We start from the raw sequence: 72,089 nt of genomic DNA, 5'->3' as shown, positions 1-72,089 counted from the left end.
TTTTTCCTCTAGGAGGATGCATAGAATCCTAGAAGACCAATATCTCAACGATACACATTGTGTATGTCTATCTGAAATCTAAGGAAAGACAAAAACATCACATTGAGCCTGAAGGGATTTCACTAGCTATCCCTATCACCCTGAACTATTGTGAAAACCTGCTGATTCTCCAATAAAGTAATAACAAATATTAGTAAAGTAGGTAGGTCTCTCCTAGTGAGCTATTGACTCTGCCAATTATTTTTAGAGCATCCCTAAAGCTGTGCAGTATGGCTAAAGAGTTGTCAAATAAAAAGATGCTATGACGTGTGTTTGGTGCATCTACAAAATGACACAGGCACTTTGTCTCTGTTTATTTACCGTTGTGAGTTGGATGGGTAACCAGTTAGATGAAAACTGGTTCGAAATCTCATGAATGTGCATATTCATTTTGAAAGTCCCACCTTCATCCTAAGAACTCAGGGCGGGTGCATCAGTGTTGGCAAGTGTGGGTCTCGCTTGTTACACAACTTCAAAGAAATGGTACGGAGAACTCACAGGGTATTCAGTCCATGTATTAGCTAACCCTGGGCGTAGTTCACGTAGTCGTGCTACGCGTAGCTAAGTGAAGTGCACTTCGCACTACGCAAGCTATGCATAGCTACGCGAACTGCGTAGTGCACTGTGCAAAATGCTGTTTGCACTGATTGCACAGTGCTGGATGCTTGTCCGCACTGTGCAATCAGTGCAAACCGCATCTTGCACAGTGCAAGCGGTCGTTTTCTGCTGCTGAAGTAGATTTCTACTCGAGCTGCAGCTTTCTCAACGCAGACTGGCAGTTTCTCATCACGAGCGGTAGCGAGCATACGCGACCACTCGCAATGAGAAACCTCACCTCCCCGCATTGAGAATCTCACTGGTAGGCTTATTTTCCACCCTCGCAATCAGCAACTTGATGCTGCTGATCGCGAACGAGGAAAAAGTCTCACCGGTATGTCATTTTGCTTGCTCGCGGTCGCCAACTTGATGTTGAGGACCGCGAGCAAGCAGAAAATTACCGCTGCACTACGCTATGTATGTTTGCACTGTGCTACGTGCAATTTGCGTAGTGCGAAGTAGAGCAAACTTCGCAAACTACGCCAGAGTAGCGTAGTAATACGCCCAGGGTTAGTATTAGCAGCAGCAGAAGCTTTTCGGCTTAATTGCCTTTCTCATTGCTCAAACTGCTAACCATGTAGTACAGATCATTTAGTTGGTTTATATTGTATATCGGCTACCTTCATCGGTGGACTGTTAGCCAATGGGAAGGCTGTAAATTGTAAATTGATACTTGTATAGCGCACTACTCACCCACAAGGGTCTCAAGGCACTTGTACGAATACCGCTGTGGAACCCATCCTGGCTTTCCCTGTGAGGCGTCCGCTCCTGGGCACCCCCAAGGTGGAGGCAAGGCATCCTTAGCGTTGTTGGGGCCGTTGTGGAGATTAAGCAAGCTATTGCCCAGAGTTGCAGAGTGGGACTACATGATTGGAATAGGCACTGAGGCGAGAATTATCAGGTCCATGGAATTTTGAGCCCAAGACCCGTCCCTGGTCCCGGGCTAGACCTCTGCATCAGGGTCTGCCACTCTAACCATTGAGCCACACTTCTCCACTCTGCTGCAACTCATGTATTGTTTTCATTGCAGCCACCATATTGTCCTGACATAGCACTTGCACAGTTTATTTTACATATGACATCCTAGGCTCAAATGCCACTTCTCAACCCACTGGGTTTCAGTTGCCAGTTGCAATGCAAAACAGGTACTGCTGGCCATGCTATTTTAGTGCCGTCCAACAAATCTCCGAATGGGCTGCTGCATCTCGCCAATTGCGGAACAACCAAATCTCTCTACCTCTGTACCCCTCATTCCGGCTGCTGGATGATGAACCAGGATGCCTCCGCAGGTGTCCATACATCACAGGGCAACCATGAATTTGTATTTATGACCTCCATCGGTCGGCGGAAAGATCCTTCGGTGGTGGTACAGAGGTATGACATTAAAAACCATATTGAAAGTCCTACCTTCAATCTCCGAACTCAGGGCGGGTGAATCTGTGCTGGCGAGGGTAAGGTGTTGCTTGTTACACAACAACTTCTAAGAAAGGGTACAGAGCACTCATGGGGATTTCAGTCCATTTATTAGCAGCAGCAGACACATCGGCATAACTGCCTTTCTCAATGCTCAAACAGCTAACCATGTAGTACAGAGCGTTAAGTTGGTTTATATTGTACAGCAGCTATCTTCATTGGTAGATTCTTAGCAAATGGGAAGGCTGCAACTCTTGTAGTTTTTTCATTGCAGCCGTCATTTAGTCCTGCTATTGTTCTCGCACCGCTGATTTTACATATGACATCCAAGGCTCAATATATTAATATATATTTATATTTATCTATATATATGTCTGTATCTATCTATCTATCTATCTATCTATCTATCTATCTATCTATCTATCTATCTATCTATCTATATAGTTATAGATAGATAGATAGATAGATAGATAGATAGATAGATAGATAGATAGATAGATAGATAGATAGATAGATAGATAGATAGATAGATAGATAGATAGATAGATAGATGTGACTGCAAATTTCTTCACTCGTAATTTAAGAATACGCAGACACACAAGTATGCCAACCAATGCGATTTATTGTCTTCTCCCACGCGTTTTGGGAAAAATGCCTTGTTCATGGTCAAGTTACGATAGGCAAGCACTTCCGTGCACAAAAACAAATTCAAAAGTGAAAAAGTACCAGTACATGTGTATATACAAAAGTCAGCGATGCGGCAAGCACAAGGTAAGAGGTTTTCTTTTTTTAATTTAACTTTACCTCTCCATCGTCTGTTCAACTCGCCAACAACCCGCCACCCCGCCACACCACTCTTACCTGCACTGGCTGCTCCTGGTCGCTATGTGGGTATGTGAATGTTTGTATGGGTGTATATGTGGGTATGTGAGTAGCTGTGTGGATGAGTGAATGGCTGTGTGAGTGGCTGTATTGGTGAGTGAGTGGGTGTGTCAGTGGCTTTGTGGATGGGTGATTGGGTGTGTCAGTGACTGTATGGGTAAGTGAGTGGGTGTCTGAATGGCTGTATGAGTGAGTGACTATGTGTGTAGGTGTGCTTTATGGATGGGTGAGTGGCTCTTTGAGTTGGAGTTTGGTAGAGTGAGTTGGGGTGTGAGTGGCTGTATAGGAGAGTAGATGTCTGTCTGAAGGGCTGTATGGGTGAGTGAGAGGATTTGTGAGTACTTGTAGGGATGTGTGAATGGGCATGTAAGTGGTTATGTGTGTGTGTGATTGGTTGCATGGGCAATATATGGCAATATGGGTATGTTTAGGGATGCCAACCACGCCATCTCTGCATATGCCAGTCCTTAAAATATATAAACCATTTTTATTATTTCATTGCTCTAGTTAGAGTTGTAATAAGGCATCTCTACAGTGTGCTAATAGAACACGTTTGTTGATTATAAGTAAACTTCGAAATGTGGACCCTCAGTAAAAGCTTCCCAATCCCATTTGGTGAAAATCTTACACTATGGCACCAACATGTACCATTCCATGCTAGGTCTGTATGTTTAAAGTAAACCTGGACATATTTCTGCAGTTCTGCATGAAACAGTGGGTAGGCCCTGCTACAAAGTGCATAAATCTAACACTGTATGTGCAGTAACATTTAAATAGGGTAGCATGCTCTTAAATTCTATGTTACAAGAGAGGCTGCAGCCAAGCTTGATGCTCATAAAATCAAATAGTTGCTAAATCGTACATATCGTCTCTTTAACTACAGTGACTAGATGGGTGGAAACATATGTTTCTCACTGTACATCCAATCAAGTCAAAAATCATTACTTAACATGAATTTTTATTTTGTACGTGAAAATGGTGACTTTCATGGGTTGACACCCTTTTGATCTATTTAAAACCCTGCCTGTGGTGGTGGTCATAGACACAGATGAACTGGCTCCTTTCACACTTCATCTCCCAGTTGATGTGCTCAACTCCCTCTGATGTCATGATTAAACACCAATATCAGCATAAGACTTCTGTGCTGATATTACAATATCTGACTGTATGTCTAACTGAACATAACAGCTACCACCGTGACTGACGGAAGAACCATGTATCATTATGTACGCAAAACAAAATATTGGTGTGGTAAAGCATAGATATGTTTGTTACATGCACAGTTGCACACTAGTGAGCTAGTTGTCCAGGAACTTTAAATATTTACCTATAACATCTTAAAAATTGCACCTCTCGATATACTCAGAAAATTCATTGCAATATTCTGAGGAATACAAAAAAGATGGATGAATGCTTGAATCAATCTCAGCTATTGGCAATTAGTCGAGGGCATCGCAGTCCATCATTTTGTCATCCAAGATGCCATCTCAGACAGGACCCAGCCGTATGCAAATCAGCCCTTTTTCCACTCCAAAAAAGTACTCCAGCCCGCAGTGCACAGCCAGGTCCATTTTGAACTGGAATGTGAAATGATGGGCTGGATTTAAGTAATCCCCAGGGTCTGAGAATACCTCAAGCATCCCGTGCATCCCGTTGTTGTTTGTTGCAGTTGAATCCCTAAGTGTGCCAGGTATGCCCATGCTTTTGCACCATGTTCACTAGCCAGAAGACTCATGCCAAATAGACCCAAGCTGGTCTAGAGTTTCTTCTGTTCCCTTGTGGAGGGGGACTAGCCCCATAGTTTGGGATGGACTATTCCCATGAGGAGCAGGGGCAATAATGATTCGCATAAGGGGGGAGCTGTCTAGAGTGGGATGGAGGGAGGGAAAAATGATGGACTTGAATACAGCCAGAGTAATTGCCAGTGCCTGGCATTAACTCAAGCCCTGCAACCATCACCTTGTTATTTGTTGACGTATGCCCAGACACCGGGTGGGTACTCTGAGTACCACAGAACTAAAGCCGCACCAACTAAAAAGGTACCATGAGGCTGAAACTAGTCTTGGGTTGGTCGTGTTCCCATCAGAAGGGGGTCTCGTATACCAATTTGGGTGGGCTGCTCCCATGAGGAGCGGGGTCAGACAGTACTGCATACGTGGGCTTCTGTCTAGAGTGGCCTGGCTGGTGAAAACTAATGGACTGGACTACCGCCTCAAGTGATCATCAGTGGCGGCAATTAATTCAAGCATTCCACCCATCACCTTATTGTTTGCCGGAGTTGTTTGTTGGTTGGTTGATGATGCCCCAAACAGTGCCCGCTAATGTCTTCACGAGGAGATACAACAACGCTCACATTCAAATTTACAAGACATGAGCATGCGATCTTGATCTTGTGAAGATTCATTGCTGGTGCTCGTGCTGAACAGGGGTGCCGGTGTGTAAAGCAAAGAAGGTGCACTCCATTATGTGCAATGTGCTGTTTAGCACACGTTGTGGAAGTAAAACAGCTGTTACCATTACCAGATGATGAGGACCATATCCACCTCACAATGAAAAAGAGGAAACCTGGGATATGCACCATGGTAACAGAAAGCATATGGGTTGGCAAGCAGTGAGGGTAGGATCCGGAATCACATGAATTGCCTCTATGATTAGAAATTATTGGCACTGTTGATGTTTTTGTAGTTTGCTAGTCACGGTAAATAGCATTTGAGACAGTGACATCCCCAAAGTTGATTAAAAAAATATTTCTGTGATGTTATTGGTGCCATCCATGTTGCAACACGGTGCAAGGCTGTCAGCAAGTTCATGGACCAGCAGTAAGGCCTTCTTTGCTGATTGGCCTCTTGACTAAACTTAATCAGGGTCACTGGAATTATGTGCCAAGGCAGGGCCAAATTACATGCTAGGGTTTAAGCAGCGAGAAAAAGCTAATTATGTGGCGTTATGCGGCGAATTTTGTAAGAGTATTACTTAATATGTGTGTACTTTTTATACTTGTTATTCACTCTGGGGCCTTGGTTGCGCCTCATTAGTACCAAATTAATATCAAAATACAGCAATAAGCAACAGAAAGATGACTAGTCAACTTTTGCAAAGGGCCTTCCACTGTGCGGTAACACGTCACTGTGCTTTAAGTAACTTTTGAACTGTTTGTGCTAGAAACAATTTTTTTCCCCTTAAAGAGTGTGAATTATGCAGCAAATGATGGATTATGTGGCAAATGCGGCAAATCCATAATTATGCAAGAAACGCTGCAACTGTACAATCGCATAATTCCAGTGGCTATCTGGTCGTATCCTTCAGGATTTGCAATAATGTGTTAGAGGATATTTGCAACCAAGTATGTTTCATTAACTTTTCATGAACATGTTCTCACTAACCAGGATTGCTGCCTCTATGTAGCTCAGAGGGAACATGACCATTGCTGTGGTGCAGAATGGGTTACTTGGAAGGTGGGGTGCATTAGGTGTATGTGTCTGCAGATGGCATTGCCTGATTGTCTTCATCTATGTTGCTGTGTTTCAATAAAAGGCTGGTCTTTCACAGGTACTTCCATTTCCTCATAAAATTCTTCATTCTTGCCAGGGTCCTCTTGTACCACAATACACTGTACATGGATGCATTATTGTCCAAGAAAAATGGCTGTAGTTAGTGACCAAAAGTGAGAAGTTTGCCTTCCACCATCTTGCAACAGATTGACAGGTGAAAGTCTGTGTAGGAGCCATGTGCTCATGGAAGACCTCGGGATGGGACAGGGCTCTTCTAACATCTCTTTCATGCATATTCTTTGTCTGAAGTCTGCAATGGGGATTCTCTTGTTAGCAGGGCTTTAAGTGTAATGAAAAAACTGGGGGGGGGTGTCTCTCAAGGGGGCGTGGTCATGTTAATTAAGGGCGTGGCTTAAAACATGTAAGCTAAAGGTTTGTGCTTGGCATAGTGTGCCGCCCAACTGGTATTTTGTTGTTTTCTGTCATTGCATCCAGATATATGATACAACAAGTGTCATCATACTTACAATAAGTTAGGACTTTTGGTTTTGTCAATGGTTGTTAGTTACATACGGTAAATTAGCAGCAACTGTGGCTTGTATATAATATTGAAAAAGCTTGCACAGACATAAATCCCTGGTGACACCACGACAATGTTGCTGCTCCTTAGTTCCGAAAAGAAAAGAGAAATCCAGAGAGAAAAGGACTCTCTTTAAAGGATTTCCCTTCCCCTATAACGCTCGAAAAAATCGGAGCTCCTGTGCCAGGGCACAAAACAGAGCCCGATAGAGACCCGTTTCGAGGCCTCCGTAAAAAAACTGCAGTTGCTCAGAACCAGTGAGACCCGGACCACTTAAAGCCCTGCCTGTTAGACTTTGTTCTGGGCGTTACACAAGTGGCATCAGAACTCGTGTCCGTGCTTCAGTCACTTACCTTCTCCAGACTTGGATGTCCCTTTGGCCTGCAGTCCAATTGACTCTCCTGTGACTCCTGCTGAAACCTGTATAATTAGAGCCTTCTGTTCTCAAGGCCTTCAGAGTCCACCTAAGTGTGATCACGGCCATGTGTGGTCACACCAATCCACATATGTAGTTTTTCATGTCATATGCGTGAGTGGAGACCTCAATGACTTTCTCCATCGTGACATTTCAACGTGTGATCCTGGATGGGTCATGTAATAAGTGAGTTGGGCCTCTGTCTTCACTACCTCTTTAGCCAGCACCTATAGCTCTTCTCAGAGCTGCCCTGTCCTATGTCTCATCTTCCTTGTCTTGCTGGTGCTGTAGGGGAGCGTGAGGTGTAGCAGGACCGATGCTGACACTCGGTAGACTGAGTTCTGTATCTTGTTCAAATTAGAATCTTACGTTTAAGCATTTTGATCCGGCCACAGGTTATTTTATGTTTGTGTTTTTCACTTTTTATTGTTGGGCGAAAATTAGTGCATGAACTTGAACATGGCATATTGTCATGTACAATTTTAGCATAATTGCTCAAATTTAGCTTTTTGCCTGTGCTAACACAGTGTGTTTATTACATTTATCTGGCTCATGTGGAGAAAGCCAAACTTTGAGATTTGACTGTCTTTGCAAAATGTGGTAAACAAGTATCCTGAGGATAATGCGCTATATTATTTTACCAGTTACTGGTTCTAATAACCCGCAATTTAAGGAGTCTGATAAATAGTCCATGTCCTGCTCCTTGCCCCCATTAAATTTGGACAGTTTTGACCCGCTGATATATATTAGTATAAAACCCGGAAGTTACTGTCTTGAGCACACCTTATCGATACCAGCTGGTAATATGCGATTATGCAATAGTGGGCAAGGCACAAAACATATGGGGCTCTGCATGGTGGGCGGAAACATTGGGACAAGTACCTACTCCCAAAACGGAAGTTAAAAATTTTGGAGTTTGGTTCAATCCTAAACTGTCTTTCGAGGCCCAAATACGGAAAGTAGTGGGTAAATGTTTTGGAATCCTAAAAATTTTGAGGAAAATTCTGGCCCTTCTAACACTTAATGCAAGGAAAACCATAGTGCTTGCCCTGGTGAAAGCACAATTGGACTATGGAAACGTACTGTATCTGGGAGCACCTAAAAGGGGGCTAGCTAAATTACAGGTGGTGCAAAATGCGGCTGCCCAGCATATACTGAGTCTCCCCAGAAGAGCTTCCACAAGGAAAGCCCTGAAAGATTTGCACTGGTTGCCGGTGGAGAAAAGGGTTTTTATTCAATTCAATGTGCTACTGCCATAAAATACTCGCAAAAAAGGAGCACGTTACCTGCACCCTCCAATTTCACAATATATTCCAGGCCGCAGTTTGCGATCGGAAGGAAGGGCGCTAGTGAAGGTTCCTGGGGCCTTATTTATGAAGGCCTTGCGCCACCGGTGCGTGTCTTTTTCCCATTTTAAAAGTCACGTAAAAGTGGCGCAAGTCCTTCATAAATAAGGCCCCCAGAGTTCCGAGTGCAAGAATGGGGGCGCGGTCCTTCAGTTATCTTGCGGCAAAGTCTTGGAATGGGCTCCCGGAAACTACAAGAATGGAATCATACGAAGCTAAATTTAGGAAGAAGTTAAAAACATGGCTATTCTCCTCTGCGTCCTAAAGGAAAGCATAGCCACGGGAATGTATTAGCAGGTAAATTTCTGTGAAGTGTCGAGGGTCGTCTCTAATTAGCGAGTCCGTTCAGCGCGGGGACACGCCGGTAGGCTAACCATGCGCTTTACAAATGGTAAAATAAAATAAATAAATATATGTGGGCCCACAGCATTACGTACCAGGGCCCTTATTTATGAGGCCTTGCGTCAGTTTTGCGCCGCCGGTGCGTCACTTTTTGTGACGTACCAGCGGCGTACAAAATGCGCCTTGTTGCGCCATATTTAAAAAGTGACGCATCTAGGTAGCGTCACTTTTTAAACCCCTGCGCCACATTATACCTGCGTCAGGTATAATGTATGCAGAGGGGGCGTTCCCCCGCAAAAAGCCTCGTAATAGTGACGCAGTGAAATCTATGAGATTTCACTGCATCACTTTTAGGATGCTGTTGCGTTAAAATCTTGCGCCTGCCTCACAGCAGGCGTAAGACTGACGCGAGCCCTTTCACATGGGGCTTTCCCCATGTGAAAGGACGCATTGCTGGAGTTGCGTCACTTTTGTGACACACTCCAGCAATGCGTCACTTTTGCGCTTACAGGTGCGTCAGAAATACTGACGTATCTGTAAGTCCTTGCGACATGATGCGTCATACATTAAATATGACGCATCATTGGTGTCGCAAGGAGTGCGCAGTGAAAAGTGACGCATCGCTGTTTTCACGCAGCGATGCGTCACTTTTCATAAATGAGGCCCCAGAATTCTAAGCACTGTGATTTGCTGAGGCAGTCTCAGCATTCTATCCCGGGTGCTCCTGGGAAGTCAGGACTTTGACAATCTCCGGATTTAAGCGGAGGTGCGCGGTGAATTATTGTACTCTTATTTTGAGTCAAACTATGGTGGATGCGCTCCCGGGTCAGTGATGTAGTATTGAACCGCCAGGAACACAACGTGCACATTCACCCCCCTTTGAAGAAATGTGAAATTCTTGGCACATTGCAGATCTCTCGCTGACGGATCAAATCTGGTGTGGATTCTGAGCCCCACGCTGCTTCACGGCCGTTTAACAGGCCTCGTACCGACCCATGGCTCTCCTCCCTGCCCAATAAATAGCCCTTCATTATTACAACTGCCTGTGTTTGATGCATGGTGGTGGGAGGGGACAGCGCCTTCCCTTCACCGGGTGCGAGTGCCTGAAAGTCTTGGCATTCCGAGCGCGTGCCTAGGACGTGCACTACTTTCCACTTGAACACATTTCCATGTGACGCCCTTTGCATCAAGTTCGACAGCATTGTAAAAGAATTTCTGAACACCTTCCTAACATCTGGAGACCATTCTGGAGGCGCGTCATCATGCAGGGTTGCATCTGTTCTTCCATCGCTTGCAGCCTTCCCGCCAACAAGCGAGGCTCCAAGATCCCCCCCGGCGCTCCTTGTCTTCGACTCATCTCCACAGAGTCCCCATCATACTTTCTGGGATTCTTGACAATTCCTTATCCGTGCTTTTACACAAGTGGCGATCCTTTCCCTGTCTGTGAGTCTTCACCACGTGGGGTGCATTGAAACAGACATCCCACGCTTGTAGCGCTTAGCACTTTCCCGTTGACACACCACAGCATCAATTGTCTGGCCGGATTTCCTATGTCTGGACCTTCCATATTGCTTTTCGTTTTTTGCTATTGTTTGTCCCTTTTCATCATAAATACTTTCATTTCTCATGACTATTTTTACATGGGAAAAAAAGAGCGTGGCTGCACATCTGGTTTTCTGTTGTGCTACATTATGTGTTCATTGCCTTCCCGTGTCCTGCTGCTATAATATTAGTTATTGATTCCTAGAGTGTCAGTAGAATTGTGGGAGCTAGGTTGGTGGTCTGGGTATTCAAACTCTCTCTGTGTTGGTGGTCCCACGGAGAGCTCGCTCACCTGAAGACAAACCTCAGGAGCAAATTCAATGTCATCCTGTGAAAAAATGTCTGTCAACATGTCAACTCCCAGGCTAATGTAAAATAATGGGTATATGTACCTCTAGGTGAGTAGAAGTTACCTTACCATGTTGATATGTAATGTCATTGAGGTAAGTATATACAGGTAAGCATTGAGGATTGGCGCAATTCGCGTAATTTGCTGTAGCGCAATTCAGTGAAATTACAACAAGATTACACAGAATAGCACGAGGAGCGTAATCCAGCATTTAGTATTATTTTCATAGCGCAAAATGCACCCAGGTGTCCGAAATGGAACAGAGGAAGCATTTTGTGCTGGAAAATGGCTCTAAATGAAACAGAAAATGCGCAGCCAGCAGTCGCTTTTGTTCGCTAAGTTCATTGCTCCTTCTGTAGGAGCTTTTGCCAAGTTACTCAAAATTGTTCAAACAGGTGTAATTGCATAAGATTAGGTAATTTTGCATCAAAAGAGTACGATGAAAAGACAGAAATTACTCTGATTACACTGGTGTAATTCAAATTTCTCCCTGGCCTAGTAGGTATAGGTTTTCTATTCTTAACTGCATGTCTACTAACTTGATGATATGCAGTATTGCCAGGTAAATATAGGTTTGCTATTCTTAACTACTTGCATTGGCAGTATGTTGCATCATCAAGAATAGCACCATCCTATACTAACCTATATATACACACTTTACTTAACTCTATTCTAGTTGTCAATATTTCGCATTGATGTTTGAGCAGGTGGATATTTTTGTCCTTGACATTCAAGCATACAGTCCTGGGAAAATCTATAATGATAGTCTGTCAGATAGTCCACTGGTGGCAAGGCACAAGAGGGCTTAATCATTTGTGGAAGGCTAGAAATGACAGGAATGTATGCACTTTGGCCATTGGCATCCTATTCTGTCTTGTTTTGCAGTGACATGTCCAAAAGAAGGCAAAACAACTTAATCTTCCTAGGATGTGGTCTTTAGCGCCGCCCAGAAGAGTATTTCTCTTTCACCTTTTGTTGTTGGCTGTTCGGTGTATCATTCGGCCTTCAGGTTCAGAGATGTCTTACTATTCGGCGACCTCAACCTTCTTCTCAAAGGCCCAACAGACCTCAAACTCACCACCCTTCTCAAAAGTCTCAAAAACATCAGACTGGCAGAGCTTGTCCGAGGCCTGATTCACAATGCAGGACACACCCTCGACCCCATCTTCACAGCCTGCACAAGATTACCTTCAGCCACCTCACCCCGCCCACATGGACAGCCCACTCCATTGTACACTTCCATATCAACGCACCCCACTCCAAAGTCGAAGCCAGACAGCATCTTCAGATGCAACTCAAATGAGATAGAATAGGCTGACTGGACTCACATCCTCAGATATAACCATTTTGTTCTCACCGATGACCTTAAGAACAACATAACCACATTCAACAAATTCATCTCAGGCCTCTAAACACACTGGCTCCCCTGAAGTAAGTGAGGTCAAGCAAAAACAAATGCTCAAACCTGCTGGTTACACAGAAGACCTAGGAAACTCCAAATCCTACTGTCAGCAGCTAGCTAGAAGATGGAGAACAAGCAGAGACAGCACCCAAGAGACACCTACAAATCCACACTTGGAAGATATCACACCTACATCAAAGAAGCCAGGAAAGCCGCCCTCATAATGAGACTGGAAGCCTGTTCCAACTCCCACAAAGAACTCTTCAACATCTACCCCACTGCAGCCACCAACACCATTACCCCTTTGACAGGACCTCTGCGATAAACTCTTTGACTTTTTTCACAGTAAAATACTTAAAATCTACAGTAACTTCAAACCCAAGGTCACCTCAGAAGACCTCATTGAACAAATGCCCACCACCACCAAGAACAACCATTACTAATGAACTATAGCACCCACACTACAGAAAACACCACTGGAATTATGAAGACCATCCCCTCAGAGGACCCCACTGGTCCCTGCATTCACCACATTTACAACTTTGGAGGAACATTTATCAGTTCCAATGTCGCCACCATCATCATCTCCATTCTTAGTGAAACATTCCCTTGTAAATGGAAACTTGCTGAGGCCACAGCTCTCCTGAAGAAACCTTTAGCAGTCTTAGAAGAAGTCACCAACTACAGACCTATCTTGCTCCTACTATTCCCATCCAAAGTTAAGTAGAAAGAGATCAACAGGCAACTCTCCTCTGACCTAGAACAGCAACACGTCCTGGACATCACTCAGTCAGGGAACCACAGCAACCACAGCAAGGAAACTGCCCTCTTGGCAGCAACAGATGATATGCAGAACATCATGGACAGAGAGGAAAACGCTGCTTTCATCCTCCTGAACCTCTCAGTGGTTTTTGACACACTTTTGACACCCTTATCTCAAGAGTTCATGAACCTGGAATTCAAAGACATGACCGGAGATGGTTCACCTCCTTCTTCTCTGACAGAACATGAGTCAGACTCTCCCCATACACCTCAGAACCCAAGAAGATTGTCCCTCAAGCATAGTTCCCTAAGGATCCTTCCTCAGTCTAACCCTTTTTAACGTGTACATGGCATCCTTCGCCCGAATCATAAAAGCGCATGACATATTCTGTCCACATACAGCTTGTGCTCTCCTCCACTGATGAGAACAACACCACCAGGACCAATTTCACAACCTTCATGAACAAAGTGGCCAACTAGATGAGGGAGAACTACTGAAAACTCAACACAGCCAAAACGGACATCCTGATCTTTAAACAAGAGCTCCCCATGGAACTCCTCCTGGTGGCCACCGGAGCCAGGACCCAAGTCCACCCCTACAGACCATGCCAGAAACCTTGGTATTGACAGACTTGTGATGACTAATCAGGTGAGGGTAGGGTCCTCGTCCTCATACTCAGAATGCTCAGCAAGATGTTCAAATGTCTCCCCATGTACACAAGACACACTGTCACCCAGGGACCTCATAATCAGCAGACTGGACCACAGCAACACGGTGTACACTGGCATCACCAACCAGCTCACTCAAAGACTCCAGACCATCCAAAATATCACTGCCAGACTCATCCTAGACATCCCCAGAAGCTCTCACATGACTCCACACCTCACAGAACTAAACTAGCTATCCATCCAAAACAATGCCAATTCAAGCTGTTCGTCCACGCCTACAAAGCCCTCCACAACACCAAGCCTGCATACCATATTGAAAGTCTTCAACTTTACCATCCAATCAGACATCTACACATAGATGTACTTGCCCTTGCACTAGTTCTGCACATCCACAGAAGCAAGTCAGGAGGACGCTCATTCTCTTACATCGCCTTCAAGATCTGGAAAGAATTCCCTCTCAACATTAGGAGTGCCCCTTTGCTACTCAACTTTTCCAAGAAATGGAAGACTTGGCAGTCCAACTTGGAGCTCTGTCTGACCTGTGTCCCTGCTCTAACACATGGATAGTTTCACTGATATAATATCAATGTAAAAAATATCGATGACAAAAATATAGATGAAAAAATATAGAGTGCAAAAATATCGACTCCCTATACTTAAATAAGTAAGTACAAAAATATTGAATCAAAAATATTGATTTAAAAAATATAGATGTTAAAAATATCGATTTAAAAATATATATAAAATAACATGAATATTTTAAATATTAATATTAGTTTTAACAAAATAAATTACATTTAATATACATATTAGCTAAATATAACAAACTTAATTTATAAAAATATAAACTCAAACATAATAATTCATACATATACATATATTTAACTATTAACTTTTTTAATTTTTAAACTTTAAAATGATATAAAAATAAATATATATATCAATCATAAAAAAATCCTTCTATAATAAATTAAAACATTAAATTATTAAACTTACATTTCACAATACAATAAATACAATAAATGCAACAGTAGGGAAAATGTTTGATAGCAAAATTAATTAAATTTACTATTCCAACCCCAGTGAGTGCAACAGTGGGGAAAGTGCTGGATAGCAAAGGGGCAAAAATTACTATTCCCACTCCAGAGAGTGCAACAGTCGGGAAAGTATTTGGCTAGCGGAGGGGTACAAATTAATATCCCCACTCCAGTGAGTGCAACAGTAAGGAAAGTGTTGGATAGCAAAGGGACAACAATTACTATTCCCACTACAAAGTATGCAACAGTCGGGAAAGTGTTGGATAGCGAAGGGGTAAAAATTACTTTTCCCACTCTAGTGAGTGCAAAAGTAGGGTAAGTATTGTATAGCGGAGGAATTGCATTTACTAATTCCAACTCCACTGAGTGCAACAGTAGGGAAAGTGCTGGATAGCTAAGGGGTAAAAATTACTATTCCCACTCCAGTGAGTGCAACAGTAGGGAAAGTTGTGGATAGCGGAGGTTAAAAATGACTATTCCCACTCCAGTGAGTGCAACAGTAGGGAAAGTGTTGGATAACGGAGGGGTAAAAATTACTATTCCCACTCCTGTTAGTGCAACATTAGGGAAAGTGATGGATAGCAGAGAAACAAAAATTACTGATAACATTTAAATGAAATAAAAAATAAAAAGAAACTTAAAAATAAATAAACAAAATATATGATTAAATATATTAAAGATATAAAAATAACACATATTATAATATAAATTACATTTAACAAAAGCTATATATATTATATAAAATAAATTTATAAATACATTTATAAACAATAATTATTAAAAAGAAGCAAATATTAACAAACAATAACTTTTTAAAAACATAAATGTCTTATTTTATTTCCAAGCCTATAACACCACACCAATAAAACACACTTCGAAAATTGTATTTAAATGTATTAACATATTTAACAATCCATTAAAAACATATTATTAATAAAAAAATAATACACATTAATTAAATACAAATGCTTTAACACTATAATACCCACAACACACATCTAAAATTATTGGCAATTAACATAATTATTTTCTAATTATTTAATTAAAATTAATTAACAACTAATTATTAATTCATCAATTAAAAATAAATTACTTCCTACCATTTACACCTATAAACACCACAACACACAGCTAAAACTAATTGCACAATTACCATATCTAAATGCTAATTATTTCACTAAAGTTAATTACTAACAAATTAATCATTAAATCATAATAAAATACTTTACACATTTAACACTATAACATCTCAATTAAACAAATATTAATAAATAAAAAACATTCAATAAGTGTAATATAATTACATTTCTTCCCACCCTATTCCCCTATGAACCCAAAACCCGCTACGGAACTAAAATCGCTAAATTCATATAAAATATAATAATGACAACTAAAAACAATCTATATTTTTGATATAAATAACTTACCTCCATCCAAATTCCTTATAAACCGACAACCCGCTGCAGAACTAAAAGCCTAAAATTCAAGTTAAAAGAATTAATAACTACTAACATTTTAACACATAAAATAAAAATACAAATAATTCTTATACAAAAAAATGCATCACATACATATAAATATATACTAAAATACATAACTTTAATTAAAATAATCGATATTTTTTACAACTATATTTTTACAAATGCTATTTAACACTTCCATGTTTTAAATATCAATATTACTTACTTAAAATCGATATTCTTGACCACAATATTTTGTCCATTAATATTTCTGACCCACAATATTTTTACCTAAATATTTTTGCATCAATATTCGGTCTCTGCACCACTTGGATACCCTCACAGATGATTAGTTGCACCATACAAATCAACCTAACATAATATAAGAATGCCTGCATTGCAATACAAGAGAAAGAATTTTACAGCTAAAAAGTACATCTAAAAGCTTTCTGCTGATTTGTCACTGCAGCAGTCTTTTTAATGTTTTAGACAAGACGCACATTTTGCATACTGGATTCCATCTTACATGCATTAATAAACAATCGGCCGCGAGGAGGCGGAGGGAAGGGTGCTGGTGGGAAACACTGCTGCTGCTTTACATACAGGGGGCAATATTGCATCACTGCAAATTTTATGGCAAGACTGGAGGCTCCTATTATGCTTTCTTATCTTGCATTTATTTCTATAGCAGCCAAGATAAGTGCAAGAACTACAGTTCCCAGAGGGCCAGGCAACAACTGGGCCATGGGAATGAGAAAAAACGAGAGTACAATAACCAATCAGCAGTCACAACATAGATAAGAGTACACACTGACTGCGCAGCTTCCTCTTTTCTTGCTGCTCGCAGTCAGATAAGTGTTCCCTTATCTATGCTCACAGTTTATATGTTGATATTTGGTTATTATTATTAGTATTACTATCAATTGTTGTTGTTTTATTGTTCTTCTGACTCGTTTCGCGCTATTGCGCCTCTGGGTTCACGCTAGTTGCGCATTTAATTTCTTCTCCGGTTTCTGTTTACCGGCTCCTCTTCCCCCCGCCCTTTTCTGTTGGTTTCTCCCTGCTCCGCGGTCCTCGCGCTCCTCGTGCAGGTTCTTACCGCTTCTAGAGCGTCTAACCGGAGCTTCCTTCTGCCGCCTCTGTCCACCGCTTTCAAAAGCGGTTGCTTCTGTGCACTCCGGAGCTCCTTTCTACAGTTGCCATTCTCCCGGTCTCCTCGCTCTGTGTCCCGGAGTCGACCCGCCCTTGTGCACGCCCCTTTTACACGCCCCCCTCTCTTTCCTCACAGAATTAACCCTTACCTACAGCCTTTCTGAAACATGGAAAATGAGAGTTCTTCAGAGGAGAATCCCTCTAACATGGATAATGGGTCTCTCAAACAGGACCTTCACAGATTCATTAATAATTCTGTCGAACAGGCAGTTGAAGTCTCCATGAAAAGAATGTCTAAGAACATGGAGAACTCTATGGTCAGCATGTTGTCCAAGGTTTTGGCCCAATCTGCGGGGGATAGCAGAAAACGCAAGGTGGAACACTCTGCTTCTGTGCAAAAGCCTAAAAAAGCATCAGCAATGGTTAGCGAGTCTTACTCGCCTATGGACGAGGATGTAGTGCCTCCCAGGCCTCCTGCTAAGGAGGGGTTTGTCGGTTCAGAGGGCAAAAGGAAGCAAAAATCCAAGCACACAGAGTCTCCTACTAAGAAATTAGTAATTTCCACCATATTGGACATGGATGATGATATGCCTGATGCTGACAACTTGTTTGATATCTTTGACGTCACAGACCCCCCTCCCCCCAAACTACCCAAAAGTGATTCCTTTAATTTTGATCCAGTATATGATTCGGAGGGTCTCCCAATGTTTGACCCGTCCTCCATCCGTCATCCCAACTCCACTGAATGGCTTCCCTCACATCACGTTGGTGAATACATTTCTGCCCGTCTTCGTCTCCCTCTAGAGGCAGCTGTGCGTTCCAGATTAAAGTCTGAATGTCCCAAACCTGCCCTCCCTGATAAAATCACCCTTGTCCCTTCCATCGACCAACCTCTCCTTACCTTCTTTTCAAAATTTGGTAAAGACCCTCGACGTGGGGTTGACAAGGCATGGTCCACATGCCAGGACAAAATGCTGGACATTGTTGGTCCCTTGGCCCGTATCTTCGACATGGCAGAGTCTGCCCATCTTGACGGTTCTGATCTTTCATCTGATGACATTTCCATGTGGGTACAGCGTGCCTTCTGCCTCTTGGGCAATGCTAACGCAGCCATTACCCACGAAAGACGTAAGGGTCTTTTGATCAAATTGGACCCCAAGCTTGCCAACCTTGCTCCTATGGACCCCGGCTCTAAGGCAAATGGCCTCCTCTTTGGGGAGAATTTGGTTCGCTTTGTCTCCACCTTTGCCTCTCTTGACAAGGCTCAACAATCCATAAAAAAGACTTTCGCCCCTCGGGTTTTTGGACGGGCCGGACGAGGCAGGAGTCGCTCTTCCGGCCGTCCCTACAATCAAGGCTCCAAAGGTTCTTACGACAACTCCCAAGAATACCAGCCGCAGTTCTATCCACAACGAGGACGTGGTTTCCGCGGCAGAGGGCGCAAAGGTTATCGCAACACCAACTCCAATCAACAAGGTAAGCCTTTCTTCTTTCCCTCCTGTAGGGGGTCGATTAAAACTGTTTCTTCCAAAATGGCATTCCATAAGTGCAGACCCGTGGGTCCTCAACACAGTTCAAGGCTATCTTATAGAGTTTTACTCTCCTCCTGTCCAGACCTCTTTCCCTCCTCCTCTTGTGTTCTCTTCACACATGGCAAACCTCATCTCAACCGAGATAAAGTCCTTATTACAGAAACAAGCCATTCAAATTTTTCCCTACGACTCTACAGGCTTTTTAAGCTCCATTTTTCTAGTCCAAAAGAAAAACAAGAAATTACCCACTGTCATAAACCTAAAATGGTTCAACCACTTTGTGGTGTATCGTCATTTCAAAAAGCAGACGATCCTTCATCTGAGGGATACCCTTCGGCCGAAAGATTGGATGGTTCACTTGGATCTCCAAGATGCCCATCTTACAGTTCCTATCCACCAGTCTCACTGGAAATTCCTTCAGTTCCAGTGGTCAGGAGTGACCTACTGTTTCACCTCTCTTCCCTTTGGTCTCTCCTCTGCACCATGGCGCTTCAAAAAACTTCTGAAGCCGGTGGTCGCTTTTCTTCGCTCTCTTGGTATCAGACTCATAATATACTTAGACGATATTCTAATCCTGAATTTAGACAAACAGGGTCTCCTTGCAGATCTCCAGACCACTCAGTGTCTTCTTCTGGACCTGGGTTTCCTTGTAAACCTCGAGAAATCTTCTCTGGTCCCCTCTCAGAATGTGGACTTTCTGGGCTTCCTTGTGGACTCGGTAGCGGCGTCTTTACGCCTCCCCCTTTCAAAGATTTCCAAAATCAAGGCGGAGATTGCCTCTGTGCTCCATCTTTCTGTCATCTCCCTCAGATCTCTGGCCAGGATTGTCGGTCTTCTTTCCTCTTCAATTCAGGCAATATTTCCGGGCCCCCTGCACTATCGGGCCCTCCAACGCCTAAAGATCAGACACCTTCGCCAAGGTCTAGCTTATTCAGACGTCATCGCTCTAGACCAAGAGTCCCGCACAGAACTGCAATGGTGGATAGACCATTTAGATGCATGGAACGGGCGCACTATCTTCGCCACATCCCCAGATCTTGTATTAGAATCCGATGCCAGTCTATCGGGTTGGGGCGCCCGCTGTGGTCCAATCTCAACTGGAGGAGCATGGTCAAGAGAGGAGTCCAGTCTGCACATAAATTGTTTCGAGATGCTTGCTGGTTCCTTTGCGATCAAAAGTCTTTCCAAAGACCGGATCCGCTGTTCCATACTCTTACGCATGGACAATGGTTCTGCGGTTCGCTACATAAATCATCTCGGCGGAACCAAGTCCAAGCCTCTAGCAGACTTAGCGAAAAGTCTGTGGGAATATTGCCTAGCCCATCATCTCTCTTTGACAGTGGAATATCTTCCAGGCGACCTCAATTCAGTGGCGGATTGGCACTCGAGGTTCCTGCGCGACTCCAGCGACTGGAGGCTTTGTCCCTCCGTCTTCCGTTCTCTTTCACTTTTGTGGGGTCCCTTTTCTATCGATCTCTTTGCTTCTCGCCTCATTTCCTAATTGCCCCAGTTTTTCAGCTGGCGTCCAGACCCCTTAGCTCTAGCCACGGATGCTTTCCTCCAGGATTGGTCTCATCAACTCAATTATGCCTTTCCTCCTTTCCTAATGATCAACAGAGTGCTGGCGCAAGTCCCCCGTCAGGAAACTTCTCTAGTTCTGATAGTCCCCTTCTGGCAAGCTCAAATCTGGTTCCCTGTTCTTCTGGAAATGGCGATGGATTTTCCTGTACTTCTGCCGTCATTCGACGATCTTCTTCTCAACCCTCGAGGCGAGCGTCACAGTCTGATCTTGGACAACTCCCTCACTCTGTCGGCTTGGAAAGTTTCCGGCCTTCCCCTTCTAACGTCTTCATTTCACAAGAGGCTGCTCACTTTATCAGCCAGGCCTGGGCTCCAGGCACTTCCAAAGCCTACAAATCCGCCTGGTCTCTTTGGGCAAGCTGGTGTCTGGAAAGGTCTCTCGATCCCTTTTCAGCCCCTCTAAGTTTTGTTATCAATTTCTTAGCTTCTCAGGCCAGCGCTGGGAAGGCCTATCGCTCTGCCATTTCCCTCAATCACTCCCATATTGATGGGAAACCTGTAGGCGCTCATCCTCTGATTTGTCGCCTCCTCAAAGGTGTTCGATGCTCTAAACCACCGTTGGCTAAGTATACCTCTTTGTGGGATGTTTCTGTTGTACTTAAACTGTTTTTGAATTGGCCCTCTAATTCTGCTTTGTCTCTCAAAATGTTATCGGCCAAACTTTCTAGGTTACTTTGCTTGGTATCTATCAAAAGGGTTTCTGATGTTAGAGCTTTGGATGTTTCTTCTCGCCATTTTTCCCCTACAGGTGTGCTGTTCCAGATACGCAGACGCACGAAGACTAATTTAGACTCTGTTTTTTATCCCTATTTTCCCGATCAACCCCAACTTTGTGTGGGACAGTGTTTGAAAATGTATGAACAAAAGACCGCTGATCTCAGAACGCCCTCTTGTTCTCAACTCCTCATTTCCTTTCGTAAACCCCACCTCCCTGTTTCCTCCCCTACCCTCGCCAGGTGGGTTCGCTGGGTTATGTCCCTTGCCAGTATTGATGTCTCTGTTTTTGGAGCACATTCGGCTAGAGGAGCCATGGCTTCTAAGGCCTTTTGGGCTGGCTCCCACTTAGAGGACATACTGAGATCAGCAGATTGGTCCAATGACAGTATTTTCCGCATGTTTTACTGTAAGCCTATTCATTCTGTTGCTTCTGATGTTATTGATTTGCTTTAAACAAGCATAATAGGAGCCACCGGTCTTGCCATAAAATGTAAATTTTCCTAGTTATTATGACGGAAAGTCTTAATTTTATTAAAGACACGGAGGCGAGTATTATCCCGCCGCTACACTATTAACATGTGTTCTCCCTCCCAACAGCGAATCCGGCCTTACCGCCTGCCTCATCATGGAAGATCTTCCCTCCAGCGGCTCCGTTCATCTCCTGCTTGGATTTTCCCTCCGGTCCTTCCAGCTCCTTCTACAGATACTTTTGTTGGACTTTGGCTCTGGATTCCAGTGATTAAGGATTTCTGCTCCTGGACTTTGGCGTTCTTTCTGGTTATGGCTATTTTTCCTTTATTTTCAATTGTTATCTGACTGGCTATCAGCGAAAAGAGAAGGCTGCGCAGTCAGTGTGTACTCTTATCTATGTTATGACTGCTGATTGGTTATTGTACTCTCGTTTTTTCTCATTCCCATGGCCCAGTTGTTGCCTGACCCTCTGGGAACTGTAGTTCTTGCACTTATCTTGGCTGCTATAGAAATAAATGCAAGATAAGAAAGCATAATACTCGCCTCCGTGTCTTTAATAAAATTAAGACTTTCCGTCATAATAACTAGGAAAATCTACATTATCTCCCGCTAGGTCTCTACGCCGTTCTCCCTTCCTGCACATATACCAACTTAGACTTGCCACTGCCCTAACATATAGGTGCTTCTGCTTGCATCCCTTGCCACATCTGTGGTGTCTCTCACCTTTCTAGGGGTTGCAGAAGGATCCTGGTGTTGGGAGCCCTCAGATGAGCACAGACTGACCTAGAGCTCTGCTGACAGCTTCAGTCTGGGGATACCAGGCCACGGTGCATCCATGCCTCCTCAGTGGCAGTTCTCACCTCTCAGAGGTAAGCAAGAGTTACTCTAGATCCGTGGTACTCATAGTACGGCCCGCGGGCTGCCAGTGGCCCAGCAGGCCTTCTTTGTCGGCCCGCGGACCTTGCAGGTAATGTACCCATGGCCCTCCAGAGAGAGAGAGAATGGAGAAAGAGAGAGAGAAAGGGGGAGAGTGGAGAGAGAGGGAGTGGAGAGAGAGAAGTGGAGAGAGAGAGTGGAGAGAGAGAGTGGAGAGAGATAGAGAGAGAGAGAGAGAGAGAGAGAGAGAGAGAGAGAGAGAGAGAGAGAGAGAGAGAGAAAGAAAGAGAGAGACAGAAAGTAGAGAGGGAGAAAGTGAAGAGAGAAAGAGTGGAGGGATAGAGAGACAGTGGAAAGAGAGTAGAAAAGAGAGTGCAGAGAGAGAGTGGTAGAGTAGAGAGGGAGAGACTGACTCACTGTGAGGCTGAGATACTGATCGACTAAGAGAGAGAGATAGACGTCGCCTTCTTCACGGAAACCTGGACCAACACCACCTCCAGGCCAGCCACTGCCATTCCCTAAGGCTACAAGATCCAGAGAAACGACCGCCCACACCGCCCAGGAGGATGGCTCGCCTTCGCACACAAGACCCTCCTCTGACTTTCCACCTCCAGCACAAGTGACCCCCACTCCAACACAGAACACTGCCACTTCCAGATCCATATCAGCCCCAGGACCATGATACACGGCACCCTCATCCACAGACCGCTGGGACCTCGCACCCCATACACAACTACCATCGCCGAGCACGCCCCACCCCACGCCATCACCTCCATGGACTACATTCTACTTGGAGACCTGAACTTCCACCTCAACAACTGCAACGACCACGACTCCACCACTCTCCTCGCCAACCTCGGACTGAAGTAGCTGGTCAAAATGCCCACTCACAGAGCTGGACACACCCTCGACCCCATCTTCGAAGGAGGGACACACATACGCTTCATCCACACCACCAAGCCCCACTGGGAAGACCACCACTGCCTCCATTTCACCCCCAACACCTCCACGGCACCCAAGCCCGCCCCACTTCCGTCACAAAGGAACTGGAGCAAGGTCCCAGAGGAACACCTCAACAGCACCCTCCTCCAAGACCACCCCTGCGCCACGACCAACACCAACTTTGCCGCCAGAGAATTCCACTGCTGGATCTCCTGCTGCGCCGACAAGCTTGTACCCCTCCAATCAATGCCCTCGGAAGGCTCCTTGGTTCACCACCGAACTTCAAGAAGCCAGAAGCTCCTGCAGACACCTAGGGCCCGATTCACAGAACTAACTTAAGACAAAATCCTTAACTTATTACCATTTTGGTATTCACAGAAGGCACTTACTCATTTCAGTATTCACAAATGTTAGGATTCCTAACTTTAGGACTCCTAAATGCCTTCTGTGAATACCGAAAGTCATAAAGTTAGGATTTTTCTCAGTTTAGGAGTAGTAAAGTTAGGACTCCTTACTTTAGGACTCCTAAACTGAGACAAACCTTAACTTTAAGACTTTTGTTATTCACAGAAGGGACACACTGCGGCCCACATCCTTCTAGACCTCTCCGCAGCCTTTGACACCATTCCACACCACACACTTACAGCCAGACTTCACGACGTGGGGATACAAGTAGCCACCCTCGACTATATCCAACCGTTCCTCCCAGGCAGAACCCAGCGGATCAGACTCCCTCCCTTCCTCTCCGAACCCACTGACATCAACTGTGGAGTACCCCAAGAATCATAGCTCAGCCCGATGTTCTTTAACATCAACATGGCCCCCCTCGCTGCCATCGTCAGACAGCATGGGGTCAGCATAGTATCCTATGCCAACGACACCCAGCTCATCCTCTCGCTCACAAAAAATCCCAAAGACACCAGACTCTGCTTCCACAAAGGAATGAAGGACGTCGCAGCCTGGATGAAAGACAGTTGCCTGAAACTCAACTCAGAGAAAACCGAGGTCCTTATTCTCAGACCCTTCACCTCCACCTGGGAAAACACCTGGTGGCCCCCCACTCTCAGGAAGCCACCCACCCCTACAGACCATGCATGAAACCTTGGTATCATCCTCGACTCCTCCCTCTCCATGAGCCGCCAGATCAACGCCGTCGCTTCCACCAGCTTCCACTGCCTGTGCATCCTCCGCAAGATCTTTAAATGGATCCCCCCAATTGCAGAAGGACATTCATCCATGCGCTCATACCCAGCAGACTGGACTACAGCAACGCCCTATACCCCAGAATCAACAGAACTTTTCTACACAAACTTCAAACCATCCAGAATGCCGCAGTCAGACTCATCCTCGGGACACCACGCCACAAGCACATGACCCAACATCTATGAGACCTCTACTGGCTCCCCATCGAGAAGAGGGTCACCTTCAAACTCCTCATCCACACCTACAAATCCCGCAACAACATCGGACCCAAGTACCTCAATGTACCAAAGAGGAACATCCACTCGGCCGACCTTGCCCTAGCAGAAGTTCCCCGCATTCGCAGAAACAGAGCAGGTGGGAGAGCTTTCTCCAACATCGCAGCCAAGACTTGGAATAAGCTCCCGGTGAACATCAGACACTCCCTGACTCTGCATACATTCAGGGAAAACCTCAAGACCTGACTGAGAGAGAGAGAGAGATAGAGAGAGAGAGAGAGAGAGAGAGAGAGAGAGAGAGAGAAAGAGAGAGAGAGAAAGAGACAGAGACTGTGATGGAATTTGGGAAAAAGTGTGTATGAAGCTATGCAATGCCTCTTAAGATTTCTATTGTCTGCTAATAAAAATGTATTATCCAAATGTGCTCTTTGTAGTTACACCTGCTTTTGAAAGATAGCATTGTCTCGTCTAATGGTTAAAACAGATTTGATATTTTTTTACTCTAGCTCTGCCCCCCCACTGACCCTGCCCCCCACTGACCCCAATCCTACCGGTGCGGCCCTCGGCCACAATCCCCACTGTCATTTTGGCCCCAACAGAAAGTTTGTTAGTACCCATGCTCTAGACAACCGAATGGTGCTGGATTAGGTAACAGGATCATGCACTCTGCCCCTGCAGTACCTACTCTGACGGAATGAAGGGGGTGCTCCTTTACACCAGAGAAGCAGAGGCCGCATGCACTGCGCCCCCCTTCAATGGGTTTTCTGTCACTCCTCCTTCTTCTGGGCACACTCCAGAGGCCTCTGCAGTTTATTGCAGCACCACAGCGACCAAACTCACATTCAGGGAGCCTTGTCCAAAAGAATAGTTAGCTTTATTAAAGACACAGGACCTTGGTATCAGAGGAAGAGTTTGAATTACAAAAGGAAAGATATTTCAGAAAGCTGCCAGGCACTGAAGTGGTGAAAATCACATACCTGAGGGCCAGGCTACAGTGCTACGGCACCACTCCACTCCGGCGGCGTCGGAGAGTTAGCTGGGAGTCGGTCTGGGTGATCAATTCCCTGTTGGGTCCTGTCCGGGCCAAGAAACACAACGCAGTGGGAGTTGCAGCAGTGGCGGCGGGCTCCTGGCTGTGCTGGCCTCAAAAGTTGACTATGGAGCATCTGCACCCACAGCCTATTGCTGTGGATCTCACACAGTGTGCTGTGCAAGGCTATCTTGGCAGAAGCGATTGGGCAATGATGCTTGTGACACCCTGAGTTAATCAGAGGTGCTGAGTTGTGGTCTCGGCTGAATCATGTTATACTTTGTAGTCTGCTGAGCGAGTTGACCCATCCCCATGCCTGCCGCAGGCAGTGCGGACGCGCTGCTGCCAGCTAACAGCACTATTCTATCAGTATGGTTCAATTAGCAGCCATCGGCTCCAGCTTGCTAAGAAGGTACTATGAATGCATGACCATGCATTTCAGTGCGGTGATGCAGACCACCACACTCAAATGAGTTAGTCTAATGCCTGATGCGTGGTACTTTGCATGGCTTTGTACTAAAAGTTTGGTTGCTAAAAAGGGAATGGCTGGGAATCACATAATGATCTGCCTAACTAATTTTCATTGAGTAGGTAGCAATTTCTGACTCCCTGCGATTGGAAACAATCACAGGGGTGGTGGCCAGCAAGGGACAGCAGACCAGCATCGCTGCGATTTTAATACAAAATAGAACCCAGCTGCCTAAAAAAATGTAATCTGCCACCTATTAACTTTTGTGAATCAGTTACCAAACCTACTTAGCAGTCAGTAACTGATCAACCATGTGCGACTGTAATTGCAGCTAAGAGCTAGTGATACATACCATACTGACCCGCAATATGAAATGAACACCCCTTACACACTCCTTCCAACCTGCAATTCAGTACGGCTCTGTAACCAAATTGATATTCAGAAAAATTGGTCTAAGTTGCAAAAAGGGGTTAGTATATAGTGACCACCTGGACCTGCTTCAGGACGGTCGCTCCACCACGCTCCTCCTGTGCTTCTGCTGTGACGCTGTGACGCTTCCTAAGTTAGACGCTTCCTGGTATCGTTGTAACTCGCTGAACTGCTGCTGCCTGTGTATTTTGGCGCCTCACGCGCGTAGCGCTTCTGTAGATTTTCAGCCTCCTCCAGCGCTATTGTGATCTGTATTGCTTGTCTGCGCATTTGATTTCAGGATTGCTGCTCACCCGATAGCTTGCTGTGGCATTTAATTTTGTCAGCGCTTTTGTATACATTGTGCTCACTCGCTGTTTATCTGTGTTTACTACCCCCGTGTCCTCTGCCCTCGGACCCTCCATTTTGTTGTTGTTGTTCTCCCCAGGCCCGCCCCTCAGCCACACTACCGCCTCCCTGCTGCCCCTCCCACGCTCCGCCCCCTCCACTGTCCACATATGTCAGATGGTCCCACGCGCAGCGTCCACGCGCTACGGCCGCGCCGAAGGTGCGCCAAAGGTAAGCCCGTCTACGCCCGTCCGCGCCGAGACCGCGCCCAGCGCCAGACCCCCTGGCCCTCGCATTGCCCAGCCCTCCCGCATTACGTATGATGCCTCCACCCTCCTAGCCCTTAACCCTGGTCGCTCCCCCATCTGCGTCCAAGCCGCCCCTGGACACACCCATGGACCCTTTTCCTGCTACTCCTGCAAGTTCGACGGCACCAATAACAACCCCTCACCTACGAACACACAACAGATATCCAATCCCAACCACCTACAATGCATCCTACTCAACACCCGCTCGGTCCACAGACACGCCATCGACCTCTGGAATCTACTCGACACCATCTCTCCGGACGTCGCCTTCCTAACAGAAACATGGATGAATGCCTCATCAGCCCCAGACATCACCATTGCCTTCCCGGAAGGCTATAAGATCATTCGCAAGGACCGTACCGGCCACACAGGAGGAGGCATCGCTATCGTCCATAAGAAATCCATCCGCATCTCAACCAGCTCAGACGTCAATCTCGCCAACTCTGAACACCTTCACTTCCAGATCCACATCGACCCCAAGACCACACTCAGAGGCACCCTCCTTTACAGGCCACCAGGACCCCGCGCACAATTTAGTGAAGACATCACGGACTTCATCACTCCACACGCACTCCCCTCCGAGGACTACATCCTTTTGGGAGACCTCAACTTTCACCTTGAAAAGAACAACGACCGCAACACCACCACCCTTTTGGACAACCTCGCAAACCTCGGACTTAAACAACTTGTCTCTACCTCCACCCACATCGCAGGTCACACACTCGACCCTATCTTCACCTCCAGCAAACATGTCTCCTTCAGCCACACCACAGCTCTCCTTTGGACTGACCACAGCTGTGTTCACTTCACCTACAACAAGCCCACATCCAACAACCACCACCATCCCACTCTGCAAAGAAACTGGAACAAAATCACCATCGACCAGATCTCCTCATCGCTTCTTCAAAACCCCCCCGCCCACTCCTCAAACCCAGACCAAGCAGCCACCAACCTCACCCAATGGTTATCCAACAGCGCCGACACCCTAGCACCACTGAAAAAACGACAAATAAAACCAGGCAGCAAGAAGGCCTCCTGGTTCAACGATGACCTTAAGAAATCCAAGAAACTCTGTCGCTCCCTCGAGAAGGCCTGGAAAAAAGACCCAACCACCAGCACCAAAGACGCCTTCAAAAACGCCACCCGCATACACCACCAACAAATCCGAAACGCCAAGAAAACAGCCTTCAAGGACCGTCTAGACAACAACGCTCACAACAGCAAGGAATTATTCAACATCGTCAAGGAATTTACCAACCCCTCAGCCAACTCCAACGACATCACCCCCTCTCAAGCCCTCTGCGACTCCCTAGCCTCATTCCTCCACAACAAAATTGCAGACATCCACAACAGCTTCGACAACCAACCCGGAGACCAACTCACCCAATCCACTGCAGGACTCCTACCCCCCCTGAACATCCTCAATGACTGGAAGCCAATCTCCACTGAGGACACCATCCGTCTGATGAACTCTATCCACTCAGGATCCCCCACAGACCCTTGCCCTCACCACATCTTTAACAAAGCAGACTCCATTATTGCACCGCACCTCCGAGATGTCATCAACTGCTCCCTCAACTCCGCAACCTTCCCGGAAAGCTGGAAACATGCCGAACTCAGCACCCTCCTGAAGAAACCCACAGCTGACCCCACCGAACTCAAAAACTATCGCCCTATCTCACTCCTTCCATTCCCGGCCAAAGTCATCGAGAAAGCTATCAACAACCAGCTCGCCGCATTCCTCGAAACCAACAAATCCCTCGACTCTTCACAATCCGGCTTCCGAGCCAAGCACAGCACCGAAATCGCCCTCATTGCAGCAACAGACGACATTCGAACTTTACTGGACAATGGAGACACAGTCGCCCTCATCCTCCTCGACCTCTCCGCAGCCTTCGACACTGTCTGCCACAGCACCCTTCTACAGCGCCTCAAAAACATCGGAATCCAAGGAAAAGCACTGGAATGGATCACCTCGTTCCTCTCCGGAAGAACGCAGAGAGTCCGCCTTCCACCATTCAAATCAGAGGCCACTGAAGTCATCTGCGGCGTACCCAAGGGTCCTCACTCAGTCCCACCCTCTTCAAAGTTTACATGAGCCCCCTCGCAGCCATCGCACGCCAACATAACCTCAACATCATCTCCTACGCCGACGACACTCAACTGATCCTATCACTCACCAGAGACCCTAACACGGCCAAAACCAACCTACACGAAGGAATGAAAGAAGTAGCCGAATGGATGAAGCACAGCCGTCTGAAACTGAACTCAGACAAAACAGAAGTCCTCATCTTAGGCACCTCCCCCTCCGCCTGGGACGACTCTTGGTGGCCAGAGGCCCTTGGAAAAGCACCCATCCCGACGGACCACGCACGGAACCTGGGCATCATCCTGGATGCCTCACTCTCGATGAACAGACAAGTCAACGCCGTTTCTTCGTCTTGCTTCAACATTCTTCGCATGCTCAAAAAAACATTTCGCTGGATCCCTACCGAAACTAGAAAAACAGTCACCCACGCTCTGGTCACAAGCCGACTGGACTACGGAAACACCCTCTACGCCGGCATCTCCGCAAAACTCCAGAAAACACTACAACGCATCCAGAACGCCTCAGCCAGGCTCATATTAGACATCCCGCGTAAAGAACACATCTCTGATCACCTGAAAAACCTCCACTGGCTCCCCGTCAATAAGAGGATTACTTTCCGGCTCCTAACCCACGCACACAAAGCACTCTACGAAATAGGACCCGAATGCCTCAACACACGACTATCCTTCTACACCCCCTCCCGCCAGCTACGATCCTCCAACCAAGCCCTTGCCACTGTACCTCGCATCAACAAAACCACCATGGGAGGTAGATCCTTCTCCTACCTAGCAGCTAAAACTTGGAACTCACTTCCCACTCACCTTCGCCTTACTCAGAACCACCTAGCATTCAGAAAGCAACTCAAAACATGGATATTTGACAAGTAACTCCCCACCCTTCTTCAAGCGCCTTGAGACCCTCTGGGTATGTAGCGCGCTATATAAATCTATTGACTTGACTTGACTTGACTATATATACACAAGCTACTGAAATAGGGCCTCTATTTTTTTTTCTCCTGCTTGCACACTGTCTGTAAGGCTGGCCAAAAACATTACATTCCCCATTCTCACAGACTACCAAATACCATATCTAGAGATGACTGCTGGCCCTGCGGTGATCTTTGTGCTCCTACAGGAGTTACAGCCATAGCAGCTCATGTGATGGTACTGAAAGTTTGATGAGCGGCTACCATGCTTCAGGTGCCAGCTCACCAAACGTTTTAGTTTTTAAAAACAACTTCCTGCTTTCGAAGTTTGTTTTTGAAAAACAAAGTACTATTAACCCTGGCACCTAGAGAGCTTTCTCCCAAGGTGAGACATGATTAATATGTTTTTTTTGAGTTTAGCACTGCCAGGTTTTTCATGGAGGTCCCGAACATAAAAAAAAGACATTACCCACCCCGTGGAACACGGCCATGTGGCCTATAGGTCTACACAGTCAGACCATCGGAGTAGGATTCCGATGGAGGGGCCAGTGTGGGCACCGCCATCAGAAACCCGATGGTCTGTCTGGCTCGTGATGCAGCGGGCAGCTCAAAAGTTTGATGAATAGGGTACTTCATCACATTTGTGGCTGAATAAATAGTCCACCAAACCCAAAAGCAGGACCTTAATTCTTAAAAACTGGTAAGTAGATATACACAAGTGTGTCTCTTTTCACACTTTACACTACACGCCAACCTTAAGCACTGCTCTGTACTCTGCACCATGGTTGGAGCATGATTTTGAGCATCTTATAACTCAACAAACATGTCTCACATAGCAACTTTCCTCACACCACAAAAAGGTCAGAGTACTGATGAAAATCAGAGACCATTCTGGCCTCGTCAGGGGTATGAAGTGCTAAATAAATACATGAATAAATTAAAGAAGAAACACCTTCAACATATTGACCTCATCTTCAAAGTAGGGCTGTGAAGGTTTTAAGATGTATTAAACATAATGTTTACAACACATTGTAAAGGGTGAATAGCATAACAGTCAAGCATTATGCAAAACTTATACTTCAGAGTACAACATTTTATAGTTAAACTAAAAAAGAAATATGATAATTACAGCATACAAGTATAATTTTTAATGGGTATTGATTATTGTAAAGTCCTGGAACAAGCCATAGAACTTTCATTTAGCCAATATTGCATGGCTGTCTATTTTGGAATGTTATAATGGTTAATTGGAACGATGCCGCTGTAGAGAATATGTGACTCTGCATTGATGTCATGTTAGTTAAGTTTGGAAAAAGTTCTATTTCATTTCAGAAAAAGACAAGCATTGGCATAACCGATAGGTATCGCCTATGGACCATCCCAGAGATCTGCAAAAGGTGGTTTGACCTGAGTTCCCATACATAGGAGAAGGTGGTCAGTAAGATGGCAGAGGGACCCTCAAAACACCCACCTACGATTCCCATGGAGAAGCTCATAGAGAGGGCCCTGAAACACAAAGGTGCGGCTTGAATAGCCGATATCGACACCTCTGATCTAGCAGGCACCAGCCACAGTAGGTCATCTTCCTTTTACGTAACTATCATAACATAATGTTAGCTCATCTACACATCATACCCCACAGCATGAATTACTCCATTAGGTGCGTGGCCCATCCAGGCAATGCATCATGGAAGTTGCAGTACACATCAGTTGTTTGCTGTACTGTGTGCTGATGACCACACCAAGCATATCTGTACAACATAAACATGTCACAAACACATGAAGTAGAGTCACAGTCCGATGATTAAGCCAGACATGCTGTTGGTCATGGCTTCTCCTATGTGGTGGTCCCCTTTTCGTAGAGGAGATGGAAGTAGAAACAGCAGTTTTCTTGTGTGAAGTGTTCTGTTTTCTCCCCTCCTCGACTTCTGAGGAATAAGAGTAATTCTAGCAAGAGAGTTAGCAAAATGAGGACAATTAAAAAAATAAAAAAGTATTAGGAACCTTTGTGTGTCAAGTATAGTCATCTTACTTTGCAAAAAAATATATTTAAATGATTTTGCAAAATTATAACTTAATTCTTCTTTTTATTGTTGTGTATAAAGGTTTGGGTGGAGATTATTATTTTTTGACTGACTATTAATTATAGATATTGTTTAATATTTTACAGTTTCAATGGTTAATATTGTATGTATATGTTGGAACTGAACCTGACTCCTCCTAATATATATATATATATATTTTCAACAGGGTTCCCCACTTCTGGGGAGACGTGGAGTCGCAAAAATTGGAATCGATTCGCTTGTTTGTAGTGAATATATTATATTTATTCCATCAATCCAATTTTTGCGACTCCACGCCTCCCCAGAAGTGGGGAACCCTGTTGAAATTGTCAGCGGTTGGGCTCAACCGCAGGAGTAACGCGGCCAAGGACTAAGCAGCGCCTAACGGGAGAGGAGGGGAGCCGGATGGTTAATGTTGTTTACTCCCCGAGGTGCTCACCGGTAATTCATCACGATCTTTGTGACCCAACCAGCATCGGACGGTCTGTGGAAGAAAGCGAGCATTCACCTACCACGGAGGGAAGACTCCAAGGTAAGAGCGTTTGTTCGCGGACAAACGCAGACTAAGCATAATCTGGGTAATCTGTTGAATGAACTAACAGACCTAAACACACCATTGTGAAAACCGGTTGTTTGGCATTAAAACTCTTCGTAAACCGCGATTAAGTGCCTACTTACAAACTTTTGCAATATATTCCGACTGTGGGATTTAGCAAGTTGAACCAATTGGTACAATCAGCAAACAATGAGAGATTTTATGTTTGGAATTGCTGCTTTAAATTTGACATCAATCTCTACACAATATCCGTAAAGGGGGAATCAATCAAAAGAGAGAAGCAATATGGATAAGCGGGATGCTGAGAGGAAAGAATTCATAGTCACAATGTTCGAAAAGAGCAATACAAACAAGCCTACGGAAATTAACAAGGAACAAAGTAAAAATGACACGAAGGAAAAACTCCGCCTATGGGAAAAGTTAAACAAAAAAGAAATAAATAAATCATGGGAACTAATCTCCTTGCAAAAATATCTAGGAGTTGAGCGGGTACCGCGTGGTCTATGTATACTCCTAATGCCCAGCCAGCAGGATGTAACAAATGAGCTACTCCAAGAATGGGGGGAACACACTCTAAACTCTTCATTGGGATTAATAAAAATATTAGTAAAACATATAGAAGTAGCCCTTGAGAAAATAAAGGAACAGCTACGAGAATTGGAAAAGGAATTGGATAACCTAAAACTCAACTCCGAAATGACAAAATTCAAAGAGGATTTAAATAAACAAATTGAGAAACATGAAGAGGAAGTAAGAATCAGAAAACAAACGAAATTTGAAAGAGATGCCAATGACTATGCGCAAGGACGCATATTCACCTTTGCCCGAAAATACGACCCTTTCAGACCATCTAAAACTAATAAAGCAAGTTCATCATCCAGTCTCACATCCTTAACATCAGTGGAATTCAGTGAGGATGATTGCAATCTAGATCCATTACAGAAGCCTTTTTTAGGGGACATGCGCCTGGTTCTATCACAGCGACAATGGGAACACAATCACGGGGCGCAAAGAAATACACGTGGTCGGGCAAGGGGAAGGGGGAGAACCTGGCAACCAAGATTCACAAAACCCACACAAGGAGGAGCCGCAGGCAAAATGGCTACAAACGAAAAAGTAGGCACAGAAACCAGACTAATGAAACAAAAGAAGGGGAAATGAATGAGGAATTACAGATCATCAATCTCTCGGGGAGACAAATTACAGAGGCAGAAACCTCGCTCCTAAAGAAAGAAATAAACTTTTGCCCGACTTCACGCATGGATATGGCACAAACTAGAATTGATATGTATCTTTACATTCGCAAAATCAAACTCGCCAAATTCTTTGCGGAAAGAGAAAATAAACCCAAGATACCAAAACATCAACCAAAACCTACTTCTACTCTACTGGCCAAAGAATCAGAGGCATACCTAACAATCTTGAACCTCAATGCGGAAGAGGGCAAGGAAATTAGCCTAAACAAAGCGATACCACAACTAGGAGCAGGTACCAGCCTTTTGAAGCCAAAATCCAAATTCTACCCCCAGCTAACACCAGGAAACAAAATAGATATGTTTCAGGAGGCAGTTATCCATGATTTATACAAGATCAATTCTAATAAAAACAACTCAAACAATCTATCCAAGAGTGAAAGAGAAGCACTGTCTACTTTAAGAAAAGATCAAAGTTTTGAAATAAAAGCAGCAGACAAGGGCGGAAATATAGTGCTCTGGGATAAAAAACTATACATGGCAGAAGCAATGGAACAACTAAACAATAAACACTATTACGAGAAACTTGAAAAAAATCCAATCGACAACATAAAAAGAGAACTGGATAAAAAACTATGTCAATGGGAAAACAATGAACTTCTTGACTCGGATGAAAGGAAATACTTAACAGTGGATTTCCCAAAAACAGAAACTGTGTATTTTCTACCTAAGATACACAAAAATGCCACGAAACCACCAGGGAGACCGATCGTGTCGGCCAATGGCTCTTTGCTTGAACCTTTGTCCAACTTCATTGACTTCTATCTAAGCCCGCAGGTAAAACTACTGAAATCCTATATAAAGGATACTACCGATTTTCTGTGCAATCTGGAAAAAATCACTTGCCAACCTGATTTCATCATGATCACCATGGATGTGATCTCGTTGTACACCAACATAGACAATGAGATGGGTCTGAATGCATGCAAATACTTCCTTAAAGAACGGAACATTCATTATCAAAGCCACAATGATATGCTAGTGGAAATGATAAAGAACTTGCTGACCAATAACATCTTCATGTTTGGAGACTCACTATATCGACAGAAAAACGGCGCGGCTATGGGGTTTTCCTTCAGTCCCAACTATGCCTGTACAACCATGGGATGGTGGGAAGAAACAACGGCATGGAATGAAAAACACCATACATTCACACAACACATCATAGTCTGGAAGAGATTTATTGATGATCTGTTTATAGTGTGGAATGGAGGCAAAGAAAAATTCTTGGAATATTTCCAAATATTGAACAACAGCACGCCATGCATCAAATTCACCCACACTATTAGCCAAGACAGAGCCGTTTTTCTGGATACTGAGGTGTATATAAACAATAACCATATGGAAACCACACTCCATCGAAAAAGTACCGCAACCAACGCAACCTTGGAGGCCACCAGTTTCCATCAACAATCCCTCATATCAAGCATTCCCTATGGGGAATTTCTTCGCCTAAGAAGAATCTGCAGTGAAGAACAAGAATGGCACGAGCAAAGTAAAAACTCAATGAAACGTTTCCAAAAAAGAAAATACAACCCCACATCATAAAACAATGTTGGGAAAGGGCAAATCAAACAACAAAAACGGATTGCCTAAAGCCAAAAGAAAATTTACCATCGACAGCGGATGAACCAATCAGGCTAATTCTGAATTACAGCAAAGAAACCAAGCAAATAAATCAAATTTTAAATAGAAATTGGAAAATCCAGCAGTTAGATCCAATCATAGGTGCAAAAATGGGCAAACACCCAGTAATAACATACAGAAGGGCGCGAAATTTACAGGACCAACTCATCCACAGTCACTTTCAACCAACCGCGAAAAAGAAACAATGGTTACAAACAAAAGGTTTCATAAAATGTTACAACTGTAAAGTCTGCGAGATTGCCAAACCCACAACAGAAACATCCATGCCCAACAACAAGATCTGGCTGATAAAGGAATGCATAACTTGCAACAGCAAATACACGATATACATGATCGAATGTCCATGTAAATTGAGGTATATCGGCAGTACCATCTGTGAGCTGAAAAAGCGCATTTTGGAGCATGTACGGGCAACGGTACATAAGGACAGGGGCAATGCAGTTGCAAAGCATATGGAATCGAACCACAATCGTGACTGGAAGCAATTACGTTTCTGGGGGATTGAGACAATGAGCCTCTCAGAAAGGGGCGGTCACAATGAAAAAGTACTGAGACGCAAAGAATCAAGGCATATATTGAACTTCAGAACAATGACTCCGTATGGGCTTAACCAGTCTGAAGAAATGTACATACATCTTTAAGAACAATTAACCTTGACTAAGAACTGAACTCCTTAAATCATCCTGCTTACCATATTATCTAATTTTAAACATGTATACACAATTTAAGTTTTCACTTGCATCACCTTTTCTCACTTTTGACATGCTCACCAAACATAACAATGTTCTTTACAAAACTATCTAACAGTGAGCTGATCTTGCCCACTGGAGGGCAGCACCGGTATGTTTCTCGCCCACTAGAGGGCAGTACTGTTTGTAAATAATGAACAACAATTTAAAACAACTCAGATCACATTACAAAGGTTACCAATGTATAGCCACTGGAATGTATTTTCTTTTCTTTTGTCCAAAGATTGTTCATTGTGAATAATTGCATTGAAAACTACAACTCCCAGAAGTCTGATTATAAGACATACCATGTGATCTGCCAAATGTTTTGAACACACCCACATGGGTGTAACCATTATTGTCTGATTGTTTTAAAAACTGTGAGGCCCTGAGCACAAACTGACAGTGATCAAGACAGCGGACGCTGTCGAAACGCGTTGGTTGTTTTTGTTTTGATACCCCCCTGGATTGATGGAATAAATATAATATATTCACTACAAACAAGCGAATCGATTTCAATTTTTGCGACTCCACGCCTCCCCAGAAGTGGGGAACCCTGTTGAAATTGTCAGCGGTTGGGCTCAACCGCAGGAGTAACGCGGCCAAGGACTAAGCAGCGCCTAACGGGAGAGGAGGGGAGCCGGATGGTTAATAAAAAAAAAATATATATATATATATATATATATATATATATATATCAAATCAAAACTCTCCTCCACTCGGGATTCGAAGCAACAGGACTCAGTGGGGTTTCTTTTTACAGTTTCTTTTTATTCAGACCAGCATGACCGGTTTCGGCAAACAGCCTTTTTCGAATGCTTCTTGTCCCAGCGTCGTGTCTCCCTTTCTTTAATTCTTGTTTGGCTCCTCCTTACCAAGTGGTGGTTGGCTCCCCTGCACCTCGTGCTCACACTTGCCGATAACAGCGGACTACCAGTCCCATAATGCTGCAAGATGCTGCCTTGGTGCAGTGTAGTCAGGGGACACGATATTAGTAAAAGTCTTTTGCCCCTACTTCCATCCACTAACCTCCGTGCTTTTAGCAGTTCTTATACGGCGCAGCACACTTGACAGCACCTTCAGTGAAAGTTCGTTGAAAGTCAAATCCTTTGACTCTTCGGAGGATACGGTGGAGGGCCAGGTAATTCAATCCGCTGCCGCGGTTACAATCAAAGAAAAGTCCCATGATTTCCTGGCCACAATTATGAAAGGGTCCTGCCTGCGCATCGTGGGTAACGCGCTAACATCAAATCAAAACTCTCCTCCACTCGGGATTCGAAGCAACAGGACTCAGCGGGGTTTCTTTTTACAGTTTCTTTTTATTCAGACCAGCATGACCGGTTTCGGCAAACAGCCTTTTTCGAATGCTTCTTGTCCCAGCGTCGTGTCTCCCTTTCTTTAATTCTTGTTTGGCTCCTCCTTACCAAGTGGTGGTTGGCTCCCCTGCACCTCGTGCTCACACTTGCCGATAACAGGGGACTACCAGTCCCATAATGCTGCAAGATGCTGCCTTGGTGCAGTGTAGTCCGGGGACACGATATTAGTAAAAGTCTTTTGCCCCTACTTCCATCCACTAACCTCCGTGCTTTTAGCAGTTCTTATACGGCGCAGCACACTTGACAGCACCTTCAGTGAAAGTTCGTTGAAAGTCAAATCCTTTGACTCTTCGGAGGATACGGTGGAGGGCCAGGTAATTCAATCCGCTGCCGTGGTTACCATCAAAGAAAAGCTAGTGTATATATATATACACTAGCAGCCCGCCCCAGCGTTGCCTGGGGCAGAAGGGGGCTGGGGGCTTCATTCCAGGCTTGCGTGCACCTTACCTCAGCGCTTGCTCCCAGTCGCACAAACTCAGGCCCCCGCTCCAGTCTGCCTCACTTCACCGCCCCCCCACTACTCTCACTTAAATGTCTGCACCCTCCAGTCCGCCTCACTTCACCGCCCCCACTACACCAAGCCAGTCTACACGCCCCGCTGCAGTCCGCTATCCCGCTCCATTCCGCCTCACTTACCGCTCCTCCCCGCGTACTTCACTGCTCCTCCCCGCGTTTCACATACCTCATGGCGCTGCAGTCTTGCTACCTTCTCCGCTCCTCCATGCGCTGTTGTCCTCCATTCTGCTCCAGTCCGCCTTACTTCACTGCTCTTCCCCGCGGTTCACGTACCTCATTCCCTCCAGTCTGGCTAAGTTTTCCGCTTCTCCCTGCGCTGTTGTCCGCTCCTCCTCGCGTTCCTGTCCTCCGATGATGTCAGTACGCATGGACGGCTGGCGCTACTTCTTAGGGAATACTTTTTTTTTATTGTTTATTTTTTAAATAACGTTTTTTTTTTTTTTTTATAGCCTATGTCCATCTACTAGACCCCCCCTTTCCAACGCTGTATTGGGTGTTGCGCTTGGTGGTGTACTTTTCGAGTTCACCTGGCTCAAAGGACATAGTTCTCTCTTTATAATAGTAGTATAGATATATACATCCAACTTGTCGCCAGCAGCCGTCGGCAAGCAAACAAGTACACGGACTTCGATTTATCACCCAAGCCAGACTTCTTTTTTCAAAAAGATTTATTTCATTTCGTGATGGTGGTGGTGCTAGTCATCAGACGCATTTCGGACTGGCGTCCTTGCTCACTGATGAAAGGGGATTGGAGAAGCCATGTTTTTAAGGGGGACGAATACATTACAAAAACGCGCCTTTCCAACAGGTAATTGACATAAACAAAGGACTTCTAAGATCGAGTCTCTTTCATTTCGTATTTTTACAGTCGCCATGTTGGTCTAGTATGGGGCGGTCAGAATTTTATCATCCATACATATCAATTCCTTTTAAACATATTATTTTGTATGTCACATTGTGTTTCAAATGCCATTCTCATTGCATGATTTTATAGATGTTTTACAAGTAAACATCACATGATAAGTAAGGGTGGGCGGGCAGCTACGCTCCGTGCACGGAGTGTGCGTAGTGCCGGCTTCTACGCATTTTGCGTAGCAGGCGTAGAATTCGGCACTACGCACGCTCCGCAGACGGTGCGTAGCTGGCCGCCACCCGCCTCCCTCCCGCCCTCCCTAAATACTTTAATTTAAATGTGTGAATGAATTAAAATGCACTTACCTTGCCCGGCGCTGCCCGCCGCGTCCCCGGGGCTCGCTCTCTTCATCGCTGCCGTCTTGGGTACTAATGCGCATGCGCGGCTGCCCGCGCATGCGCATTAGTACCCAAGACGGCGGCGATGAAGGGAGGGTGCCCCGGAGACGCGGCAGGCAGCGGCGGGCAAGGTAAGTGCCTTTTAATTCTTTTACACATTTAATTTAAAGTATTTAGGGAGGGCGGGAGGGAGGCCTGCCGTGCGTAGTGGGGCTACGCGGAGTTCGGAGGTGGGCGTAGTTTCTCGCCCACTTCACGGAGCGTAGTGAAGCCCCACTACGCCCACTACGCCCAGGGTTAATGATAAGACGCGCAAAGTTACGAACTTAGGTGACTCAATTTTGTTATCGCTGATAGAGCACTAATATGTCTGTTCAAATACAGTATGATACATAAGTGCTTGCTACAGTGCATTGAGTTGTATGACGTACATTACTCACATTGTTGCTTTTGATTTTATACATACACATTGTGACATAAATTGTATGTTACCATGCAGTGGTTGGGTCATGATTTTAATTATCTGTGCAAATACAAGATGTTTCAATACTTCATAAGGACATCCTATGATATGTGTCCCCTGAATTCCCTCTAGACTACCTTTCTACTGTACCTACGGGTACTGATTAGTGGGAATGCATGATGGTATATATGTGCGGCATAGTAATATGTATAATCCCTCATTGTAATGAAGGACCACTATATATGCCAGGCACAAATTCATTCTCTGGGGAAGTATCTCAATAAAGACCCACATACGTATGGTTCTCACGAATAGAATTGATTATGACCCTTATATTTAGCAATATTCTCCATGAGTATGTGAGGGCTAAAAACGTACTACTCACCTAAATATCGTAAGAGCCTTGAAATGTGGTGCTGCTACATGATTATATGTGATTGATTATAAATGAAAATGTCATACAGCAAACCAAAAAAGTATAAATATAAGTAAATTTGTTTTCAATTAATTATTCAAAATTTGAACTGCCCCTATCATGTACATTATCAAGTTGGATATTCATATTTGTAAACATGATAGTGAAATCATCATAATTACGGAATCAACATGAATCAAGGACAGATGGAAATTGCATTATAACTGATTATTTGACATAAAGGCCCTATGCGCTATAATTCTACTTCCCTATGTATCTGTATAGATCATATTGATGTTCTTATTACAGGGTGACATTTTTATAAGAAATTGCGCAAGTCCTCCCCAGTGTTCAATCCCCCAGGATGTTTACTATTGAGTAACACTATATATTTAGACTCGAGCTGTCGGAGACGTTTTCCGTTGTCTCCTCCCTTTTTGCTGGGTACGATTGCATCTATAACAAAGTACTTAAGATGGTTAAGATTCTGATTGTGTACTTGTTGAAAATGGCGAGCAACCGGGTATGAGGCGTCAGCATTAACTATGGCCCTCAGATGTTGGAGTATAGGGAGATATACTGCCGACTTTGTGCTTCCAACATATACTAGTTCACAGCTGCATTTTAACACATATACTGCCAGCTCAGTACGGCATGTATAGTGGGCTTTCAGCATTATGGGTTTGGTGTTGAAAGGCGTGGGACAAGATCTAGGAGTCCATTAGGATGGCGGGCGGAAACAGTCCGCCCGCCACCCTAACGGAGATCGGGACCGCCCGCCTAAAGGGCGGGGGTCCCGACATTGGCATTAGGATGCGCCCGCCACTGTGGCGGGCACATTCCTCAAAGTAACATTGTGGCGGGCGGTGCTCACTGCACCGCCCGCCACAATGTTAAAAACAAATGCACGCATTTGCATACTCGAAGCGGCAGGCACCGCGCGGTGCCTGCCGCTGCGATTATGCAAATGCAGGGGGGTACCACAGGTACCCCCCTGTGTGCCACCCCCCTTTGCCCGTCACTCTGGGGGCCCACAGGGGCCCCCAAGAGTGAACACCGCATGCCTTTCCGTGGCGGCATTGCCGCCATGGAAAGGCATTGAGAAATGCCTATTCTAATATGGCTGGCGGTGTCTGATAGACACCGCCACCATGTTATCCCTTTTCCGCCCTGGCCGCTATGCGACCGGGGCGGAAAACAGGCGGGCGGTCTTTCCGACCGCTGCGGTCCCCTCCGCCATCGTAATATGGCGGGGGGGAATGCAGGGAAGGATGGCGGGCGGATTGCCTCCGCCAGGGTGGCGGTGGCCACCGCTACCCTGGCGGAGGCAATCCGCCCGCCATCCTAATGGGCCCCCTATGTCAGGGTCTGACAAGAGTGCCTGCCTAAACGTTGAACTACACTTACCAGCATGCCTTGCAGAAGTGGGTTTTTTCCAGAGGAGCATAAAGACCTGTGACAGCCTGTAACTGGTGCTCGTGATTTTTGTCCATTCGTCGCTGTTGTTAGCGACCGCCTCGTCCCCGTGGTTCTGCCGGGGAGGCGTGGTTCGTTCTTGCTCTGCGGCTGTGGAGCAAGTTGGAGAAGCCGAGTAGGATTGCGGTGTTACACGCGAGGCGCGTGAGACGCCGGGAAGCTCTCACAACATTCTTGCGGGTCCTCCGCTTCAGAGTGGCGAGCGAAGTCGGAGACGCTGGATTTCCCCCTCCGAATTGCTCACGCAAAAACAAAACAAACTATCGTTTTCCAAACACCGGCTGGTGTTTGTTTCTTTAGCGCGCGAGACGCAGGATTGCCCCCTCCGCGCTTCCATGATGTTCGTTTGTGACTTTGGGGATGTATATTGAAGACGCTCGGATTTCCCCCTTCAATATACATAGAGACTGTATTTGTATTTAGTAACGTGACAGGAGACGCGGGGATTGCATCCTCCTGTGAAGACTGTGGTTGTACCGACTATAGAAACAGGAGACGCGGGGATTGCACCCTCCTGTGCTTTTTGGATAGGTTTCCATTTGAAACATTCATTTTTCAAGTTGGGAAAGCCGGTAGGCTGAATTTACGTTGGCTTTATTTATCATTTCTCACAGGAACATTCGCATTAACATTCACCGGCTGACAGCTGAGGAAGAGACTGATCTTTCCTTAATCAGACGGTGTTCTTCATCTATTCCCCTTCTTGTGCCATCTGGTGAGTGTGTGTGTGAGTGATATAATAGGGGACATACACATAAGACACGGGGGGTTACAGGGGGGCCCTAACTGTTGTTCTGTTTTCTTGGCTTCAGCTCGAGAGGGGATACTTACAAGGGATGGGTCATATCCTGAGCAGTATCAGGTGAGGGGTCATACAAGTATTAGAGAGATTCAATTCAGGAGATTAGGGAACCGTGTGGTAACGTGTTCCTTTTCTCATTTCAGGTCCCTGTCCTGGATGTTCCTGTTTTACAACCATTTTTTCCCTCGCCTGACTGCCTTGCACTCTGAAGGTTTTTAGCCAGAGTGCGGGGACGTCTGGAGGTGGACCCCATTTGAGCATCATTCTGACCCTGAGGATCAGCAGCCGTGACACCCTAGTGTTAATTCCGAACTTGCATGCTCGACAACTAATGCAACGGAAGAACCCCATAGCCAATTGTCTGCTGGTATCTCAGGGTTGTTGCTGACTAGCTTGTTGCGCATCGCATATGCTCGTCTAAAAGTTATAGTGGGGGTTCGTGGCATGATGTTTTTGAGGACATTGTCAGTTAGAATGATGGGCCATTCACGTTTAATCAATTGAGATATTTGTCGTGCCTGACGACTATATCCTGTTATCAGGCGTATTGTGTTTGTTTCTTCTGCCTCTACTGGGGTAATTGTGTGCCTAGGTCTGTGAGGGTTAAGGAGTTCTTGGCGATCTAAGCGGTTGGCTTTCGCCATGCTGATTTCCAATTTCTTAATTTCATAACCCCTTGCTGCTAGTCTGTTTTTACATTCATCTTGATGTTTATCCCTCATTGCTGTAGTACTACAGGACCTGTGGATTCTTAAAAATTCCCCATACGGAATAACTGTTATGGTAGGATTTTTGTGGAAGCTGCGGGCATGCAGGATGGTATTGCCAGAGGTTATTTTTCTAAATAATGCAGTTTTAATTACATTTTGTTCTATTCTACTTTAACATCCAAAAAAGTTGCCTCCTCTGTGTTTTATCTCTGCTGTAAACTTGAGGTTCAGTCGGTTTGTATTTATGCCCTTGATAAATTGTTCAGCTTCCTCTGTTGTGCCATTCCATATTACAAAGACATTGTCTATATATCTCCAGTATTTAACCACATTGTTGTTCCACCATGAGCTATGTGTGACTTTGAGGACATGTTTCTCCCACCACCCCACGTGGAGCCCCTCGTAGGTGGGGGAAAAACATGCCCCCATCGCCACCCCTCTTAGTTGTCTGTACACCTCATTATTAAACATAAATACATTGTTGTGGAGACAGGTATCAATCATAGATATAAGCATCTTGTTGTGCTGATGCAGTTCAATGGGTCGTTGATCTAAAAAGTATTTGACCGCCCTTATGCCATCCACATGGTCTATGCTGGTGTAAAGTGTGGCTATGTCCATGGTGATGAGGAGATATGTTTCGGACCATGTACATTTACTGAGGCCATATAAGAACTCTGTTGTGTCCTTGATATAAGCTGGTAATTTAACCACGGAATCTTGCAGAAAAAAGTCAATGTACTTGGAGGTATTCTCAAATGCACTATTGATGGCCGATACAATTGGTCTGCCGGGTACTGGTGTTTATAAATTTATATATATATAAATTTATAGATACACTATATATATATATATATATATATATATATATATATATATATATATATATATATATATATATATATATATATATATATATATATATATATATATATATATATATATATATATATATATATATATATATATATATATATATTTGTATATATATATATATATGTGTATATATATATATATATATATATCTTTGTGAATTCTGCAACCAGCGTACTTCGCAGAATAACGAGCCACCACGCAGCAAATAAATATTGTCAGGAAGCTTTATTCTCTCAACCCACGAATCTCTTCAGGCATATATATATATATATATATATATATATATATATATATATATATATATATATATATATACAAATATGTATATATATATATATATATATATATATATATATATATACATATATATATATATATATGTATATATATATATATATATATATATAGTGTATAGTGTATCTATAAATGTATATATATATATATATATTTTGACGGCCAACGTGGCCGGAACACGTTTGTCTGCCGAGGGAGCGGAATAAAGCAAATTTGAAATCACAGAGGAGTGTGCGCCACGCTTTTTTGTAAAAAAAAGTGCATTTGATATATATATATTTATATCACGCTCCATGGGAAAATGTCCAAGATACCTGCTGTACTCGAGAGCAAACTGCTTTCCCCCATTAGCCTTTATTGGTACGGGCACAGGCAAACAAATGTCAATTACAAGCACCTGACTCGTGCCGACGTGTTTCGTTTTCCTTCCTCATGGGCTTAGAGCCAGAAAGGTGCAGGCTGGTACTTTGTATTCCAAAATTCGGCATATCGTTTGCCAAATGGGCTGCCAATTATATTTCACACGTGGCCTTACAGGAATCAAAGTCTGTTATAAATCCTCAATGGATGCACCCTGGATCCAATGCTGATAAAAGCTCGGCATGAGCCCCTAAAAACGCGTGTGCCCTCAATCCGTTCTTTCTCTCCACTGCGTGAACTCTCCATTTCTAGGAGCTACATGGCCCCCACAACAGGGGTGGTGCGAGCTCTGTGGCAGGATGGCCGCTAGTATATCACGACCTATGGGGAAATATCCAAGACACGCTTTCCCCCATTAGCCTTTATTGGTACGGGCACATGCAAACAAAGGTAAACTACAAGCACCTGACTGATGCCGATGCGTTTCGTTTTCCTTCTTCATGGGCTTTTAGTCAGAAAGGTGCATGCTGGTACTTTGCACGGGGGCTAGAGAGCAAGACCAAGACCTTTCAACCCACAGAGATTTGCAATTTTTGTCAGTACGTGTGTGTATATTTGTGGGTGGTTATGCGTGCGGATGTACGTGTGTTGTAGTGTGCGTGCGTTAATCTGTTTTTGTAGGACTGGAGCAGTATATATCTCTAAGTGCGTGTTTTTGTGTGTATGTGGATTTATGTGAGAGTGTGTTTACTTCAGTATGTTTGCATATGCTACCCTGTGTTTGTGCGTGTGCCCGTTTGTTTCCGTGACAGTGTATGTTTGCGTGTGTATATCTATATGTATATGTATAAATGAGTGCATGTATGGCTCGCTTGTTTGTGTGTCTGTGCATGTGTGTCGTGTGTGTGTTTCGCTTCTTTATGCTTTTTTTTCTCGCGGGTTACTTCCTTGTGAGGCAGCTGTTACAAACCTGAAAGCTGCGTAGACCAGGTGATGTAGATAAGTTCTCAGCTTTATTCACAGGATCACTTCTTGGTTACAGGTATAAGATATTAGGTAGATCCATTAGAGTGCCCCACCAGGAGCAGGCTCCTCACTGCTCAGCCCATCCACACCAACTGATTCTCTCTTCCAATCCAAACAAACTCAACATTCTATCTGACCTCATCATAGGCTGAGCAGCAAGGGAGAGAACTATGTAGAGAGAGTGCATTGAGTAAAAGGTACATCACAACACATCTCCCCCCTTATAATGATGGAAAACATCCAAAAATGTGTGTTGGTGATAAAACACATGTTTCAGCAAAGAAGGATGCATTAATAACAAAATTATACATCACCCCCTTGCTATAATGATCATAACAATCAATTGCATGAAAGTTGCCAAACATACAAATGAGGATAAAGGAGGATGCATGAAATAACTAAGATACTACACACATCACCCTTTCATAATGATCACAAACAACAACATGCAAGATAAATAAATACATTCATACTATCCACATAACTCACACTCCAAAATGCAGGAAAAATGCTGTCACACTTCACAGAGTACCCAATGCGCCATATACTAAAACGGCACAAAAATGCGGCAGAACAGGGATCTACAACCCTGAACTGCACAAACTAATTGCAGAACAGGTCTACCATATTCCCATAGACCCACTTATTCCAAGACAGGGTAATTATAATCCTCCAAAACAGTCTAAAAACTAATATAGATAGTTTCAAAACCAAAGTAAATCCAGGGTATCCCTAACCCAAAGCAAACATTTATGAGTCAACTTAAACCCAAGGCAACATTTTATGGGTTTCTTTAAACCCAAATCAAACATATTTTGGGTATCCCTAAACGCAACGTGCACAGCCAGAATGCACAGTCCTAACACCTCCATGAGGCAATAACCACATACAGGGTAATAGCAAAACCAATTGGAGAAGCCACACGAGAGGTAAACTTCCCACGTGCGTACCCATAATGCACAATCCCAGTCCATAGTCAAAAGGTAACTAGATACAGGGTATCACCAAAGCCAATAGGAAAAGCTGCACAAGAGGTAAACTTCCCATGTGCGTACCCGTAACGCACAGTCAGTACAAACTCAAAAGATAACTCTCCAAAACCAGACTCACAATAAAAGAAAACCTTTTTACAAAATGAGATATACAACACCATGAAGCATCATACTAAGAAATACTGAAAAACAAAACACAACAAACAATGCATATACATTTAAAACCCAAGGTAGAAATGAAAATGAAAGGCAGTCTCCTACTCCGATGAGCGATCTCTCACCCGAGCTCACCATCCAGAATAGATCTTGGTGCATCAAAAATATTATTCCACTGTTATTCCAAAACGTGTTAAACTGGACGCCTTCACTAAAACTGTCAAAAGTACTTGTGGCAGAAAGACAAAACCCAACAGGAAACGATCCCAGTGTGCTTGAATCCCAGACATAGCGACACACTAGCATAGTTAAGTATTCAATTATTAACAAATACTATAAATTACAAATACATCAACACTCATAAATTAATAACATAAATAATAATAAATATTTATAATTAATACATAAAAAACAATGAAATATACTTTCAATATTTAAAACATTAATTAAACACAACATTATGTAACATAATCAAAATATTATAAAATACATAAATATATATAAATTATATTGGATAGCGGAGACTAAAAATTACTATTCAAACTCCATAGGGTGCAACAGTCGGGAAAGTGTTAGATAGCGGATAGGTAAAAATTACTATTCCCACTCCAATGAGTGCAACATTAGGGAAAGTGTTGGATAGTGTAAGGGTAAAAATTACTATTCCAACTCCAAAGGGTGCAACAGTAGGGAAAGCGTTGGATAGTGTAGGGGGTAAAATTAATATTCCTGCTCCAGAGAGTGCAACAGTAGGGAAAGTGTTGGATAGCGGGTGGGTAAAAATTACTATTCCCACTCCAGTGAGTGCAACAGTAGGGAAAGTGTTGGATAGTGTAGGGGGTTAAATTACTTTTCCCACTCCAGTGGGTGCAACAGTAGGGAAAGCGTTGGATAGCAAACGGGTAAAAATTACTATTCCCACTCCAGTGGTTGCAACAGTAGGGAAAGTGTTGGATAGCGGGTGGGTAAAAATTACTATTCCCACTCCAGTGAGTGCAACAGTAGGGAAAGCGTTGAATAGCGTAAGAGTATAAATTACTATTCCAACTCCAGTGAGTGCAACAGTAGGGAAAGCGTTGGAAAGTGTAAGGGTAAAAATTACTATTCCATCTCCAAAGGGTGCAACAGTAGGGAAAGCGTTAGATAGTGTAGGGAGTAAAATTACTATTCCCACTCCAGAGAGTGCAACAGTAGGGAAAGCGTTGGATAGCGGATGGGTAAAAATTACTATTCCCACTCCAGTGAGTGCAATAGTAGAGAAAGCGTTGGATAGCGTACGGATAAAAATTACTATTCCCACTCCAGTAGGTGCATCAGTAGGAAAAGTGTTGGATAGTGTAGGGCAGAGGTCTTCAAACTTTTGGATGCCGAGACCCCCCTGTCAACATTTTCAAGCATAAGGACCCCCTCCTGACAAAAAATTCTAAACCTCTAGTTTATGAGGAAGGTGAGGACCAAATTATGCGACAGGCTTGACTAAATTGTGTGAGTAGAAAATGTAAATAATGTTCTGTGATGCTGCGTATTTTGGGGTAGCATTGCTTTATTATTTAGAATTTTTTTAAACACAGTAATACTGAGGAAAGATTTCACCCCATCAGTACAAGTTTATAACCAAAATACAGCAATTAACATCAGAAAGGTGTCTAGTCAACCTCTGTGAAGGGCCTCCCAATCTGCAGGAATACGCGCTGCCACATTAGAAGCTCACCTGGCCATGGCCGGGAGCAGTAAGGGTGAGTGCATGGTGATCAGTGAGAGTGCATGGTGATCGCTATGAGTGCATGGTGATCGCTATGAGTGCATGGTGATCAGTGTGAGTGCATTGTGATCGCTGGGAGTGCAGGGTGAACGTGAAAGTGAAGGCAAGAATGAGAAGTGAGTAGTCTGAAAGCAGGGTGCATTCCCAAAAACTTGAAGCGTAGGGTTTCAGATATACGTTAAACTATTGCTATAATGGCATTAATCAGGGTTCGAGGGTGGAGGAAATAAATAATGTGCTGATCCTGCAACAAACTTCCAGTCTAATGATTAGGGTTACCAGCTCATTATTTTGATGGCCCAGAAATAAGCAGTCACCTACAGCTGTATTTTTTGCACTTATCTGTGAATACTTCGAACAGCAAATATGAATAGAAAGCACTTTTAATTGTGTTATAGGGATGCCTTAATGATCCATGACTAATAATTAAAGAGAATGAAGACAGAACAGTCACATACCTAATTAATACATACTTTTTTATTTATAACTCAATTTAGTGTCAAGAGTAGGCCTCTGCAGGATCTTTAAACAACACATAGCAGGCATTTTTCTTTTGGCAACCCAACTTTATATTTCTTTTCATTAAATGCATTCTCACACTACAGCAGTAAGTGTAAAAAGACAAATGTGAGAAATAGGCAGAGTGGGGGCCCAGGGGGTACTGGAACCATAAAAAAAACGAATCTTTAGTAATCAGTTAACAAAGGCATGTAAATATGCTAATGGTCTTTAAAGACCTGTGAAAACTCGGGCCGGAGATAAGGCTCCAGACACTGCCGAGTCGAGCCCCCAGCAGCGTGAGCTGCACTGCAGCAGCCCGGCTGAGAAACAGGATGGGGGAGGAGGGGGGCTGAAGCCCTGGAGGCAGAAGTGACACTGTGAAGGTGCGACCCCCTTTGCATCGTTCCACGGCCCCCCTGGGGGTCGCGCCCCACAGTTTGAAGACCCCTGGTGTAGGAGGTAAAATTACTATTCCCACTCCAGTGGGTGCAACAGTAAGGAAAGCGTTGGATAGCGGGTAGGTAAAAATGACTATTCCCACTCCAATGAGTGCAACAGTAGGGAATGCGTTGGATAGTGTAGGGCAGTGGTTCCCAAAGTGTGTGCCGCAGCGCCCCGGTGCGCCGTGATGAGAAGTCAGGGGCGCCGCGGCGCCGAGCAGGATGTGGGGGACTTGAAAGAAATGCACCGAAATATATTCTGTGGTAGTGGGGAAAAGGGCTTCCGGGTCCGGAGAAGCAGTTACGACTAAACCCGTCTGTAAATTACCCTGGAACTTGAACGTCGATCCTGTCAGGGTGGCCGACGGGAGGGAGGGGCAAGATGCATTTACGTTAAGGAGTACTCAATGCAGGAACTCGAGGTGTTAGGCAACAGCCGTAATCCTGGCCTGAGATTTCCTTTGTAGCCCTCCACGTGTGTGGGGGGTGGGGGTGATCATCATTAGCCCTGGGAAATGGAAGAACACAATCCCAGTGAAGGGCGCACAGCGTTCCTGGGGCCTGGATGGCATGTGAGCAAGCCAGCCAGGCGGGTGCCTAGCGAGCACTTCCGATTCAGACAATCCAACAATTTACCAAAATAAAATAAAAAACAATTAAGAAGGTTTCTTGGAACTCGCAATTTTGCCGTTCACTGTACTCCTTCCTCCCTCTCAGCTTTCGAGTTTGCTCCCCATGTGCCATGGGCATTTATTTTTTATGACTGTGTGAATCTTGGAGGCCTGGAGGAGAAAAAAAGTCACGGAATGTCTATCTGAAAAAATCACGTTTGTTTGCTGGAGGCATGGCAACTAATAAAGACTGCCATTATTTCATAAGCACACTATACCACCACTTCACATTTACTTGCATGTTTCACTATACTTATTCATCACTAATCCTCTATGGGTCTCGGAAAAGGGCCTTGTGAGAGGTAGTAAGCGCTATACAAATGCAATTACAATACAATTCCTTTTCATGCTCTGGCCAATTTAGGATAACAGTAAGTATTTCCACCATTAGTTTGTTATGACTATCTCAGCAGCCAGCAGAGAAAGAGTTTCTGGCCTCAAATAGGAGACATTGACACCCTGACACTAAAAGACTACTTTGTGTGCGGGTGTGTTCCTTGTGAAAGAACAGAATGCTGTCACTCACAGTGGAATGAGCCAATAGCTGACATGGACTATCTACAGTGGTTCCCAAAGTGTGTGCCGCGGCACCCCGGTGTGCCTTGATGAGAAGCCAGGGGTGCCGCGGCGCAGTGCGCTGCCTGACCCACCGGCAAAAAAATGGTGGGGAGCCACGACCAACCGCCAACCCAGTCAAGGGAGCCACGGGTCAAAAAAGTTTGGGAACCACTGGTGTAGGGGGTAAAATTACTATTCCCACTCCAAAGAGTGCAACAGTAGGGAAAGTGTTGGATAGCGGGTGGGTAAAAATTACTATTCCCACTCCAGTGAGTGCAACAGTAGGGAAAACATTGGATAGCATACGTGTAAAAATTACTATTCCCACTCCAGCGGGTGCAACAGTAGGGAAAGCGTTGGATAGTAGGTACGTAAAAATTAGTATTCCCACTCCAATGAGTGCAACAGTATGAAATGCGTTGGATAGTGTAGGGGGTAAAATTACTATTCCCACTCCAGACAGTGCAACAGCAGGGAAAGCTTTGGATAGCGTAGGGGAAAAAATTACTATTCCAACTCCAAAGGGTGCAACAGTAGTGTAAGCTTTGGATAGCGTGGGGGGAAAAATTACTATTCCAACTTCAAAGTGTACAACAGTAGGGAAAGCGTTTAATAACATAGATTTTTATTTTAACATACTTCTAAATAATGTTTATATTTGAAATAATGTATAATTAATTTTTCAAATACATCAACATCAATAAAAAACAATTAATAATAAATAAAAAGATTTACATTTGAATAATTAATTGACAATAAATTAACAAACACCAATAAATAATATTTATTAAATATTACTCACCAAATAATAAATATTAAAAAATAAATTATTTATCATTACAATAAAATATTATTTTAATTTAAATCAATATTAAAAATTAAAATACATTATACAAATTAATAATTAAAAAACAATATGTTGAACAATTAATTAATTCATTTTTCTAAGCATTAAAAAAGATTTACAAATTAAAAATATTAATTAACAATTAGAAATACAATTATCTATTACAATAATTAACTACCAATTAATAATTATTTAATACATTATTATCCATTACTAAAAATTTATAAATAAATAAATATTTACTATAAAAATAATTTCCACCCAATACCCCTAAAAACTCACAACACGCTCAGGTACTAAAACATATAATTTAATTAAAATTAACATTAATTACCAATTAAATAATCAATTTATCAATTAAAATAATTATTTGTAAATTAATAATTAATTACAAAATAAATTATACGTACAAAAATATTTTATTAATTACAATTAAATTACTTCCCACCCTATTCCCCTATAAACCCACAACCCACTCCCGTACTAAAACATAACATTTAAATAAAATTAACATTAATTACCAATTATGTAAATATTTTATCAATTAAAATAATTAATTGCCAATTAATAATTAATTACAAAATAAATTATACATAAATAAATATTTTATTAATTACAATTAAATTACTTCCCAGCCTATTCCCCTATAAACCCACAACCCGCTCCTTTACTAAAACATAACATTTAATTTAAATTAACATTAATTACCAATTATATAACTAATTAATCGATTAAATTAATTAATTGCCAATTATTAATTAACTACTAAATAAATTATACATAAATAAATATTTTATTAATTACAATTAAATTACTTCACACCCTATTCCCCTATAAACCCACAACCCGCTCCGGTACTAAAACATAACATTTAAATACAATTAACATTAATTACCAATTATATAAGAAATGTATCAATTAAAATAATTAATTGCCAATTAATAATTAATTACTAAATAAATTGTACATAAATCTATATTTTATTAATTACAATTAAATTACTTCCCACCTTATTCCCCTATAAACCCACAACCCGCTCCCGTACTAAAACATATAATTTACTTATAAATAAATTTATTAATATATACAATTAATACAAATATAATATAAATTATTTTAAATACTTAAATAAAACATATATCCCATATATATATTAAAATACAAAAAAATAATACAAATATCGATATTAGTGTCATCGAAATTAGTTACATCGATATATATGCTATCGATATTACTAACTTCAAATCCAGCCCTTCCCTCCTGAGCTTCAGAAAAACACTCAAAACCTATCTCTTCCCACCCCTTGGTTAGAACACCGTCACCCTCGCTTCCCCCTCACTCTCTCACTCTGTCTTATAGCGCCATGAAGCCTAGGTGTCAATGCGCTCTACAAATTGCACTTAAGATAAGATAAGATAAGATAATACTTACATCGATATTAAGAATTTTGATATTACTTACCCTAGGGTCGATATTCTGTCCAACGATATTCTTGACATCGATATTCTACACCTTCGAAATTTTAAACACGATATTTCAGTAGTTCGAAATTTATAACTTGATATTTTGACTGTGTACCCTCGTGGCACCCATCCAAATGTTACTGCCAAAATACCTCACAAGCATAAATCGACTTTGTGCTCCTCTTTAAATAAAAGAAAACTAACTGACCGTACACATGGAAAGAAAGTACTTTACTGGTCACTATTTTCTTTGCAGGGCGTCACTCCTTGACTGCACTGGGGCTCAAATTCTCATGTCGCTCCCTTTTCACTGGAGCAGCAGGGTGCACACAGTCAGCATTAACCTCTTGAAAGGTGTCAGTTTTTCTTCAAAACCAATCACTGATGGTGATACCATAGCGCCAGTTGCATCTGCCAGGCAACATAACCAATTGAAAACACAGCAGGCTCAAGAGTAATAACCAGGTCACAGATGATTTCCCAATGCAGTCACTCAAGTCAATACAGGAAAGGAACTGGCACCTTAAATTGTGGGCGACCGATGACAGGGTCATTGGTGGGGCTTTTGGGGGTGCCAAGTTTCTTCCAATCCATGAGTTGTAATTGACTTACTTGAAGTTCCTTTAGTTCCTTAAGTTTTCTAATTCCAAAAGTCCATTTCAGTAGCACACAGGCTCTTTAAATCGTCGCCAGTGTTACAAACCTGAAAGCTGCGTAGACCAGGTGATGTAGATAAGTTCTCAGCTTTATTCACAGGATCACCTCTTGGTTACAGGTATAAGATATTAGGTAGATCCATTAGAGTGCCGCACCAGGAGCAGGCTCCTCACTGATCAGCCCATCCACACCAACTGATTCTCTCTTCCAATCCAAATACACTCAACATTCTATCTGACCTCATCATAGGCTGAGCAGCAAAGGAGAGAACTATGAAGAGAGAGTGCATTGAGTAAAAGGTACATTACAACAGCAGCATAAGAAAAAAGATTGAATTGCACCGCAGCAGGACAGAGTAATCTACAAGGAGGTGGAGGTAAGCATAACCAGGTGGTAAGGCCACTTGCTCAATAAGGATCTGCCACATAAGACACCCGCTGCTCTTTTTTTTCTGACAGTACCTGTACGCCCTGTTGGTTTGAACGGTGTTTTCCACGTTTTCCTGTAACTGTTGTTTCTTGTCTTCAATTTCGTAAACATATCCGCTTTAAAGAGATGCACGGACACATGTAGTCTCTTTTCTCCCCATGCACACACCCTGTTGCTCCGGAACCCTCGGTCACCCCTTTGTAAACTAACACCACGCACTGGCTGGGGGTTACAAGACACGTACCGAGGATACATGAGGAACATACTACTTCCGCCTGTCCAAAGCAACACACCAGTGTACTCTAGCAAGCTCGGCACCACAGCCATGACCAGGGCACATGCACACACTCACAGTACTTTAATCCTTACACTTCCAGTGCCATGAGATGCAAGGGAAACGCGCCACTACCCCTTTGAGCCCCTTGCATATCTTTAACCTTGTTTCATCCTGCACAACATTTAGGACCGCTTTTGCTTCTTTGGACAGGCCGCCAACACCGCCCACACGTCATCCAAGAGCACGTGTCACTTATAGTTGTTGAGATGTCACTCTTAATTATACTGAAAATAATAAATGTATCCCCTCGCATATCTATAACTTTGCTGTCATCTTGCACAATGTTTAGTACCGCTCTCGCTTCTTTGGACAGGCCGCCAACACAGTCCACACATCATCCAAGAGCACGTGTCACTTATAGTTGTTGAGATGTCACTCTTAATTATACTGAAATTATTACATTGAGCCCCTCGCATATCTATTAATTGATTAATTGTGTGCTTATATAGCGCAGGAATCACTCCCGAAGGGGTACCTCCGCGCTTCGACGGCTGCGAAACCCTTCCTGGCTTCCCTGAGAGATGGTCCCTTAATGGGTATCTCCAGGGTGAGACCAGGCATCCCCGGCGGTCTGGTGGGGCCGTTAGTGAAGATGAGGCAAGCTAGTGCCCAGAGTTGCCGAGTGTGATCGCTGATCAGAGTGGGCACCGAGGCGAGAGAATTATCGAGTCCGCTGACCCTGGTCCAGAAACCTGCCGCGTCGGGAATCGAACCCTGGTCCCGGGCCGTCCTCTGCTCTTGGGTCTGCCGCCTCTAACCAGTGAGCCACACTACTTCACTCTATAACATTCGCTTTCATCCTGTGCAACGTTTAGTACCGCTCTCACTTCTTTGGACAGGCCTCCAACACAGTCCATGCGTCATCCAAGAGTCCATGTCACTTATAGTTGTTGAGATGTCATTCTTAATTATACTGAAATTATTAAACTGAGCCCCTCACATATCTTTAACTTCGCTTTTATCCTGCACAACGTTTAGAACCACTCTCGCATTTTGGACAGGCCGCCAACACAGTCCACACGTCATAACACTATTCTAAATGCAACAAACATCCCACAATATAACCACTCACTGACACATAGTTACATAACACATAATTACACTCCAAAAAATGCGACATAAATGCGCTCCACATTATATCACTCAATGCCACATAATTACATAACACATAATTACACTACAAAAAATACACCATAAATGCGCTCCACATTATACCACTCAAAGCCACATACTGACATAACACATAATTACATTATACTACATACAACAAACACCACACATAACACCACTCAGTGCCACATAGTTACATATCACATAAAATACACTATTTTATTTATATATTTATTTATTGGGCTTATAAAGCGTGACAGCTACCCGAAAGGGTTTCCTCGGTGCTAGAAAATAGCAACAAGCAATAGGCACAAGAGCGACACAGTTACTGGTTAAAAAGCCAGGTCTTAACGGCTTTACGGAAACGAGCATAGCAGACCTCCGAGCGAATATCTAAAGGAAGGGAGTTTCATAGCTTGGGCCCTAAGAAGGCAAAAGACCTGCCGCCCATTCTGGACAGTCTGAACTTGGGCACAGTAAAAAGCATTTGAGAGGAGGAGAGAAGTGAACGAGAAGGCAGGAAGACATTGACAAGGGATTGGAGGTAGCTGGGGGCGTGACTTGACCTGATTTTATGCATGTAGCTGAGTGCCTTAAATTTCACTCTGCTCTCCACCCTCAGCCAGTGCAAGTCACGAAGGGATCCCGTTATATGATCAGTATTACGGCAGCCGCTAAGCAGGCGTGCCGCAGCATTCTGCACTAGTTGGAGGCGTCTAGTGACCGCCTTGGTCACCCCCAGGTAGAGTATGTTACCATAGTCCAACCGGGAGGTAACCAAGGTGTTCACCACAGACCTCCTGGTGTCGGTTGGCTTAATACAGCATCAATACAATCCACATAATTTTACTCACTGCCACATATTAACACACCACATAATTACACTCTACTTAATATAATATAAATACACTCCACACAACAATACTCAAAACCACATAATTCAACTACATATTTACACTCTACTGAATGCAACATACACCACACATAACATCACTCAATAACACATAATTATATGCCACATAATTACATAACACATATTATCACACATTGCAAAGTATTAACACGCCACATAATTACACTCTACCCAATACAATATAAACACTCCACACAACAACACTCAAAACCACATAATTACACCACATTTTTACACTCTACTAAATACAACATACACCACACATTATAACACTCAATAACACATAATTACATACCACATAATTACATAACACATAATTTAATTATACTAAATCCGACAAACACCCCACATAAAACCACTCACTGCCACATAATTAAATATCACATAATTACACTGTAATCAATACAACAATAATACAATCCAAATAATATCAATTTGTACCACCTGTTAACATGCCACATAATTACACTCTAATCAATACAATATAAATACACTCTCCACAACAACACTCAAAACCAGATATTAAGACCACATAAATAAACTCAATTAAATGCAACATACATCACACAAAATACCACTAAAACAAAATATTTACATATCACATAATTACAACATAAATACAAACCACATTATTTCATTCACAATCACATAATCGCACACCACATAATTACACTTTACTCAATTCAATATAAATACACTCCACATTACAACACTCAAAACTACATAATTAAACCACATAATTACACTCTACTAAATGCAACATATACTCCACATAATACCACTTATTAACACATAATTACATTCAGCATAATTACACTGTAGTCAAAAAAACATAAATACATAAACTACACATAAACTATACATAAAACAAATCATCATCATTAAGTGTGACATCATTACACAACACATAATAACACTCTCCTCAATACAATATAAACACACTGCATATAATACAACTCAATATCACATAATTATATGCTACATATTTATATTGCAAAATACACTCCAAATAACACCACTCACTGCAACATAATTACATGCCACATAACAACACTCAACTAAATGCAACATACACCCCACAAAATACCAATCTATAACACATATTTCCATTCCACATAATAACACTCAACACAATACAAAAATAATACAATCCACATAATATCACACAGTACCATTTTTTTTTTTTTAGTCACAAAAAATTTTATTCGGTTACAATTTTGCATAACCATAAAAAGTACATACACTGATTAAAAAACTACGGGGCATATTACCAAGCAATAGCGATAATTATCGCTATTGCTTGGTCAGAGACAAAAAATTTACCGCAGAGCTGCGGCGATTTTTATCGCAGATAAACCTTGGTATTACCAAGGTTTATTGCAAATGCGATAAAAATCGGCCGCAATGCATGAATATCGCTGAAAAGTCAGCAATATTCATGCATTACCGAGCTAATGCTCTTAGCCATGTTATCCACCTTCCATTGGATAACATGGCTAAGAACTGCTCAGGGCAGGTGTTAGCTTTTGGAGATATTCGCGCTTAGCGCGAATATCTCCAAAAGTTGGTAATAGGAGATAGCGATGTTAGCGACTGTTTCCAGTCGCTAACATCTTGGCACGCCCACTTTGCATGTCATTAGTGATAAATATCACTGACATGCAACGTGGGGCCCAAGATGGTCGCTGTCTCCTACTAGCTGTCGCTAACTGCTGTTAGCGACTGCTAGGTAATAGGGAGATAATTTTATCTCCGCTTTCTTGGCTTTTAAAGCCAAAAAAGCGGAGATAAAGCCCCTTGATAATATGCCCCTACATTTCTAAATACATCTTAATTAATAAAAGCACAATTCATTAAATACATTTTTTTTAAAAAAAAGATTAAAAAAGAACTTAGTTTAACAAATAACGTACATTTAGAACAATAGACTGGGCCTTGGATTTTCTGCGACGAATTTTGAGCGTAGTTCTAATATACTCATTACAGAATTAGCGTTGTGTTCGCGGTCTGAGAACAACACTGAACAATTAGAGTATAACTTAATCAGAGGTAGCTAAGCCACTCAAAGACTGCTCCGAATTTTTAAACATAGTTTTAAAAAGCCAGCTACACATTTTGCATTATATACAGAGTCCAAGGACTGTAGTGCCAAGTAAGCGGGCCAACACGTTCTCAAACCCATTGCGCGCAATACAGGCAAAATCCAGCGCTTACGTGGGATCGTGTAATATCTACAAAACAGTATTATATGGATTGTTGACTGGTCCGAGATCCCATCGCAGGGACATTTCATTAAGTTGTGTGACCAGTCTTGCTGCTTTGGATATGAGACTAGGTGGTAAAATGTATTAAATCTAAACCTAGTCAATAAGTATTTGTCGTAGGTACTTAAGTAGAAAGTTAAATATGGCTGGATCCCCAGAGTAGTCTGAAGTGTTAGAATATGAGCGTTTGAAGGTTTGCTTATTTCCTGTGCCAATCGTAGTTCCCTGAGATGAGAGAGGCAAAGTTTTTTCAGGGCTTTCCTGGAAATGTCCATCAATGTTGATGGGTCCCTGAAATATACAGTACAATCCAGATCACATGGAAGGTTTTTTACATACCGGAGCCATGGAATGTTATGCCAGTTATCTAGGGCCAGGCAGTCTGTTAAGAGTGAGCGGGTTAGGTGGCACTGCGTTTTGGTCCTATCACGGTGCCACAAAAGGATTGGCTGAACCTTGATGTTATCGGTCAGATAATCGATTCCCAGCTCAATGTGGCAACCATACGTAGGGGCGCTTTGAGGTACAGCCAGCAGATTTTTATAAACCCATTCTCAACTGTTTGAAGGGCTTCTACTGGTGCGTACCCCAGACCCCTGCACCGTAGGTCGCTACACTATGGCATTTAGCATAATAGATTTTTAGTAATTCAGTTGCTGCGGGCTTACCGAATTTCCTTGAAAAGGAAACTAGGGCTGAGGTTGCTCTCTTAAAGAGCAATTTTTTATTGACTAAGCCTTGCTTCCAACTTAACTTGTCATCCACTAAGATTCCTAAGTATGGGTACTCTCTGGTTCGTTCCAACCTGACGTTATCAATAACTATTGGTTTGGTTTTCTTTGCCCTAGGCCCAATATGCATTACAAATTTTTGTTTTTATTTACTTCTAAACCCAGGGAAGACATAAATTCGCAGTACTTATTTAGTTGTAGTTGGAGTTGGTTGAGTGTTCTTGCTAATATAACAGAATCATCTGCATATAATAATGCAGGAATAGGGCGATGCTTAATAGTTGGAAGGTTCTGACTCCCTTCAAGCATGGCCACTTCTAGGCCATTTGTATACAGATTAAATAAGAAGGGAGCCAGGACACAGCCCTGTCTAACCCCCCTATTAACAGCAAAAGATGGTGATAATTCTCCATTCACTCCATATCTGACGCAAGCAGAGGCGTTAGAATAGAGTTCGCGGAGGAAGTTGATGAGAGGGGGGTCGACCCCTAGCTCGCCGAGTATAGACCACAGCTTTGAATGGATGACACAATCGAAAGCTGAGCTAAGGTCGACGTAAACTAGATATAAATTAGGCCCTTTAACTCCTACATACTTGCCAATCAAAAGAGCTAGATTTAAAGCCTGCTCCACAGTGCCAAGGCTCTCCTGGAAACCATATTGCAGGTCGGTCATGATGTTATTCGTGGTTGCCCAATCCTGGAGACGCTCCAGGATTAACCCAACCGCAACTTTGTCCAAGGAATCCAGGAGGGAGATCGGCCTGTAGCAGGCTGGGTTGTTATGCTCGCCTTTCTTAAAGATAGGAAGGAGAATTGAGGTGGACCAGGAGTCTAATAGACCTATATTAGTAACAGCGGACATAACCTGAGTGATAAGAGCTGTCCAAAGGTCTGGAGAGTATGCAAAGATGTCCAAGCGGACCCCGTCCGGGGCTGGTGCCTTGCCAGTCTTAGAAGAAGATAATGCGTTAGTAACCTCCTCATGGCTAAAAGCAAGATCTATTGGGTAAGTCTGGCTTAAACTTCCATCCTCCCTACCTTCGGTGATAGTTTGTGTAACTGAACCACTAAATATTTTAGAAAATTGTGCTACCCACTCTTCAGCCGACACCACCATATCAAGATGGCAGTACCACTTAATAACACTCCACAAATGTATGAACTACACTCAATGCAAGATAAATAAACTAAACTTAACAACACTCAGTACGACATAATTACACACCACATAATTACACTATACTCAATGCAACATCAATACCCTCCACATAATACCACTAACTACCACATATAACACTTTCAATTACATCTATTCAACATAAAACACATAAAACACAATACTGTACAACATAGCAAAAACTTCAAAATAAACACTTAAGGTCCCAAAAGCGAGACATATTGGCTATGCCAATGTTTGTTTTGTATGGTCTTGTTGTTTTATTCTACCTTCAATAAAATATTTGGGACAGTCTAATATGTCAGCTGACCAGCTGACAAGTGTAGGCAAAATCACTTATTGGCTTACAAAACATAGGTGTTCATCTGTTTGTTAATGTGTGTGTTGTTGTGTGCAATGGTTCCAAAAGGACAGGGGTGTCCCCACGAGAAGGACAGAATGAAGGTGTGTCCAATCCTAATAAGTGCACACTACGGTGAACCTATTCTTTAAAAGACAGCATACCATCAATCGGGCGGGAAAGGTAAAGGTACAGAGTGTAATATTCAGCTTCTAACAGTATGCTTCAACTAAACAATAGCTAATATGTACTCAAATATTGCTGTGTTTGATAGTTACCAAGTGCTAGAGGAAGAGATGATTTTTAACAATATGTTCAACTGAATTAGTTATATTCATAATCTGCTGTATTTAATAAATAACACAATTAAAAAGAGATGATCTCCACACCATATGTTTGTAAACCTCTGTTTTGGATTTATTATAATTCAAAAACAATTAATCATTCTGCATTATTACAATATTTAAAAACACATGTTATACATTTTATTAAAAATTGCCTTAAAAACACAAAGAATCCAATAAGTCGACGCGGCGTTTCGGTATTCTGTTAGTATACCTTCTTCAGGACTGATTCTGGAAAGATTTAAAAAAACACAGAGTTACCATTCTTTTTTTGGTGCAGATTCAAAGTACTTCTCATAGTTAAAAACATTAGATAATCATAACTAATAGATATAAACATCATATTATCATAACTTCTTTAGCTTGAATCTATTGCTCCTAGGGCACCGTTATCAAACGCAAGGTCTTATTTTTTACTTTCAAGCACCCCACTATATGAACATCCTATATACAATCGAATGCTATGTATTTCTCATCCCTTCACAACAATATATTGATTGCTATTCCTATGCATAACTACACTTTAACAAAACTAATATTGTTTACCTTTCCCTTGGACTATATAGTCCAATGCTGTTAAACCCTCTTTTGAACATCATGAGAATATGTTGATGGTATTCTCATCATAACGCATACCTTATGCCAGATGGAGTTAATATCCCCACTGGACAATGTTGCTTCTTATAAGGATCCTGTGGGGTTCGGAATGATGGGCCTGTCCCAGGATTCTGTGCTTAATTTGTGATGTCACTAGGTGGGATAAATAAATCTATGTTTTTTATTTACCAATATTTTAGCTTTATCTAAAAAGATTTTATTCTACGGCATAGACAGATTGTGTTACATGCCTAAGTAGGTGAAAAAATATTCTCAGTCTTCCTTTATGTTTTAATATATCTGCATTTAATATCAAGTGTCTCTATGGTCCAAAAAGTAGACTTCTATGTGTCTTAAAAAAGATCTCACTTATTGCATTCATCAAAATTGTATTCAACTTCAGTACCTGTTTTTTCAGCATGAATATGCTGGATATTTGACTGCAAGGAGGAGCCACCGTTTTATCAATTGTGGATATCGTCATTCACCCTGGAAAATTATAATTATTCCATTTAATATCTTTTTCGGGCCTTATTTGTTTAGGAACCCCCCTCTTTTTTATGCCTTTTTCATTTGCTCTTAAGGAATCACTCACCAATTAAATCTAGGTGCCGGGTATAATTTCTTAGATACTCGCTTCCAGAGCGATCCGTTTTCAAATTGGGTCCGTTCTGCATTGAGCGACACAAAACATAAATCAAATGGATGCCCTTATAGTTTATAAATGATAAATATTGATGTTTTCCTTTTTTAATTTTTTATTTTTTAACCCTCCATATTCTCTTTACTTTTAAGTTATCTGTTTTTTCTAATTTTTAAAGAAGTTCCAAACTATTACTTTAGATATAATGGGCAGATGGAAATTAGTAAACCCGCGTTACATTGGGGCTTCCAAGTTGCTAGTTGATCTGAAGCGGACCTTGGTTTCAATTTACACCTACCTCTGGTTCTTTAATTGGCCTCCCTGCTCCTTCCTTCCTGGCAGTCCATCAATAGTTCCTTCGACCGGTATGTTCCGAGCCGCAATGAACACTGATTGTTGTTCATCCGGGGTTTTAAGCTTCCCGTACTCTAATTGGACGCCCCTTGTCTATTCCACTATTGGTCGATCTAGGGCCAATTGCCGTCCGGTTTCTATGGTAACCGAACGCATTTCCGTATATTTCTAGGCTCATTTCTTATTCGCTGATACGATTCAGTTAGCTATTCCTTATTGGTGGTTCGGAAGCGCGTTGCCATGGTCTATTGTTGTCATTTACATAGCATTCCGTTTTACCGATTCTATATTTAAGGATCCACGCGTTTCTTTAGTTTTACCGTGGTTCTTGTTTATGGAGGTAGCAGACCTAATTTAGTTTCAGCCGTTAGTTAGCTGTAGTATTTAGATGATCTAGTCACAACATTCGGTATTTGTTGATTTTATTAAATCGGGAACCCCGTGTTTCTTTTAGTCTCCCGCGTTCTTATTTTTACAAAAATAATATACAATGAAGAACATACTCTGACCTTTCAGTCTCCCCACTGGTCTATTTTGTGGAGATGCATCAAAATACTTGTTCTGAGCTCATAAATTACTCTAAGGTTACCTATTTGCCAACCTACCATTTCTCTCAAACAGGTAGAAGACATATTCCTAGCACTCTTATTACAGGTAGTTTATAGTACTTACACCCCATTCTACTCAGCTCTTGGGTGTGTTTTGGTATCAGTACTATACTGCCAGATAGACAAGGATGAAAATTCTCATAAGCCCTATTGAACAATCTTTTCCCAATCTTCCCTCGAGTTTAAACCACACCTCACACTATTGAGGGTGGACATGTAGAATTGCTCCCTTCTTTTCCTTTTATTGTCTTGGTTACCACCTCTTGTACTACCAGTTATCTTTTCTAGCCCACACCATTTCAAATCTTCGATTTTGTGGCCAGCCTCCCTCCAATGTTCAGTGAGGGGCGCTCCTGTTTTGTTTGTTCTTAATGCTGATCGGTGCTCATTTAAGCGTAACCTAATTTCCCTAGATGTCTCTCCTACATAAGATTTTTTGCAGGGGCATTGGATGAGATAGATTGCATTTTTAGTCCTGCAATTGATGAAACTTTTGATGTATATTGTTTTATCATTTGCTGTGATCTTATCACCTTTGATGATGTTGGCGCAGTTTACGCAGCCCATACAGGGATGTGTCCCCGTTGGTAATGGGTTGCCATCAATAGTGGTCTGAAGGTTTTTGGGCCTCTCTCTATATGTGTGTACTAGAGAGTTCCTAATTGTCCTATTTCTCCTGTACGAGAACATAGGTTTTGGAATTGGGACCTGTGCCTTATCCGAAATCAGATGCCAATTTCTATTTATTATATTCTTAACCTTATAGCTCACTTGTGAAAAGTTTGTTACAAACATAATTGGCTGCGGACTGTTATGGCTCTCATTTTTTGGATTGAAAAGGCTTTCTCTGTTAAAATATTTAGCCCGTTTAAAGGCGTGCCTTATCATTCTTTTGGCGTACCCTCTCTCTAGAAATTTTTCTTTTTGATTTATGGCATGGGTTTCATAATCTTCCATTGAGGTACAGTTTCTTCTCAATCGAAGAAATTGCCCGAATGGGATGTTGTTCTTCTGTGATGCCGGATGGTTGCTATCATAATGTAACATACTATTTCTGTCCGAGGGTTTCGTATATAGTTCCACTACCAGATGGCCATCCATGTGTTTGATGATGATGTCAAGGAATTCCACATAGCATTTGCTAATGTGTGATGTGAATTTCAAATTCACATCTCCCAGATTTAACCAAATGAGGAACTCATTCAGGGTATCTATCTCTCCTGTCCATATAAAAAATATATCGTCAATATAGCGACCCCATTCCGAGATGTTTTCGAAAAATGGGGCAGCTATATTGTAGATATGTTTCTCCTCAAATCTTGACACATATAAACATGCCAGACTGGGGGCACAAGTGGCCCCCATGCTGGTCCCCTTGATCTGTCTAAAAAGGTTGTCTTTATATAAGAAAATATTGTTTTTGAGAATTACAGTGATACAATCAATAATGAATGTCTGGTGGTCTGTTAAATCCTGTTGATTATCTCTAAGGATCTCCTCCATAATCTCGATGGTGTTCTCCTGGGGAATGTTGGTGTATAGTGCTTCAATGTCCAAAGTCACTAACACCTGTGTCTCTGGATTGAAGCTTAAATTCTCTACTTTTTTAATCATAGATGTTGTGTCCTTTACATAGGCTTTTTGTTGTTGTACCAGGGGTTGTAGGAACACCTCCACGTACTTACTCAATGGTTCAGTGAGTGACCCTATGCACGATACTATTGGTCTCATTGGGGGGTCCAGGATATCTTTATGCACCTTTGGTAAGCCATACAGTGCCGGGATTAGAGGGTCAGTGTTAAGCATAAACGCGAATTCTTCCTCGCATATAATATTGTCATCTTTCGCCAGTCTTAACATTCTCTCGATTTCACACTTTAAGGTTTGCCATTCCTCCCTATTGGATTTTTTTATAGTGGTCATTATTATTTAAAAGTTTGAGCATTCTATTGTCATAGTCTTGACTATTCATTAGTACTACACTCCCACCCTTATCTGCCGGCTTTACTGTTAGGGTATTATCTTGTTCAAGGAGTTCTAGTGCTGTTTTCTCTTCCTTAGTCAGGTTGAAGGGTGTCCAATTTTTTTGTTTTAAAAGGTTGTCTACACTTTTATCAACAGATCTTTCAAAGGCTTCTACATCCTTATGCATAATATTCAATGGGGGGACCCATGTGGATTTATTTTTTAAGCCTGATTTATTTTGTCTCACGGGTTTCTCTTTCCCTTCAAAGAAAATTTGGAGTCTCACCTTTCTAAAAAAATTTTGCAAGTCTCTTTCTAGGGCATATCGATCTACAGGTGAACATATTGCATATCCTAGTCCCTTTTCAAATAATTTGGTCTCTGTTGGAGTTAACTGGTGGTCTGACAAATTGATAACAGCTGCTTTTTTGGTTTTATTTAGTCCCACTGTTTCTGGCTCCTGGTTCGAGGACGTTGAGGGTTTTGGGCTTGAGTGTATTGTGGCTCTTAAGGAATCACTCACCAATTAAATCTAGGTGCCGGGTATAATTTCTTAGATACTCGCTTCCAGAGCGATCCGTTTTCAAATTGGGTCCGTTCTGCATTGAGCGACACAAAACATAAATCAAATGGATGCCCTTATAGTTTATAAATGATAAATATTGATGTTTTACTTTTTTATTTTTTATTTTTTAACCCTCCATATTCTCTTTACTTTTAAGTTATCTGTTTTTTTCTAATTTTTAAAGAAGTTCCAAACTATTATTATACTATATTGACGATATATTTTTTATATGGACAGGAGAGATAGATACCCTGAGTGAGTTCCTCATTTGGTTAAATCTGGGAGATGTGAATTTGAAATTCACATCACACATTAGCAAATGCTATGTGGAATTCCTTGACATCATCATCAAACACATGGATGGCCATCTGGTAGTGGAACTATATACGAAACCCTCGGACAGAAATAGTATGTTACATTATGATAGCAACCATCCGGCATCACAGAAGAACAACATCCCATTCGGGCAATTTCTTCGATTGAGAAGAAACTGTACCTCAATGGAAGATTATGAAACCCATGCCACAAATCTAAAAGAAAAATTTCTAGAGAGAGGGTACCCCAAAAGAATGATAAGGCACGCCTTTAAACGGGCTAAATATTTTAACAGAGAAAGTGTGGCTCACTGGTTAGAGGCGGCAGACCCGAGAGCAGAGGACGGCCCGGGACCAGGGTTCGATTCCCGGCGCGGCAGGTTTCTGGACCAGGGTCAGCGGACTCGATAATTCTCTCGCCTCGGTGTCCACTCTGATCAGCGATCACACTCGGCAACTCTGGGCATTAGCTTGCCTCATCTTCACTAACGGCCCCACCAGACCGCCGGGGATGCCTGGTCTCACCCTGGAGATACCCATTAAGGGACCATCTCTCAGGGAAGCCAGGAAGGGTTTCGCAGCGGTCGAAGCGCCTTGGGACCCTACGGGTAAGTAGTGCGCTATATAAATGCCTATACATACATACATACAATCCAAAAAATGAGAGCCATAACAGTCCGCAGCCAATTATGTTTGTAACAAACTTTTCACAAGTGAGCTATAAGGTTAAGAATATAATAAATAGAAATTGGCATCTGATTTCGGATAAGGCACAGGTCCCAATTCCAAAACCTATGTTCTCGTACAGGAGAAATAGGACAATTAGGAACTCTCTAGTACACACATATAGAGAGAGGCCCAAAAACCTTCAGACCACTATTGATGGCAACCCATTACCAACGGGGACACATCCCTGTATGGGCTGCGTAAACTGCGCCAACATCATCAAAGGTGATAAGATCACAGCAAATGATAAAACAATATACATCAAAAGTTTCATCAATTGCAGGACTAAAAATGCAATCTATCTCATCCAATGCCCCTGCAAAAAATCTTATGTAGGAGAGACATCTAGGGAAATTAGGTTACGCTTAAATGAGCACCGATCAGCATTAAGAACAAACAAAACAGGAGCGCCCCTCACTGAACATTGGAGGGAGGCTGGCCACAAAATCGAAGATTTGAAATGGTGTGGGCTAGAAAAGATAACTGGTAGTACAAGAGGTGGTAACCAAGACAATAAAAGGAAAAGAAGGGAGCAATTCTACATGTCCACCCTCAATAGTGTGAGGTGTGGTTTAAACTCGAGGGAAGATTGGGAAAAGATTGTTCAATAGGGCTTATGAGAATTTTCATCCTTGTCTATCTGGCAGTATAGTACTGATACCAAAACACACCCAAGAGCTGAGTAGAATGGGGTGTAAGTACTATAAACTACCTGTAATAAGAGTGCTAGGAATATGTCTTCTACCTGTATGAGAGAAATGGTAGGTTGGCAAATAGGTAACCTTAGAGTAATTTATGAGCTCAGAACAAGTATTTTGATGCATCTCCACAAAATAGACCAGTGGGGAGACTGAAAGGTCAGAGTATGTTCTTCATTGTATATTATTTTTGTAAAAATAAGAACGCGGGAGACTAAAAGAAACACGGGGTTCCCGATCTAATAAAATCAACAAATACCGAATGTTGTGACTAGATCATCTAAATACTACAGCTAACTAACGGCTGAAACTAAATTAGGTCTGCTACCTCCATAAACAAGAACCACGGTAAAACTAAAGAAACGCGTGGATCCTTAAATATAGAATCGGTAAAACGGAATGCTATGTAAATGACAACAATAGACCATGGCAACGCGCTTCCGAACCACCAATAAGGAATAGCTAACTGAATCGTATCAGCGAATAAGAAATGAGACTAGAAATATACGGAAATGCGTTCGGTTACCATAGAAACCGGACGGCAATTGGCCTTAGATCGACCAATAGTGGAATAGACAAGGGGCGTCCAATTAGAGTATGGGAAGCTTAAAACCCCGGATAAACAACAATCAGTGTTCATTGCGGCTCGGAACATACCGGTCGAAGGAACTATTGACGGACTGCCAGGAAGGAAGGAGCAGGGAGGCCGATTAAAGAACCAGAGGTAGGTGTAAATTGAAACCAAGGTCCGCTTCAGATCAACTAGCAACTTGGAAGCCCCAATGTAACGCGGGTTTACTAATTTCCATCCGCCCATTATATCTAAAGTAATAGTTTGGAACTTCTTTAAAAATTTGAAAAAACTAGATAACTTAAAAATAAAGAGAATATGGAGGGTTAAAAAATAAAAAATAAAAAAAGTAAAACATCAATATTTATCATTTATAAACTATAAAGGCATCCATTTGATTTATGTTTTGTGTCGCTCAATGCAGAACGGACCCAATTTGAAAACGGATCGCTCTGGAAGCGAGTATCTAAGAAAATATACCCGGCACCTAGATTTAATTGGTGAGTGATTCCTTAAGAGCAAATGAAAAAGGCATAAAAAAGAGGGGGGTTCCTAAACAAATACGGCCCGAAAAAGATATTAAATGGAATAATTATAATTTTCCAGGGTGAATGACGATATCCACAATTGATAAAACGGTGGCTCCTCCTGGCAGTCAAATATCCAGCATATTCATGCTGAAAAAACAGGTACTGAAGTTGAATAAAATTTTGATGAATGTAATAAGTAAGATCTTTTTTAAGACACATAGAAGTCTACTTTTTGGACCATAGAGACACTTGATATTAAATGCAGATATATTAAAACATAAAGGAAGACTGAGAATATTTTTTCACCTACTTAGGCATGTAACACAATCTGTCTATGCCGTAGAATAAAATCTTTTTAGATAAAGCTAAAATATTGTGGTAAATAAAAAACATAGATTTATTTATCCCACCTAGTGACATCACAAATTAAGCACAGAATCCTGGGACAGGCCCATCATTCCGAAGCCCACAGGATCCTTATAAGAAGCAACATTGTCCAGTGGGGATATTAACTCCATCTGGCATAAGGTATGCGTTATGATGAGAATACCATCAACATATTCTCATGATGTTCAAAAGAGGGTTAACAGCATTGGACTATATAGTCCAAGGGAAAGGTAAACAATATTAGTTTTGTTAAAGTGTAGTTATGCATAGGAATAGCAATCAATATATCGTTGTGAAGGGATGAGAAATACATAGCATTCGATTGTATATAGGATGTTCATATAGTGGGGTGCTTGAAAGTAAAAAATAAGACCTTGTGTTTGATAACGGTGCCCTAGGAGCAATAGATTCAAGCTAAAGAAGTTATGATAATATGATGTTTATATCTATTAGTTATGATTATCTAATGTTTTTAATTATGAGAAGTACTTTGAATCTGCACCAAAAAAAGAATGGTAACTCTGTCTTTTTTTAAATCTATCCAGAATCGGTCCTGAAGAAGGTATACTAACAGAATACCGAAACGCCGCGTCGACTTGTTTGATTCCTTGTGTTTTTAAGGCAATTTTTAATAAAATGTATAACATGTGTTTTTAAATATTGTAATAATGCAGAATGATTAATTGTTTTTGAATTATAATAAATCCAAAACAGAGGTTTACCAAACATATGGTGTGGAGATCATCTCTTTTTAATTGTGTTAGTTATTAAATACAGCAGATTCTGAATATAACTAATTCAGTTGAACATATTGTTAAAAATCATCTCTTCCTCTAGCACTTGGTAACTATCAAACACAGCAATATTTGAGTACATATTAGCTATTGTTTAGTTGAAGCATACTGTTAGAAGCTGAATATTACACTCTGTACCTTTACCTTTCCCGCCCGATTGATGGTATGCTGTCTTTTAAAGAATAGGTTCACCGTAGTGTGCACTTATTAGGATTGGACACACCTTCATTCTGTCCTTCTCGTGGGGACACCCCTGTCCTTTTTGATAACTATCATCCCCCCAGTACCCTATTAGCCTGCGTGGGGTCCTCCTTTCATTTTTTCACTGCAATGGTTCCAAGACACTAAGGGGCTCATTTATTAGAAAGTCATGCAAATCTTGCCTCGCTGCATGACAGAGAAAGGGCAGAAATGCATTGCATTTGTGTCCTTTCCGTTGTGCTGCTGGCCTTTTGGCAGACTAGCACCAATGCAAGCACTCTTGCACCTTGGTGCAAGGGTGCCTGCACTTCATGCTGGATTGTGTTTGCGCAGGAAGGGACACCTTCCTGCATAAAAACAATCCTTGGAGGCATATTGCTCATTTTGCAGTACGGATCGAAAGCAGAAGAAATGAGGAGAAATAGAATTTGTTTTCCTTGTAACGCCTTCCCAGGAAGGTGTAAGATGTTGGTGCATTCCCTGGTTTACAAGTTCTTTAAATCTAGGGAAGCGTCAAAATCTGTTGGAGTTGCATGGGAAACATTCACGCACCACCCATGGAATACCTTCCCAGTAACACAATGCAGAGATAGGCGCTGCGTTGAGTTTCCCCAGATTTCTGGAGCCAATCAGAACCATGCAAAGTGGCTTTGAGTGGCTTCAAGCATCTGTTAAAGTTTGAGTGACTTTAGCACCATGTTATGTGGTGCAAGAGCGATGCAAACCCTCTCATAAATAAGCCCCTACGTACTCAAATGTGCCAATAGTGCACTTGGGCACACCAGAAGACTGAAAACAGAGGGCTTATGCACGTGTACGGGATTATTTCCAGAGCCCAACCTCCTCATGCAGGATGATGATGTATTGAAATACGAGCCCCTTTTATTACAGAGAATGAAAAGGAGAGCAGAACATCTTTGTCTATGGGAACCCAGTATATTGGTCCTCATATTCTATTCCATCACTGTGGGGGGAGTGAAGGGGCTGGTTTCTGCAGAATACCTCGATGAGAGCTTCACAAAGATGCACGAAAATGTC

Source organism: Lissotriton vulgaris, chromosome 2_1 (genome assembly GCF_964263255.1).
Source record: "Lissotriton vulgaris chromosome 2_1, aLisVul1.2, whole genome shotgun sequence".
Taxonomy (NCBI): domain Eukaryota; kingdom Metazoa; phylum Chordata; class Amphibia; order Caudata; family Salamandridae; genus Lissotriton; species Lissotriton vulgaris.
The sequence above is the reverse complement of the archived record's forward strand: the minus strand, read 5'-3'. Positions refer to the sequence as shown.